A 72,089-nucleotide genomic window follows, 5' to 3' on the forward strand; every position below is an offset into this window, starting at 1 on the left:
TTGACATTGATTCATTCCAGTAATTATAAATCGGTCAGAAAGTGGCAGAAACCAAACTGTGGAATGTGCACGTCATGTTATAGGCAGCAGAATCACTGTTAGAGGAAACACAGTCTCTGGGAGGAAAACCCCTCAGTGCAGTGAAAGACTACTAGCTAACTAGCTTCATGACTTAACAGTGCAGTGAAAGACTACTAGTTAACTAGCTACATGACTTAACAGTGCAGTAAAGGCCTAGACTACTAGCTAGCTAGCTACATGACTTAACAGTGCAGTGAAAGACTACTAGTTAACTAGCTACATGACTTAACAGTGCAGTAAAGGCCTAGACTACTAGCTAACTAGCTACATGACTTACTCGTGCAGTGAAGGCCTAGACTACTAGCTAACTAGCTACATGACTTACCCGTGCAGTGAAGGCCTAGACTACTAGCTAACTAGCTACATGACTTACCTGTGCAGTGAAGGACTAGACTACTAGCTAACTAGCTACATGACTTAACAGTGATGTTAAATGCTTAGATTCAGTTTCTATTAAAGCAAGTGTCAGAGCTTCATGATAACCACGTATTCGACATTGTTCGTCAATCCACTGAGGTTACAATGAGAGGTTACTAGTCCATAATGAAAACAAGATTACCAAACTACCCACTAAACTATAACCCTAGAAACCCACTAAACTATAACCCTAGAAGCCCACTAAACTATAACCCTAGAAGCCCACTACACTATAACCCTAGAAGCCCACTACACTATAACCCTAGATGCCCACTACACTATAACCCTAGATGCCCACTAAACTATAACCCTAGATGCCCACTAAACTATAACCCTAGATGCCCACTAAACTATAACCCTAGATGCCCACTAAACTATAACCCTAGATGCCCACTAAACTATAACCCTAGATGCCCACTAAACTATAACCCTAGATGCCCACTAAACTATAACCCTAGATGCCCACTAAACTATAACCCTAGATGCCCACTAAACTATAACCCTAGATGCCCACTAAACTATAACCCTAGAAACCCACTACACTATAACCCTAGAAACCCACTACACTATAACCCTAGAAACCCACTACACTATAACCCTAGAAACCCACTAAACTATAACCCTAGATGCCCACTAAACTATAACCCTAGAAACCCACTACACTATAACCCTAGAAACCCACTACACTATAACCCTAGAAACCCACTACACTATAACCCTAGAAACCCACTACACTATAACCCTAGAAACCCACTACACTATAACCCTAGAAACCCACTACACTATAACCCTAGAAACCCACTACACTATAACCCTAGAAACCCACTACACTATAACCCTAGAAACCCACTAAACTATAACCCTAGAAACCCACTACACTATAACCCTAGAAGCCCACTAAACTATAACCCTAGAAACCCACTAAACTATAACCCTAGAAACCCACTAAACTATAACCCTAGAAACCCACCTCGTGAAGGGCCGGCAGTGGGAGCGTCCAGGGGCTCTGAAGAGAAGGCTGTTTGGCTGGGTAGACTATTCCTGGACCTGGTCACTGACTCCAGCTGTGAGGCCCTGCCCAATAGGGACGCAGCGTCCAGGACCTCCCCCTCTTTGGCTTCCAGGTCAGATTTGGAGGTGGTGAGGGGTCGGAGCCCGGCGGCGGGGGCCCCCAGGCGGTGGGGGTCGTTAAGGCATGCGGACGCCGTCGTGCCGCTGTCCAGGCTCAGCACCCGGGCGTGGGTTTTGGCGCTGCCCGTGCTGGGTGTCCGACCAGAGGTGCGACGCTTGCCTCTTCCCCCGGCCCTCCCTCCCCCCGTCTCATATTCAGCCTGGGCTTTCTGTGAAGAGGAGGAGGTGGAGGCGGTGGTGGCGGCTGTGTGGGAGTGGCTGTGGGAGTGGGAGTGGCTGTGCTTGACTTTCAGGGCACGGTAGCGTCCCTCGGGGGAGTGGCAGGAGTGGGAAGTGGTGGATGAGGAGGAGTCCGTGCTGAAGTGATGTGATTGGGTGGACTGAAGGCTGGAGGCACAGCTAAGGTCACTGGCTTCGCTCCACTCCTCCTCCCCACCCCCGGCAGCGAATACCGTACTGCGCGGCTTGGCCACTCCACGCAAAGACATGTAGTCCCGGTGACGGCTGGCATCGAAGCTGCTCGCCCGTTTCTTACCGGTCCGGCGGCGCCCGCTGTTGCGCCCGGCTCCCAAGGAGGAAGAAGTTCGTTGGACGAGGTTGGCGGATTTCACGTCCTCTTTCTCTCCTCTCCCCCGGTCCTGTTCCCTGTTGGCTGTGCAGGCCGAGCCGTCAACACTGGTCCTCGTGCTACTGCTGCAGGAGGGGCCTGCTGGAGGCTCCTGGCCCGAGGATGGGGGGTTGGTGATAGAGGGGGACGTGGCGGAGGAGAAGGGCTGTTTGGCTGTTAGCTCATTGGCATGAGGGTTCTTATTAGCCTCCCTGGAAGGCAGGCTGTTTGGTCCTCTTGAGATGCTCGAACCAAGGCTGGACCCCAGAGTAGAAGTCCTGCCCTCCCCTGTCGAGGTGGACCCGGGCCCAGTAGCAGCAGCCTCCCCACCTCCCCTCTCCCTCCCTGTCCCGCGCTGCTCATCCCCTGACAGGGACAGTAAACTCTCCACGTGCGTGGAGCTGGTCTGCTCGCTGTGGAAGCTGCTGACGGTGCTGTTGGTGTCTCTGTCTGTCCCGCTGCAGTAGCTCTCTGTGGAGCCGCTGCTACGTGTGCTCAAGCTGCGGAGGCTGTCTGCACTGACCTTCCCCCCACCACCACCACCCTGGTCGGCCTGGTACAAACCTGACCCCCCCTCCCCTGCCAGCCCTAGCCTGCAGGGTTCCTGCTGGTGTCTGTAGCAGGCTGTGGAGCAGCCAGAGGTAGAGGCCTGGTCCGGATGCTGCTGGCAGAGCCTTTCAGCCGCAGCCCCCTCCGTAATCCCCTGTCCTCCAGCTTCAGCCCCTGGCCGGTGGGGTCTGGCAGCTTCCAGCTCACACACCGGGTCCAGGCCCCCTCTCCAAGGAGGGGGGTAGAGGCTGAAGTCAGCTGAGGGCAGGGAGGGGTCGGGGAAGGCTGATCCAGCAGAGCTGGACGTGCGGGGTAGACCCCGGGTACGAGGCTCCTTCCTGAAGGACTGGGAATGTAACCCGGGGGTGTGGGCCGACCCCTCTGTGTCGCAAGAGGACATGGATTGGCTGAAGGGGTGGGAGGCGGAGCCACAATGGTTTGCAGGGTCGCAGGAGAGCTCGGAGGGGCCAAGGGAGGTGGAGGGCTGCATGGAGGCGAAGGAGTGGCTGGAGACAAGGCAGTAAATCTTTGGGTCAGACATCATGTCTGGAGGGGAGGAAAGGAGATCAATTAGTGAAGTTCTGTTCTCAGGTCTGTGATAATTAGTGAATACCTGTTCTCAGATCTGTAATGTGTTTGAGCAGATACACATTGTCGAGCAGCATTTAACCCTTCAGCTTCTTCACTGATCTTAGTTCCTAAATTAAATGTTGAGTTTAAACATAAGCAACTTACTATATTTGCTGCTTGTTCTAGGCATAGTGTGCAGACCAAGGTATCAGACAGAGAGAGTACACGAAGAGAGGAGACAGAGAGAGGAGACAGAGAGAGGAGACAGAGAGAGGAGACAGAGAGAGGAGACAGAGAGAGGAGACAGAGAGAGGAGACAGAGAGAGGAGACAGAGAGAGGAGACAGAGAGAGGAGACAGAGAGAGGAGACAGAGAGAGGAGACAGAGAGAGGAGACAGAGAGAGGAGACAGAGAGAGGAGACAGAGAAGACAGAGGATGGAGAGAGGAGAGGTGCAGTGGAATCTGTTGTGTTATAGGGTCAGCCAAAATAGTACGCGCCCCTGGAGCAAATAAGGGTTGAGTGCCTTGCTCAAGGGCACAGGCGTTTCACCTTCTCGACTTGGGGATTCGAACCAGCAACCTTTCAGTTACTGGTCCAACACTCTAACCGCTAGGCTACCTGCCTCCCTGTTCGTCCTATGTGAAGACAGTGAAGACACAGCTTGAGAGCCAAAAAGACAATTGAACTGTGGTGGGAAAGGTCTGTTTTAAGACCATCTCTACCTAACTCTATTGGCCCATCCTAGTACAGCAGTCTGTGTAAGGCAGTCTGTGTACGGCAGTCTGTGTACGGCAGTCTGTGTACGGCAGTCTGTGTACGGCAGTCTGTGTACGGCAGTCTGTGGAACGGCAGTCTGTGGAACGGCAGTCTGTGGAACGGCAGTCTGTGGAACGGCAGTCTGCGGAACGGCAGTCTGCGGAACGGCAGTCTGCGTAAGGCAGTCTGCGTACGGCAGTCTGTGGAACGGCAATCTGTGGAACGGCAATCTGTGGAACGGCAGTCTGCGTACGGCAGTCTGCGTACGGCAGTCTGCGGAACGGCAGTCTGCGGAACGGCAGTCTGCGGAACGGCAGTCTGCGGAACGGCAGTCTGCGGAACGGCAGTCTGCGGAACGGCAGTCTGCGGAACGGCAGTCTGCGGAACGGCAGTCTGCGGAAGGCAGTCTGTGGAACGGCAGTCTGTGGAACGGCAGTCTGCGTAAGGCAGTCTGCGTAAGGCAGTCTGCGTAAGGCAGTCTGCGTACGACAGTCTGCGTAAGGCAGTCTGCGTACGACAGTCTGCGTAAGGCAGTCTGCGTAAGGCAGTCTGCGTAAGGCAGTCTGCGTAAGGCAGTCTGCGTAAGGCAGTCTGCGTAAGGCAGTCTGTGTAAGGCAGTCTGTGTAAGGCAGTCTGTGTAAGGCAGTCTGTGTACGGCAGTCTGTGAAGATTAGATATCCTGCCACGTGTTAACAAGGTAACCTTGTTTAAACAAGAGTTCTCAAGTCTCTCTCCTGAGGAAAACAAAAACAGTCCAAAACACGAGTCCAAGAAAACATTAACTAACACAACAAATATGATAACATGATTTCACAAGAGCTCTTTCTCAAAGAGACCAGAGGATTTTCAGTCAGTGGTTGCCCTGAGTACGGCGAAGATTCAGTTCGACAAGGATTAAAAATTGCACACACATTCAAAGTGGACGGCAGTGTTATGTTAGATGTTGTTTGTTTGCTTGGGTTTGAATCCCAACCTTGGTCAGACTGTAATGGACAGTGTTTTCTTGGGTTTGAGTCCCAACCTAAGTCAGACTCTGTAATGGACAGTGTTTTCTTGGGTTTGAATCCCAACCTTGGTCAGACTGTAATGGACAGTGTTTTCTTGGGTTTGAATCCCAACCTAAGTCAGACTCTGTAATGGACAGTGTAAGCGGAGGCTGGTCCTCAGGGGGAGGGAGAATAAACCACTCAGCCCCCTGGGCTGTATCAAATGGAACACTATTCCCTATAGCGTGCACTGCTTTTCACCGTGAGCCCTGCATGTAGTTCACTTTATAAAGGAGGCCATTTGGGACAGAGCCCTGGTCAAACTTCAGCTCTGGCCTCTTCTCTTTCTACCGACCCGATCAGAGAGGAGACAGCGAGCTAATTAGAATGGTGTTGAGCGAACATGTTGAATAATTCAAACAATGCAGTCGCTCTGGCTGACACACAATGGACCCTGAGTCGCCTCACTCCGACACTCCACCCAATGGACCTGGACTGCAACTAAAAGAGGGTTCATTTGTCTAGAAAGCCCTCTGTCTTTCAACAGACAACTCCAGTGACTGATTAGCTGGCTGGCTGACAAGCCATACGACCGGGGGAGGGACAAAGCCATACAACTACAGAGGACTACGCCATACGACTACAGAGGACAACGCCATACGACTACAGAGGACAACGCCATACGACTACGGGAGGGACTACGCCATACGACTAGGGGAGGGACAAAGCCATACGACTAGGGGAGGGACAACGCCATACGACTAGGGGAGGGACAAAGCCATACGACTAGGGGAGGGACAAAGCCATACGACTAGGGGAGGGACAACGCCATACGACTAGGGGAGGGACAACGCCATACGACTAGGGGAGGGACAACGCCATAGGACTAGGGGAGGGACAAAGCCATACGACTAGGGGAGGGACAAAGCCATACGACTAGGGGAGGGACAACGCCATACGACTAGGGGAGGGACAACGCCATACGACTAGGGGAGGGACAACGCCATACGACTAGGGGAGGGACAACGCCATACGACTAGGGGAGGGACAACGCCATAGGACTAGGGGAGGGACAAAGCCATACGACTAAGGGAGGGACAACGCCATACGACTAAGGGAGGGACAACGCCATACGACTAAGGGAGGGACAACGCCATACGACTAGGGGAGGGACAACGCCATACGACTAGGGGAGGGACAAAGCCATACGACTAGGGGAGGGACAAAGCCATGCGACTAGGGGAGGGACAAAGCCATACGACTAGGGGAGGGACAACGCCATACGACTAGGGGAGGGACAACGCCATACGACTAGGGGAGGGACAAAGCCATACGACTAGGGGAGGGACAACGCCATACGACTAGGGAGGGACAACGCCATGCGACTAGGGGAGGGACAAAGCCATGCGACTAGGGGAGGGACAAAGCCATACGACTAGGGGAGGGACAACGCCATACGACTAGGGGAGGGACAACGCCATACGACTAGGGGAGGGACAAAGCCATACGACTAGGGGAGGGACAACGCCATACGACTAGGGGAGGGACAACGCCATGCGACTAGGGGAGGGACAAAGCCATGCGACTAGGGGAGGGACAAAGCCATACGACTAGGGGAGGGACAAAGCCATACGACTGGGGGAGGGACAAAGCCATACGACTGGGGGAGGGACAAAGCCATACGACCGGGGGAGGGACAAAGCCATACGACCAGGGGAGGGACAAAGCCATACGACTAGGGGAGGGACAACGCCATACGACTAGGGGAGGGACAAAGCCATGCAACTAGGGGAGGGACAAAGCCATACGACTAGGGGAGGGACAAAGCCATACGACTAGGGGAGGGACAAAGCCATGCAACTAGGGGAGGGACAAAGCCATACGACTAGGGGAGGGACAAAGCCATACGACTAGGGGAGGGACAAAGCCATACGACTACAACTCTCATCTTTCACCCTATTGTGTCGTACACATGCCAGTCACGACTTGCAGAAAAGCCCAGCTGAAGATGAGGGAGAAGGCTGAGAGTAGTTTAGACGTCTTCCAACGGCTCTTCTCAGAATATCAGGTAAATACATTGCACAACCAACTGCCGCCTCACAGTCGTTGGACCCAATCAGGTGTCGAAGGCTGAAGAATGAGAGTGGCGGTAGCTGTTACCTTTGGCTGTCGTGGTTCCTCCGTGGCCATTGGCGGACGCAATCTGAACAACAGAAAGGTGGGAGGAAGAGCGACTTATCAAGACATAACAAGAGACATAAAACAATAACTTTCTACATCAGTAACCTTTTCAGGTCGTCAAAACTTAAAATGTTGAAGAACAGAACATCTTCGAGGACCACGATGGAAAGAACCCTGTGGCATATGTAGTATATTTTATCCTCTGTCATTTGTAAAACACGTAATGTCTCCGGCGAGAGCAGACTACTGCTTCCAGTATCAAATCAATCCCTCCAAAATACAGTTTCCACGGGAGAGAGAAGCATTAGTTTGTCTCACCTGGTGACCGGAGTCCATCCCAACATTCTGTCTCACCTGGTGGCAGGAGACCATCCCAACATTATGTCTCACCTGGTGACCGGAGTCCATCCCAACATTCTGTCTCACCTGGTGACCGGAGTCCATCCCAACATTCTGTCTCACCTGGTGGCAGGAGACCATCCCAACATTATGTCTCACCTGGTGACCGGAGTCCATCCCAACATTCTGTCTCACCTGGTGACCGGAGTCCTTCCCAACATTCTGTCTCACCTGGTGACCGGAGTCCATCCCAACATTCTGTCTCACCTGGTGACCGGAGTCCATCCCAACATTCTGTCTCACCTGGTGACCGGAGTCCATCCCAACATTCTGTCTCACCTGGTGACCGGAGTCCATCCCAACATTCTGTCTCACCTGGTGACCGGAGTCCATCCCAACATTCTGTCTCACCTGGTGACCGGAGTCCATCCCAACATTCTGTCTCACCTGGTGACCGGAGTCCATCCCAACATTCTGTCTCACCTGGTGACCGGAGTCCATCCCAACATTCTGTCTCACCTGGTGACCGGAGTCCATCCCAACATTCTGTCTCACCTGGTGACCGGAGTCCATCCCAACATTCTGTCTCACCTGGTGACCGGAGTCCATCCCAACATTGTCTCACCTGGTGACCGGAGTCCATCCCAACATTCTGTCTCACCTGGTGACCGGAGTCCATCCCAACATTGTCTCACCTGGTGACCAGAGTCCATCCCAACATTCTTTCTCACCTGGTGACCGGAGTCCATCCCAACATTCTTTCTCACCTGGTGACCGGAGTCCATCCCAACATTCTTTCTCACCTGGTGACCGGAGTCCATCCCAACATTCTGTCTCACCTGGTGACCGGAGTCCATCCCAACATTCTGTCTCACCTGGTGACCGGAGTCCATCCCAACATTCTGTCTCACCTGGTGACCGGAGTCCATCCCAACATTCTGTCTCACCTGGTGACCGGAGTCCATCCCAACATTCTGTCTCACCTGGTGACCGGAGTCCATCCCAACATTCTGTCTCACCTGGTGACCGGAGTCCATCCCAACATTCTGTCTCACCTGGTGACCGGAGTCCATCCCAACATTCTGTCTCACCTGGTGACCGGAGTCCATCCCAACATTCTGTCTCACCTGGTGACCGGAGTCCATCCCAACATTCTGTCTCACCTGGTGACCGGAGTCCATCCCAACATTCTGTCTCACCTGGTGACCGGAGTCCATCCCAACATTCTGTCTCACCTGGTGGCCGGAGTCCATCCCAACATTCTGTCTCACCTGGTGACCAGAGTCCATCCCAACATTCTGTCTCACCTGGTGACCGGAGTCCATCCCAACATTCTGTCTCACCTGGTGACCGGAGTCCATCCCAACATTCTGTCTCACCTGGTGACCGGAGTCCATCCCAACATTCTGTCTCACCTGGTGACCGGAGTCCATCCCAACATTCTGTCTCACCTGGTGACCGGAGTCCATCCCAACATTCTGTCTCACCTGGTGACCGGAGTCCATCCCAACATTCTGTCTCACCTGGTGGCCGGAGTCCATCCCAACATTCTGTCTCACCTGGTGACCGGAGTCCATCCCAACATTCTGTCTCACCTGGTGGCAGGAGTCCATCCCAACATTCTGTCTCACCTGGTGACCGGAGTCCATCCCAACATTCTGTCTCACCTGGTGACCGGAGTCCATCCCAACATTCTTTCTCACCTGGTGACCGGAGTCCATCCCAACATTCTGTCTCACCTGGTGACCGGAGTCCATCCCAACATTCTTTCTCACCTGGTGACCGGAGTCCATCCCAACATTCTGTCTCACCTGGTGACCGGAGTCCATCCCAACATTCTGTCTCACCTGGTGGCAGGAGACCATCCCAACATTCTGTCTCACCTGGTGGCCGGAGTCCATCCCAACATTCTGTCTCACCTGGTGGCAGGAGTCCATCCCTGTATAAGAGTTTCTGGAGCTGCAGTCTACTGGTGGAGTCTCATCTCGAATGAAGTCTGCCATCTCTAGACCCCCACCAGGGTCCCTGCGCGCGCGCACACACACACACACACACACACACACACACACACACACTTCCATTAGGAAAACGTGGTAATGGACATTTGACCAGAAGTGTTTTAACTAACCGTCTATTCGACACATTGACCTGACTCATATGCATTGGGTGTGTAACCCGGTTAGGCTTCCTTAGGTCCTTCTTACCGAATTCTGATGTGCACTTTGAAGATGTTAAGTATAAATGTACAACACTTACTTTCCCTCAGCCAACAAGACGAGTAACAAACAGCAACATCACTAGCCTGTGTCAACCTTCTATCCCCCCCTAGTAGAAACGTTGACCACTTTCCCTCAGCCAACAAGACGAGTAACAAACAGCAACATCACTAGTGTCTTCACTGACATTTTCAACATGTCCCTGATTGAGTCTGTAATACCTACATGTTTCAAGCAGACCACCATAGTCCCTGTGCCCAAGAACACTAAGGCAACCTGCCTACAAGACTACAGACCTGTAGCACTCACGTCTGTAGCCATGAAGTGTTTTGAAAGGCTGGTAATGGCTCACATCAGCACCATTATCCCAGAAACCCTAGACCCACTCCATGCAATCTCTGTTGCACTCCACACTGCCCTTTCCCACCTGGACAAAATTAAATCTTATGTGAGAATGCTATTCATTGACTACAGTTCAGTGTTCAACAGCATAGTGCCGTCAAAGCTCATCACTAAGCTAAGGACCCTGGGACTAAACACCTCCCTCTGCAACTTGATCCTGGACTTCCTGACGGGCCGCGCCCCAGGTGGTGAGGGTAGGTAGCAACACATGTGCCACGTTGATCCTCAACACTGGAGCTCCCCAGGGGTGCGTGTTCAGTCCCATCCTATACTCCCTGTTCACCCACGACTGCATGGCCAGGCACGACTCCAACACCATCATTAAGTTTGGAGACGACACAACAGTGGTAGGCCTGATCACCAACAATGACGAGACTGCCTATAGGGAGGAGGTCAGAGACCTGGCCGGGTGGTGCCAGAATAACAACCTCTCCCTCAACGTAACCAAGACTAAGGAGATGATTGTGGACTACAGGAAATGGAGGAATGAGCACGCCCCCATTCTCATCGACAGGGCTGCAGTGGAGCAGGTTGAGAGCTTTAAGTTCCTTGGTGTCCACATCACCAACAAACTAACATGGTCCAAACACCAAGACAGTCGTGAAGAGGGCACGACAAAACCTATTCCCCCTCAGGAGACTAAAAAGATTTGGCATGGGTCCTCATATCCTCAAAAGGTTCTACAGCTGCACCTTCAAGAGCATCCTGACTGGTTGCATCACTGCCTGGTATGGCAGCTGCTCGGCCACCTACTGCAAGGCACTACAGAGGGCAGTGCGTACGGCCCAGTACATCACCGGGGTCAAGCATCCTGCCATCCAGGACCTCTATACCAGGAGGTGTCAGAGGAAGGACCAAAAATTGTCAAAGACCCCAGCCATAGACTGTTCTCTCTGCTACCACATGGCAAGGGGTACCGGAGCGCCAAATCTAGGACAAAAAGGCTTCTCAACAGTTTTTACCCCCAAGCCTCCTGAACAGGTAATCAAATGGCTATGTGCATTGTGTGCCCCCCCAACCCCTCTTTTACGCTGCTGCTACTCTCTGTTTATCTTATATGCATAGTCACTTTAACCATATCTACATGTACATACCACCTCAATCAGCCTGACTAACCAGTGTCTGTATGTAGCCCCTCTACTGTATAGAGCGCCTCTACTGTATAGAGCCTCTACTATACTGTATAGAGCCTCTACTATACTGTATAGAGCCTCTACTATACTGTATAGAGCCTCTCCACTGTATAGAGCCTCTCCACTGTATAGAGCCTCTCCACTGTATAGAGCCTCTCCACTGTATAGAGCCTCTCCACTGTATAGAGCCTCTCCACTGTATAGAGCCTCTCCACTGTATAGAGCCTCTCCACTGTATAGAGCCTCTCCACTGTATAGAGCCTCTCCACTGTATAGAGCCTCTCCACTGTATAGAGCCTCTCCACTGTATAGAGCCTCTCCACTGTATAGAGCCTCTCCACTGTATAGAGCCTGTCTTTTTACTGTTGTTTTATTTCTTTACCTTCCTATTGTTCACCTAATATATTTTTTTTGCACTATTGGTTAGAACCTGTAAGTCAGCATTTCACTGTAAGTAAGTACCTGTTGTATTCGGCGCACGTGACAAATAAACTTGGATTTGAGAACATATTCTCATTTACAGCAACGAGCTGGGAAATAGTTACAGGGGAGAGGAGGGGGGGATGAATGAGCCAATTGGAAGTTGGGATGATTTAGTGGCCATGATGGTTTGAGGGACAGATTGGGAATTTAGCCAGGACACCCGTTTAACATCCCATCTGAAAGACGGCACCCTACACAGGGCAATGTCCCCAATCACTGCCCATGACAGTAATAGCTTATGCATACTGTAGATTCAAATGATCAGTTCCAGGCGCCAAAGCTGTCAGTTGGGACACTTGAAGCGCTGACTATTTTAGCAAATAGCAGGCTACTGCTGTGGCCGAGGGTAACGCACTGACTCAGCTACTGCTGTGGCCGAGGGTAAACGCACTGACTCAGCTACTGCTGTGGAGGAGGGTAAACGCACTGACTCAGCTACTGCTGTGGAGGAGGGTAAACGCACTGACTCAGCTACTGCTGTGGAGGAGGGTAAACGCACTGACTCAGCTACTGCTGTGGAGGAGGGTAACGCACTGACTCAGCTACTGCTGTGGAGGAGGGTAACGCACTGACTCAGCTACTGCTGTGGAGGAGGGTAACGCACTGACTCAGCTACTGCTGTGGAGGAGGGTAACGCACTGACTCAGCTACTGCTGTGGAGGAGGGTAACGCACTGACTCAGCTACTGCTGTGGAGGAGGGTAGCGCACTGACTCAGCTACTGCTGTGGAGGAGGGTAGCGCACTGACTCAGCTACTGCTGTGGAGGAGGGTAACGCACTGACTCAGCTACTGCTGTGGAGGAGGGTAACGCACTGACTCAGCTACTGCTGTGGCCGAGGGTAACGCACTGACTCAGCTACTGCTGTGAAGGAGGGTAAACACACTGACTCAGCTACTGCTGTGGAGGAGGGTAAACACACTGACTCAGCTACTGCTGTGGAGGAGGGTAAACACACTGACTCAGCTACTGCTGTGGCCGAGGGTAACGCACTGACTCAGCTACTGCTGTGGAGGAGGGTAGCGCACTGACTCAGCTACTGCTGTGGCCGAGGGTAGCGCACTGACTCAGCTACTGCTGTGGCCGAGGGTAGCGCACTGACTCAGCTACTGCTGTGGCCGAGGGTAACGCACTGACTCAGCTACTGCTGTGGAGGAGGGTAACGCACTGACTCAGCTACTGCTGTGGCCGAGGGTAACGCACTGACTCAGCTACTGCTGTGGAGGAGGGTAGCGCACTGACTCAGCTACTGCTGTGGCCGAGGGTAGCGCACTGACTCAGCTACTGCTGTGGCCGAGGGTAGCGCACTGACTCAGCTACTGCTGTGGCCGAGGGTAACGCACTGACTCAGCTACTGCTGTGGAGGAGGGTAACGCACTGACTCAGCTACTGCTGTGGCCGAGGGTAACGCACTGACTCAGCTACTGCTGTGGCCGAGGGTAACGCACTGACTCAGCTACTGCTGTGGCCGAGGGTAACGCACTGACTCAGCTACTGCTGTGGCCGAGGGTAACGCACTGACTCAGCTACTGCTGTGGAGGAGGGTAAACGCACTGACTCAGCTACTGCTGTGGAGGAGGGTAACGCACTGACTCAGCTACTGCTGTGGAGGAGGGTAGCGCACTGACTCAGCTACTGCTGTGGAGGAGGGTAAACACACTGACTCAGCTACTGCTGTGGCCGAGGGTAACGCACTGACTCAGCTACTGCTGTGGAGGAGGGTAACGCACTGACTCAGCTACTGCTGTGGCCGAGGGTAGCGCACTGACTCAGCTACTGCTGTGGCCGAGGGTAGCGCACTGACTCAGCTACTGCTGTGGCCGAGGGTAGCGCACTGACTCAGCTACTGCTGTGGCCGAGGGTAACGCACTGACTCAGCTACTGCTGTGGAGGAGGGTAACGCACTGACTCAGCTACTGCTGTGGCCGAGGGTAACGCACTGACTCAGCTACTGCTGTGGCCGAGGGTAACGCACTGACTCAGCTACTGCTGTGGCCGAGGGTAACGCACTGACTCAGCTACTGCTGTGGCCGAGGGTAACGCACTGACTCAGCTACTGCTGTGGAGGAGGGTAAACGCACTGACTCAGCTACTGCTGTGGCCGAGGGTAACGCACTGACTCAGCTACTGCTGTGGAGGAGGGTAACGCACTGACTCAGCTACTGCTGTGGCCGAGGGTAACGCACTGACTCAGCTACTGCTGTGGCCGAGGGTAACGCACTGACTCAGCTACTGCTGTGGCCGAGGGTAACGCACTGACTCAGCTACTGCTGTGGCCGAGGGTAACGCACTGACTCAGCTACTGCTGTGGCCGAGGGTAACGCACTGACTCAGCTACTGCTGTGGCCGAGGGTAACGCACTGACTCAGCTACTGCTGTGGCCGAGGGTAACGCACTGACTCAGCTACTGCTGTGGCCGAGGGTAACGCACTGACTCAGCTACTGCTGTGGAGGAGGGTAACGCACTGACTCAGCTACTGCTGTGGAGGAGGGTAGCGCACTGACTCAGCTACTGCTGTGGAGGAGGGTAGCGCACTGACTCAGCTACTGCTGTGGAGGAGGGTAGCGCACTGACTCAGCTACTGCTGTGGAGGAGGGTAGCGCACTGACTCAGCTACTGCTGTGGAGGATGGTAGCGCACTGACTCAGCTACTGCTGTGGCCGAGGGTAACGCACTGACTCAGCTACTGCTGTGGCCGAGGGTAACGCACTGACTCAGCTACTGCTGTGGCCGAGGGTAACGCACTGACTCAGCTACTGCTGTGGCCGAGGGTAACGCACTGACTCAGCTACTGCTGTGGCCGAGGGTATCGCACTGACTCAGCTACTGCTGTGGAGGAGGGTAACGCACTGACTCAGCTACTGCTGTGGAGGAGGGTAGCGCACTGACTCAGCTACTGCTGTGGAGGAGGGTAGCGCACTGACTCAGCTACTGCTGTGGAGGAGGGTAGCGCACTGACTCAGCTACTGCTGTGGAGGAGGGTAGCGCACTGACTCAGCTACTGCTGTGGAGGAGGGTAGCGCACTGACTCAGCTACTGCTGTGGAGGAGGGTAGCGCACTGACTCAGCTACTGCTGTGGAGGAGGGTAGCGCACTGACTCAGCTACTGCTGTGGAGGAGGGTAGCGCACTGACTCAGCTACTGCTGTGGAGGAGGGTAGCGCACTGACTCAGCTACTGCTGTGGAGGAGGGTGGAGGAGCGCACTGACTCAGCTACTGCTGTGGAGGAGGGTAGCGCACTGACTCAGCTACTGCTGTGGAGGAGGGTAGCGCACTGACTCAGCTACTGCTGTGGAGGAGGGTAGCGCACTGACTCAGCTACTGCTGTGGAGGAGGGTAGCGCACTGACTCAGCTACTGCTGTGGAGGAGGGTAGCGCACTGACTCAGCTACTGCTGTGGAGGAGGGTAGCGCACTGACTCAGCTACTGCTGTGGAGGAGGGTAGCGCACTGACTCAGCTACTGCTGTGGAGGAGGGTAGCGCACTGACTCAGCTACTGCTGTGGAGGAGGGTAGCGCACTGACTCAGCTACTGCTGTGGAGGAGGGTAGCGCACTGACTCAGCTACTGCTGTGGAGGAGGGTAGCGCACTGACTCAGCTACTGCTGTGGAGGAGGGTAGCGCACTGACTCAGCTACTGCTGTGGAGGAGGGTAGCGCACTGACTCAGCTACTGCTGTGGAGGAGGGTAGCGCACTGACTCAGCTACTGCTGTGGAGGAGGGTAGCGCACTGACTCAGCTACTGCTGTGGAGGAGGGTAGCGCACTGACTCAGCTACTGCTGTGGAGGAGGGTAGCGCACTGACTCAGCTACTGCTGTGGAGGAGGGTAGCGCACTGACTCAGCTACTGCTGTGGAGGAGGGTAGCGCACTGACTCAGCTACTGCTGTGGAGGAGGGTAGCGCACTGACTCAGCTACTGCTGTGGAGGAGGGTAGCGCACTGACTCAGCTACTGCTGTGGAGGAGGGTAGCGCACTGACTCAGCTACTGCTGTGGAGGAGGGTAGCGCACTGACTCAGCTACTGCTGTGGAGGAGGGTAGCGCACTGACTCAGCTACTGCTGTGGAGGAGGGTAGCGCACTGACTCAGCTACTGCTGTGGAGGAGGGTAGCGCACTGACTCAGCTACTGCTGTGGAGGAGGGTAGCGCACTGACTCAGCTACTGCTGTGGAGGAGGGTAGCGCACTGACTCAGCTACTGCTGTGGAGGAGGGTAGCGCACTGACTCAGCTACTGCTGTGGAGGAGGGTAGCGCACTGACTCAGCTACTGCTGTGGAGGAGGGTAGCGCACTGACTCAGCTACTGCTGTGGAGGAGGGTAGCGCACTGACTCAGCTACTGCTGTGGAGGAGGGTAGCGCACTGACTCAGCTACTGCTGTGGAGGAGGGTAGCGCACTGACTCAGCTACTGCTGTGGAGGAGGGTAGCGCACTGACTCAGCTACTGCTGTGGAGGAGGGTAGCGCACTGACTCAGCTACTGCTGTGGAGGAGGGTAGCGCACTGACTCAGCTACTGCTGTGGAGGAGGGTAGCGCACTGACTCAGCTACTGCTGTGGAGGAGGGTAGCGCACTGACTCAGCTACTGCTGTGGAGGAGGGTAGCGCACTGACTCAGCTACTGCTGTGGAGGAGGGTAGCGCACTGACTCAGCTACTGCTGTGGAGGAGGGTAGCGCACTGACTCAGCTACTGCTGTGGAGGAGGGTAGCGCACTGACTCAGCTACTGCTGTGGAGGAGGGTAGCGCACTGACTCAGCTACTGCTGTGGAGGAGGGTAGCGCACTGACTCAGCTACTGCTGTGGAGGAGGGTAGCGCACTGACTCAGCTACTGCTGTGGAGGAGGGTAGCGCACTGACTCAGCTACTGCTGTGGAGGAGGGTAGCGCACTGACTCAGCTACTGCTGTGGAGGAGGGTAGCGCACTGACTCAGCTACTGCTGTGGAGGAGGGTAGCGCACTGACTCAGCTACTGCTGTGGAGGAGGGTAGCGCACTGACTCAGCTACTGCTGTGGAGGAGGGTAGCGCACTGACTCAGCTACTGCTGTGGAGGAGGGTAGCGCACTGACTCAGCTACTGCTGTGGAGGAGGGTAGCGCACTGACTCAGCTACTGCTGTGGAGGAGGGTAGCGCACTGACTCAGCTACTGCTGTGGAGGAGGGTAGCGCACTGACTCAGCTACTGCTGTGGAGGAGGGTAGCGCACTGACTCAGCTACTGCTGTGGAGGAGGGTAGCGCACTGACTCAGCTACTGCTGTGGAGGAGGGTAGCGCACTGACTCAGCTACTGCTGTGGAGGAGGGTAGCGCACTGACTCAGCTACTGCTGTGGAGGAGGGTAGCGCACTGACTCAGCTACTGCTGTGGAGGAGGGTAGCGCACTGACTCAGCTACTGCTGTGGAGGAGGGTAGCGCACTGACTCAGCTACTGCTGTGGAGGAGGGTAGCGCACTGACTCAGCTACTGCTGTGGAGGAGGGTAGCGCACTGACTCAGCTACTGCTGTGGAGGAGGGTAGCGCACTGACTCAGCTACTGCTGTGGAGGAGGGTAGCGCACTGACTCAGCTACTGCTGTGGAGGAGGGTAGCGCACTGACTCAGCTACTGCTGTGGAGGAGGGTAGCGCACTGACTCAGCTACTGCTGTGGAGGAGGGTAGCGCACTGACTCAGCTACTGCTGTGGAGGAGGGTAGCGCACTGACTCAGCTACTGCTGTGGAGGAGGGTAGCGCACTGACTCAGCTACTGCTGTGGAGGAGGGTAGCGCACTGACTCAGCTACTGCTGTGGAGGAGGGTAGCGCACTGACTCAGCTACTGCTGTGGAGGAGGGTAGCGCACTGACTCAGCTACTGCTGTGGAGGAGGGTAGCGCACTGACTCAGCTACTGCTGTGGAGGAGGGTAGCGCACTGACTCAGCTACTGCTGTGGAGGAGGGTAACGCACTGACTCAGCTACTGCTGTGGAGGAGGGTAACGCACTGACTCAGCTACTGCTGTGGAGGAGGGTAACGCACTGACTCAGCTACTGCTGTGGAGGAGGGTAACGCACTGACTCAGCTACTGCTGTGGAGGAGGGTAACGCACTGACTCAGCTACTGCTGTGGAGGAGGGTAACGCACTGACTCAGCTACTGCTGTGGAGGAGGGTAACGCACTGACTCAGCTACTGCTGTGGAGGAGGGTAACGCACTGACTCAGCTACTGCTGTGGAGGAGGGTAACGCACTGACTCAGCTACTGCTGTGGAGGAGGGTAACGCACTGACTCAGCTACTGCTGTGGAGGAGGGTAACGCACTGACTCAGCTACTGCTGTGGAGGAGGGTAACGCACTGACTCAGCTACTGCTGTGGAGGAGGGTAACGCACTGACTCAGCTACTGCTGTGGAGGAGGGTAACGCACTGACTCAGCTACTGCTGTGGAGGAGGGTAACGCACTGACTCAGCTACTGCTGTGGAGGAGGGTAACGCACTGACTCAGCTACTGCTGTGGCCGAGGGTAACGCACTGACTCAGCTACTGCTGTGGCCGAGGGTAACGCACTGACTCAGCTACTGCTGTGGCCGAGGGTAACGCACTGACTCAGCTACTGCTGTGGCCGAGGGTAACGCACTGACTCAGCTACTGCTGTGGCCGAGGGTAACGCACTGACTCAGCTACTGCTGTGGCCGAGGGTAACGCACTGACTCAGCTACTGCTGTGGCCGAGGGTAACGCACTGACTCAGCTACTGCTGTGGCCGAGGGTAACGCACTGACTCAGCTACTGCTGTGGCCGAGGGTAACGCACTGACTCAGCTACTGCTGTGGCCGAGGGTAACGCACTGACTCAGCTACTGCTGTGGCCGAGGGTAACGCACTGACTCAGCTACTGCTGTGGCGGAGGGTAACGCACTGACTCAGCTACTGCTGTGGCGGAGGGTAACGCACTGACTCAGCTACTGCTGTGGAGGAGGGTAACGCACTGACTCAGCTACTGCTGTGGAGGAGGGTAACGCACTGACTCAGCTACTGCTGTGGAGGAGGGTAACGCACTGACTCAGCTACTGCTGTGGAGGAGGGTAACGCACTGACTCAGCTACTGCTGTGGAGGAGGGTAACGCACTGACTCAGCTACTGCTGTGGAGGAGGGTAACGCACTGACTCAGCTACTGCTGTGGAGGAGGGTAACGCACTGACTCAGCTACTGCTGTGGAGGAGGGTAACGCACTGACTCAGCTACTGCTGTGGAGGAGGGTAACGCACTGACTCAGCTACTGCTGTGGAGGAGGGTAACGCACTGACTCAGCTACTGCTGTGGAGGAGGGTAACGCACTGACTCAGCTACTGCTGTGGAGGAGGGTAACGCACTGACTCAGCTACTGCTGTGGAGGAGGGTAACGCACTGACTCAGCTACTGCTGTGACTCAGCTACTGCTGTGGAGGAGGGTAACGCACTGACTCAGCTACTGCTGTGGAGGAGGGTAACGCACTGACTCAGCTACTGCTGTGGAGGAGGGTAACGCACTGACTCAGCTACTGCTGTGGAGGAGGGTAACGCACTGACTCAGCTACTGCTGTGGAGGAGGGTAACGCACTGACTCAGCTACTGCTGTGGAGGAGGGTAACGCACTGACTCAGCTACTGCTGTGGAGGAGGGTAACGCACTGACTCAGCTACTGCTGTGGAGGAGGGTAACGCACTGACTCAGCTACTGCTGTGGAGGAGGGTAACGCACTGACTCAGCTACTGCTGTGGAGGAGGGTAACGCACTGACTCAGCTACTGCTGTGGAGGAGGGTAACGCACTGACTCAGCTACTGCTGTGGAGGAGGGTAACGCACTGACTCAGCTACTGCTGTGGAGGAGGGTAACGCACTGACTCAGCTACTGCTGTGGAGGAGGGTAACGCACTGACTCAGCTACTGCTGTGGAGGAGGGTAACGCACTGACTCAGCTACTGCTGTGGAGGAGGGTAACGCACTGACTCAGCTACTGCTGTGGAGGAGGGTAACGCACTGACTCAGCTACTGCTGTGGAGGAGGGTAACGCACTGACTCAGCTACTGCTGTGGAGGAGGGTAACGCACTGACTCAGCTACTGCTGTGGAGGAGGGTAACGCACTGACTCAGCTACTGCTGTGGAGGAGGGTAACGCACTGACTCAGCTACTGCTGTGGAGGAGGGTAACGCACTGACTCAGCTACTGCTGTGGAGGAGGGTAACGCACTGACTCAGCTACTGCTGTGGAGGAGGGTAACGCACTGACTCAGCTACTGCTGTGGAGGAGGGTAACGCACTGACTCAGCTACTGCTGTGGAGGAGGGTAACGCACTGACTCAGCTACTGCTGTGGAGGAGGGTAACGCACTGACTCAGCTACTGCTGTGGAGGAGGGTAACGCACTGACTCAGCTACTGCTGTGGAGGAGGGTAACGCACTGACTCAGCTACTGCTGTGGAGGAGGGTAACGCACTGACTCAGCTACTGCTGTGGAGGAGGGTAACGCACTGACTCAGCTACTGCTGTGGAGGAGGGTAACGCACTGACTCAGCTACTGCTGTGGAGGAGGGTAACGCACTGACTCAGCTACTGCTGTGGAGGAGGGTAACGCACTGACTCAGCTACTGCTGTGGAGGAGGGTAACGCACTGACTCAGCTACTGCTGTGGAGGAGGGTAACGCACTGACTCAGCTACTGCTGTGGAGGAGGGTAACGCACTGACTCAGCTACTGCTGTGGAAGAGGGTAACGCACTGACTCAGCTACTGCTGTGGAGGAGGGTAACGCACTGACTCAGCTACTGCTGTGGAGGAGGGTAACGCACTGACTCAGCTACTGCTGTGGAGGAGGGTAACGCACTGACTCAGCTACTGCTGTGGAGGAGGGTAACGCACTGACTCAGCTACTGCTGTGGAGGAGGGTAACGCACTGACTCAGCTACTGCTGTGGAGGAGGGTAACGCACTGACTCAGCTACTGCTGTGGAGGAGGGTAACGCACTGACTCAGCTACTGCTGTGGAGGAGGGTAACGCACTGACTCAGCTACTGCTGTGGAGGAGGGTAACGCACTGACTCAGCTACTGCTGTGGAGGAGGGTAACGCACTGACTCAGCTACTGCTGTGGAGGAGGGTAACGCACTGACTCAGCTACTGCTGTGGAGGAGGGTAACGCACTGACTCAGCTACTGCTGTGGAGGAGGGTAACGCACTGACTCAGCTACTGCTGTGGAGGAGGGTAACGCACTGACTCAGCTACTGCTGTGGAGGAGGGTAACGCACTGACTCAGCTACTGCTGTGGAGGAGGGTAACGCACTGACTCAGCTACTGCTGTGGAGGAGGGTAACGCACTGACTCAGCTACTGCTGTGGAGGAGGGTAACGCACTGACTCAGCTACTGCTGTGGAGGAGGGTAACGCACTGACTCAGCTACTGCTGTGGAGGAGGGTAACGCACTGACTCAGCTACTGCTGTGGAGGAGGGTAACGCACTGACTCAGCTACTGCTGTGGAGGAGGGTAACGCACTGACTCAGCTACTGCTGTGGAGGAGGGTAACGCACTGACTCAGCTACTGCTGTGGAGGAGGGTAACGCACTGACTCAGCTACTGCTGTGGAGGAGGGTAACGCACTGACTCAGCTACTGCTGTGGAGGAGGGTAACGCACTGACTCAGCTACTGCTGTGGAGGAGGGTAACGCACTGACTCAGCTACTGCTGTGGAGGAGGGTAACGCACTGACTCAGCTACTGCTGTGGAGGAGGGTAACGCACTGACTCAGCTACTGCTGTGGAGGAGGGTAACGCACTGACTCAGCTACTGCTGTGGAGGAGGGTAACGCACTGACTCAGCTACTGCTGTGGAGGAGGGTAACGCACTGACTCAGCTACTGCTGTGGAGGAGGGTAACGCACTGACTCAGCTACTGCTGTGGAGGAGGGTAACGCACTGACTCAGCTACTGCTGTGGCCGAGGGTAAACACACTGACTCAGCTACTGCTGTGGAGGAGGGTAAACACACTGACTCAGCTACTGCTGTGGAGGAGGGTAAACACACTGACTCAGCTACTGCTGTGGAGGAGGGTAAACACACTGACTCAGCTACTGCTGTGGCCGAGGGTAACGCACTGACTCAGCTACTGCTGTGGAGGAGGGTAAACACACTGACTCAGCTACTGCTGTGGAGGAGGGTAAACACACTGACTCAGCTACTGCTGTGGAGGAGGGTAAACACACTGACTCAGCTACTGCTGTGGAGGGTAAACACACTGACTCAGCTACTGCTGTGGAGGGTAAACACACTGACTCAGCTACTGCTGTGGAGGAGGGTAACGCACTGACTCAGCTACTGCTGTGGAGGAGGGTAACGCACTGACTCAGCTACTGCTGTGGAGGAGGGTAACGCACTGACTCAGCTACTGCTGTGGAGGAGGGTAACGCACTGACTCAGCTACTGCTGTGGAGGAGGGTAACGCACTGACTCAGCTACTGCTGTGGAGGAGGGTAACGCACTGACTCAGCTACTGCTGTGGAGGAGGGTAACGCACTGACTCAGCTACTGCTGTGGAGGAGGGTAACGCACTGACTCAGCTACTGCTGTGGAGGAGGGTAACGCACTGACTCAGCTACTGCTGTGGAGGAGGGTAACGCACTGACTCAGCTACTGCTGTGGAGGAGGGTAACGCACTGACTCAGCTACTGCTGTGGAGGAGGGTAACGCACTGACTCAGCTACTGCTGTGGAGGAGGGTAACGCACTGACTCAGCTACTGCTGTGGAGGAGGGTAACGCACTGACTCAGCTACTGCTGTGGAGGAGGGTAACGCACTGACTCAGCTACTGCTGTGGAGGAGGGTAACGCACTGACTCAGCTACTGCTGTGGAGGAGGGTAACGCACTGACTCAGCTACTGCTGTGGAGGAGGGTAACGCACTGACTCAGCTACTGCTGTGGAGGAGGGTAACGCACTGACTCAGCTACTGCTGTGGAGGAGGGTAACGCACTGACTCAGCTACTGCTGTGGAGGAGGGTAACGCACTGACTCAGCTACTGCTGTGGAGGAGGGTAACGCACTGACTCAGCTACTGCTGTGGCCGAGGGTAACGCACTGACTCAGCTACTGCTGTGGCCGAGGGTAACGCACTGACTCAGCTACTGCTGTGGCGGAGGGTAACGCACTGACTCAGCTACTGCTGTGGCCGAGGGTAACGCACTGACTCAGCTACTGCTGTGGAGGAGGGTAACGCACTGACTCAGCTACTGCTGTGGTGGAGGGTAAACACACTGACTCAGCTACTGCTGTGGAGGAGGGTAAACACACTGACTCAGCTACTGCTGTGGAGGAGGGTAAACACACTGACTCAGCTACTGCTGTGGAGGAGGGTAAACACACTGACTCAGCTACTGCTGTGGAGGAGGGTAAACACACTGACTCAGCTACTGCTGTGGTGGAGGGTAAACACACTGACTCAGCTACTGCTGTGGTGGAGGGCTCTCATTCCTCCCTTATTTCTCTTAGCATCCTGCTCCCCAGTCTACTCCAAGCTGCTCTGCTTTGGTCTCCTTCAGGAATGTGAGAATGATTCACTCTACAGGGGTTTGGGCAGTAAGTTAACAAGTTGCGACCTCACACATTAGGGTTTCGTTGTTTCTAAAATGTGAACTAGGCCTATTTCCACTAACAAAAATGTTTGACTGCCAAAATCAGTCTCTTTCCTCACTGGTCTAGTGGCCTTGAGGTGAAGAGGTAGCTTGCTAGCTGAATTGAATTGCACTGCAAACATATATGCGAAACATGCTCAGTCCCCGTCTCCACAAAAACAGATAAACCTTTGACCCTGGCCCACAAACACCTACTTCACACCACTAGAGGAAATGAAATCCATGATTCATCTCTGATTTTAGGGTCAGGTCAGGTGCCCAAGTATCCGATAAACCACAGCCCTACAAGATAATCGATGGGGTGTGCTTGGCATTCAGTGATGAACACACTTTTCTGAAAACAATGTGTGTCCTTGCTTCAGCCACCTAAAAAAGTATGTTTATGATAGAGTAACAATATCTAAAAAAGTATGTTTATGATAGAGTAGCAATATCTAAAAAAAAAAGTAGGTTTATGATAGAGTAGCAATATCTAAAAAAGTATGTTCATGACAGAGTAACAATATCTAAAAAAGTATGTTCATGATAGAGTAACAATATCTAAAAAAGTATGTTTATGATAGAGTAACAATATCTAAAAAAGTACCCCCACCAACATCAACCCTGAACCCAGAGAGCTCACTAAAGGCATCAAGCATGCTTCAGTTCGGCTGACGCCTAGCCTGTCTCGGCTAGCCGAACCCAACGATACCCCCTAAAATTATCTTTGCTTGAAAAACGAGAGGGGGGGGGGGGCAGCACTGTTTTTCCATGTTAAGATGCCGTAGCCAGTCCCCAAAATAATCAGAATTCATCTAAGATAACTCAAGAAATCCTGTCACTCATTTGCATGTTTTTCAGCTGGGTTGCACGAAGACGCCTTAACTGACCCTGGTCCATTACTGTCCTCCTGACGTGTGGCGTCTCCCTCGTTGGCCCCCTCGCTGCTGGTTCTGTTGCTCTCTTTCTCCTTGGCCCGGTGCTCCACCACCTCTCCCTCGTCCAGGGCATGATGCAGCCGGTAGTTCACAGTCTTCAGCAGCAGGAACATACCAGCTATCACACCACAGTAGATCCCTACTATCACCATGGTGGGTGGGAGTGCCTGAATGACACACATTGGACATTTATATTGGAGTAATTTTTGCAGACACTCTTTATACAGAGCCATTTAAAAAGCAGTGCATTCAACTACAACTACAATAAAACTGGATTGTCCATCCAAGGACTGATGTTTGCTTTCTTTCAATAGTAGAACACAAATACAACTTAGAACCCCCTCCCCCCTAAAAGACAAGTGCTATTTACAGTAAATGAGAGTTCACCATGTCAGCGTTTTGTTAACTGACCAGCCATGGAAACCGGGTTGTCTGCAAGACTGTGTTAGCTCAGAGAGCTAGCAGGTTTCCAGGTCTTGTGAAAAGTGATTAGTCATCAGTGGTAAATGGAGTCATCATGTCAGTACAGTGAACAAACTCCGCTATATTCCCATTACAGATTGTTGTAGCCTAGTGGTTAGAGCGTTGGACTAGTAACCGCAAGGTTGCGAGTTCAAACCCCCGAGCTGACAAGGTACAAATCTGTCGTTCTGCCCCCGAACAGGCAGTTAACCCACTGTTCCCAGGCCGTCATTGAAAATAAGAATTTGTTCTTAACTGACTTGCCTGGTTAAATAAAGGTAAAATTAAAATTTAAAAATTTAACTAGGTAAGTCAGTTTAAGAACAAATTCTTATTTTCAATGACGGCCTGGGAACAGTGGGTTAACTGCCTGTTCAGGGGCAGAACGACAGATTTGTACCTTGTCAGCTCAGGGATTTAATCTAGCAACCTTTCAGTTACTGGCCCAACTCTCTAACCACCAGGCTACCTGCCACCCATGTTCAGTCCGTGCATTTATTTATTAGCCTATGGGTAACACCAGTGATGCTCAGTCTCTCTCTCTCTCAGAGCATTCAGAAAAATCACACTATTTATACCCTCCCTGTCACACATCCTGACTTAAATCAAAGCACTTGGTATACAGGTAGCAGGCAGCCTAGTGGTTAGACCATTGGGCCAGTAACCCAAAAGTCCCTAGATTGAATCCCCGAGCTGACAAGGTACAAATCTGTCCCTCTGCCCCTGAACAAGGCAGTTAACCCACTGTTCCTAGGCCATCATTGTAAATAATAATTTGTTCTTAACTGACTTGCCTAGTTAAATAGGTCAAATAAAATTTAAAAAACATCCTGAGTTAAATCAAAGCACTTAGAATACATATCCCGACTTGAGTCAAAGCAAAACCACTGCTAATCAATCACAGATCTGGCCTAATTACACAACACCAAGCAACTGGACTGAGTAACATTTCAATTGGAAACAGCTGTAACTTTAGCCCCTCAATATTGAAAGTGAGGCACATATAAAATGCTGTTTTAAAGATCACTCATTTACATTTGGTTTTGCAGGTAGTGTTTACAGTAACGTGATGTTTATGGGGCAGGAATATTTGACTGTGCAGCAGTTTGTAATCCTACTCTTCAACCATTCCAAAATATCGTTGTTGTTTTGTTTCATGACAACATTTCCTAGAAGTCTGTTTTTGTGCTGGCTTGCTGACAAGATGGGTCAGCTTGAATATCTGGTAGATCTTGCCACCAGTATACGAGAGACAAGACATACATTGTTCGCTAATAATAGACTGAGATAGATAGCTGTCAATGTGGCTTGGGGGGGTGGGGGTGCGAAGGTTGCAAACATAATCTGTTTTCTATTAATTAGCTATCTTTGTTTATCTACAACAGACGTATTAGCCACGACTTGTTGCCCGGGGTTTGGTTAGTCAAACCTGGTCGAGCTTAAAGTATTTCCCTCATTCTGATTTTTTTTTAATGGACAATGTAAAATGTGGTCAGCTAACAATGACAGATAGCGGAATAAAATGTCACACCTGACAACAAAACATAACGGTGAACATGAAAACAAGGTGCGAACAGTTACGTCCACTGGTATTTATTTCGTTTTATTCGAGGGAAACATTTAGAGCTCAAACAAAGAATACCTAGCAACCTAGCTAGTTATCTAGGTAACGTTAACTAGATAGCTAAATAGCATGTTGGCTAGCCTTACTAGCCAACGGTTAACTGTTAGCATTAGCATCCGAGGTTTGGCTAGTTGGCTAACCTTACTAGCCAACGGTATAGCTGTTAGCATTAGCATCCGCGGTTTGGCTAGTTGGCTAACCTTACTAGCCAACGGTATAGCTGTTAGCGTTAGCGGTTTGGCTAGCATGACATTACAGCCAGGGAAGATCCTCTAACGGTAAACCCAGACTTGCTTTGCTGAGATTGGATATCATGTTAATACACACACACACTTACCATGTAAAGCGTGAAGGGGAAACATAGTAGGAATAGCCAGAGGTAGAGGTGTAGAGCATTGACAAATGTATTTTGATGGGGATCATAGTACCATCCGCCTGTGATTGAAGCCCAGACCCCTTGCCTGAGGATCTGTAGAGTTTGAGACCCCATGTTTTATCCCCTTCGATTTCCTTGGGAGAAAAAAAAAAAAACGACTAAATAAAAGGGGCGACACGAAGGCTAGCCGTCGTGAAACATTACCAACAGTGCAGTGTTTTCAGACACTGGCCTGAAAATCCACACTGCAGCCATCTTCTCTGCAACTAGCCAGCTGGGGCACTGTACTCGGTCCTCCACTGAGAAAGTCTTCCTATCCCACCACGCCCTGCGAGCTGCTTCTTCTTCTTCGGTCCGTGCTCTCTGGTATCCTTGGGACGTCCTTACGCAATGGTTCCGATACATTGAAGTTGAAATTTTAAAAAGGTTCAGGGTAAGGGTTAAGGTTAGAGTTTAGGATAATGACATCCCAAGGATCCTGGGATAGAACTAACCCTTCTTTACATAAACAAACGGGCAATGGAAAAAGAGTGTAGCAAAGACAACTCTGTGAGGGCAGTTTGAAAACGGTCACACAATATTACACTAGGTAAATAGCGCCCCCTTTTGGTAATGTACTGATTTCCAGAAAATCTCGGTGTGCCATATTTTTTTATTTAACCAGGAAAATCAGTTAAGAACAAATTCTTATTTACAATGAAGTCCGACCCAGGCCAAAACCTAACCCAGACAACGCTGGGACAATTGTGCATCACACTATGGGACTCCCAATCACTGTACGGTTGTAATACAGCCTGGAATCAAACCAGGGTCTGTAGTGACACCTCTAGCACTGAGTTGCAGTGCCTTAGACCACTGTGCCACTCTGGAGCCCTGAGTGTTGTGGCATAACTTCCACTGCTGTATTTTCAATCATGACAGATTTTTCAAGTTACTCGTCAAAAATATTAATTGATCATCAAGTTAAATCATCGAGACACTAAAATCTCCTTGACTCTCATCAAATGAGATTGGTCCAACTGCAAGGCTCTTCAATATCTCAGGAGGATCCCATATCTGATGTCCAAAGCAGAATATCTATATTGACTACACCTGGCTACATTAGATTACATACATTTAATCACATTAAAAAATACATATTTTGATGAATAATGACAAACTCAAGTCAATGCAGAATTTTTGAAAATTATTATATTCAGAAAAGCATGAAACATTTTTTTTTCAATGAAAACACACAATGTATTCAGGATCACTTGACGTGAAAAAAAAAACAATTGCATATTGAAAAAATAAATTGTGTGGATGTGTATTTACGCTTCAGAGATAACGCCCCCCCAAAAAGATTTACCGATGATCTCACTGGGTCCTTAACCTCTCACCTCTAGCGTCATCACAGAGAGAAGTCTTGGGGCGATAGTAAGATGTACATGTTGTCAGTAACTAGACAGTTCTAGAACATGGATGGAATGTCCCATGAGCTCTGGTACTGGGACAGACAACTCATATCGTCTGCTCATGCCAGCATCCCAAATGGCACCCTATTCCCTATATAGTGCACTACTTTTGACTAGGGCTTATCAGGGCTCTGGTCAAACGTAGTGCACTATATAGGGAATAGGGTGCCATTTGTGACTATTCATTTGCCTAATGCCATTCCAAGCCCTTCAGAAACAGGATGATGGGTTGTTATGGTCTGTTTGGTCTGGAAACTGGGATGTCGGTCCATTTCCACACACCTTCCATCAGACACAAACCACTTCCTTAGCATTGTTCAGTCAGATAGGGTTGTACCTGTCCCATATGTCCTTTCAGTGTGCCTTGCTAGAATTAATAAAAGGTGATACTGGAAATAGCAATGTGAGGTTTTTTTTTTCTTCTTATTTTCTTTGAAGGATGGACATAATCAGAAATATATACAGGAGTGGCCATCGGTCATCACTGCAGCCTGGGCCGTTTCTCCGGAGGTGGTTTGCTGCTAGGGGGAGCTGGAGCAGAGGTCTTGGTGGCTGGCTCTCTCTCTTCCTGTTTCACCAGCTCTACAGGGGGTTCAGTCTCCTTCTTCACCTCCACTACAACACAATCCATACAGTAGATTAGACAGGCAACCCGAAAACAGGACACAAGGAGAAAAAAACAAGACTCCGAAATGTCCAGATTCGGGAAACATGACCGAACCTTTTCCAACAGTAATGTTCATCAACATTTTAGTTATTGATAAATGTCTAAATCCCATCGTAAAAGAATACCAAATGGTTCTGCAATGTTAGCTGTACACTCTTACCTGGGATGGGCTTCTCACCAGGTTTAGGCTAAAATTGTTGCAAAATAAATAAAAAGAATTACACACAGAATATAGATGAGCAAATGTGAAGCTCAATAATAAAATGTTACAATTGAATGAATCGGTGTAATGTATATTGGCTGAGGTATTAGCAACACGATCCATAATTCTGACTTTCTGATTGGTGGCGTGTCGTACCTGATAAAACGTTGGAGGAAACTTGGACCTCAAATCGAGTAGAAGTGTGTCAACACGTTGCCTCTGGAACAGGGAACTGGGCTCCTCTTTCTTCTTCGACTTCGGCTCGGCTTTGGCATCTACAGACATCGAGTTAAAAAAAAAATCACATGTTATTGGTCGCATACACGTTTTTAGCAGATGTTATTGCGGTTGTAGTGAAATGCTTGTGTTCCTAGCTCCAACAGTGTAGTAATATCTAACAATACACAACCATACACACAAATCTAAAAGTAAAAGAATGAAATTAAGAAATATATAAATATTAGAACGAACAATGTCGGAGTCCGGAGTATATATACATGTGACGGGTGTATAGAGTATAAATATATACGGGTGTATAGAGTATAAATATATACGGGTGTATAGAGTATAAATATATACGGGTGTATAGACATTATGTGGATCGAATATTTAGTATACATATGATAGAATAGTAAATATACAGCTATAGTTTATTATTTATTATGATGGAATTGACTAGACTAGGAAAGTTGCTTAGGAGCTAGAATCAGAGCTGCCATGTCTTGTCAAACGCCATCTTGTTACAGACGGTGAATACCATTGATGGGGAGAATGGTTGAAATACATTAGATACAGTACATGTGTTATAAAGGTCACGGGAAAGCTACGATTTACTTCCTTCCTGCCTTAGGCCATGTTTAGTGAAACATGCTTTTGATAGGCATCACACATTAAAAATAATGATTTATTGTTCGGAATGAAAACCAATGGACCAATAAACTCCCCTGCAAAACGTCACCAAAAAACTGTAATACAACCACAACAAAGGGTTAGAGTTCACCAAATTCACATTCCACATTTTCCCCATTTAAAAGAATTAGAGTTTCAGGGTACTCTCTGAATAGACTAGAATTGACACCAACACTGGCTAACATACCTCTCTTCAGTGTACTCTCTAAATAGACTAGAATTGACACCAACACTGGCTAACATACCTCTCTTCAGTGTACTCTCTGAATAGACTAGAATTGACACCAACACTGGCTAACATACCTCTCTTCAGTGTACTCTCTGAATAGACTAGAATTGACACCAACACTGGCTAACATACCTTCAGTGTACTCTCTGAATAGACTAGAATTGACACCAACACTGGCTAACATACCTCTCTTCAGTGTACTCTCTGAATAGACTAGAATTGACACCAACACTGGCTAACATACCTCTCTTCAGTGTACTCTCTGAATAGACTAGAATTGACACCAACACTGGCGAACATACCTCTCTTCAGTGTACTCTCTGAATAGACTAGAATTGACACCAACACTGGCGAACATACCTCTCTTCAGTGTACTCTCTGAATAGACTTGAATTGACACCAACACTGGCTAACATACCTCTCTTCAGTGTACTCTCTGAATAGACTAGAATTGACACCAACACTGGCTAACATACCTCTCTTCAGTGTACTCTCTGAATAGACTAGAATTGACACCAACACTGGCTAACATACCTCTCTTCAGTGTACTCTCTGAATAGACTAGAATTGACACCAACACTGGCTAACATACCTCTCTTCAGTGTACTCTCTGAATAGACTAGAATTGACACCAACACTGGCTAACATACCTCTCTCCTCCTGGTCTTTGAAGTGCCACCAGTATCCTTTAGATGGGTGATAGCGACAGTACGACATGGCCTCATCGAAGGCAGACTGGACACTGGATATCTGGACAGCAAGCTGTGGGGAGAATAACAGCAGTCAATACACAGGACGACAGAACTCAGCAACTCATATGTCAACCAGGGTTGAGATCAATTCCAATTCAGGTCAATGCAGGAAGAATACTGCAATTCAAAATTCTCTTCGAATGCTTTTTAAATTTGATTTACTTTCTGAATTGACTGAATTTAAATGGAATTGACCACGACATAAACCAAGATAATTCCGCTCTTTTCTAAAAAACAAAGTAATAACGTAGTACTAACAACATAGTCATAACACTAACGCATAGTAATGACAATGCCGGGGGTTATCTCTCTACCACTCGATCCAATAACTGTTCCTAGATCAGAGCCTGGTACACCACACCAGCTATAATGTAGTAGTCAGACAAAGGGACGACTGGGAAATAAACACACAATATAGAGTACAGGATATAGAATTAGACACTGGAATTAAAGGACATGGGAAGATGAGCCACAATATAGAGTACAGGATATAGAATTAGACACTGGAATTAAAGGACATGGGAAGATGAGCTCACAATATAGAGTACAGGATATAGAACTAGACACTGGAATTAAAGGACATGGGAAGATGAGCTCACAATATAGAGTACAGGATATAGAACTAGACACTGGAATTAAAGGACATGGGAAGATGAGCTCACAATATAGAGTACAGGATATAGAATTAGACACTGGAATTAAAGGACATGGGAAGATGAGCTCACAATATAGAGTACAGGATATAGAATTAGACACTGGAATTAAAGGACATGGGAAGATGAGCTCACAATATACAGTTGAAGTCGGAAGTTTACATACACCTTAGCCAAATACACTTAAACTCAGTTTTTCACAATTCCTGACATTTAATCCTAGTAAAGATTCCCTGTCTTAGGTCAGTTAGGATAACCACTTTATTTTAAGAATGTGAAATGTCAGAATAATAGTAGAGAGAATGATTTATTTCAGAATTTCTTTCTTTCATCACATTCCCAGTGGGTCAGAAGTTTACATACACTCAATTAGTATTTGGTAGCATTGCCTTTAAATTGCTTAACTTATGTCAAATGTTTCAGGTAGCCTTCCACAAGCTCCCCACAATAGGTTGGGTAAATTTTGTGATGGCCACTCCAATACCTTGACTTTGTTGTCCTTAAGCCATTTTGCCACAACTTTGGAAATATGCTTGGGGTCATTGTCCATTTGGAAGACACATTTTCAACCAAGCTTTAACTTCCTGACTGATGTCTTGAGATGTTGCTTCAATATATCCACATAATTTTCCCTCCTCATGAAGCCATATATTTTGTGAAGTACACCAATCCCTCCTGCAGCAAAGCACCCCCACAACATGATGCTGCCACCCCCGTGCTTCATGGTTGGGATGTTGTTCTTTGGCTTGCAAGCCTACCCTTTTTTCCTCCAAACATAACGATGGTCATTATGGCCAAACAGTTCTATTTTTTTTTTCAGACCAGAGAAAATTTCTCCAAAAAGTACGATCTTTGTCCCCATGTGCAGTTGCAAAGAATAGTCTGGCTTTTTTATTGGGGTTTTGGAGCAGACTTCTTCCTTGCTGAGCGGCCTTTCAGGTTATGTTGATATAGGACTTATTTTACTGTGGATATAGATACTTTTGTACCCGTTTCCTCCAGTTTCTTCACAAGGGGCGGCATGTAGCCTAGTGTTTAGAGCGTTGGACTAGTAACCGAAAGGTTGCAAGATCCAATCCCCGAGTTGACAATGTAAAAATCTGTCGTTCTGCCCCTGAACAAGGCAGTTAACCCACTGTTCCTAGACCAGCTAAACCACTGTTCCTAGACCAGTTAACCCACTGTTCCTAGACCAGTTAACCCACTGTTCCTAGACCAGTTAACCCACTGTTCCTAGACCAGTTAACCCACCGTTCCTAGGACGTCGTTGAAAATAAGAATTTATTCTTAACTGACCTGACTAGATAAATAAAGGTTTAAAAAAAAGAAGAAAAAAAAGTCATTTTCTGTTGTTCTGGGATTGATTTTCACTTTTCGCACCAAAGTACGTTTATCTCCAGGAGACAGAATGCGTCTCCTTCCTGAGCGGTATGACGGCTGCGTGGTCCCATGGTGTTTATACTTGCATACTATTGTTTGTACAGATGAAAGTGGTACCTTCAGGCGTTTAGAAATTGCTCCCGAGGATGAACCAGACTTGGGGAGGTCTACAATTATAGGTCTTGGCTGATTTCTTTTGATTTTCCCATGATGTCAAGCAAAGAGGCACTGAGTTTGAAGGTAGGTCTTGAAATACACCCACAGGTACACCTCCAATTGACTCAAATTATGTCAATTAGCCTATCAGAAGCTTCTAAAGCCATGACATCATTTTCTGGAATTTTCAAGCTGTTTAAAGGCACAGTCAACTTAGTGTATGTAAAATGCTGACCCACTGGAATTGTGATACAGTGAAATATAAGTTAAATAATCTGTCTGTAAACAATTGTTGGAAAAATGACTTGTGTCAAGCACAAAGTAGATGTCCTAACAGACTTGCCAAAACTAACAAGACATTTGTGGAGTGGTTGAAAAACGAGTTTTAATGACTCCAACCTAAGTGTATGTAAACTTCTTACTTCAACTGTAGAGTACAGGATGTAGAATTATAGCCTGGAATAAAGGATGTGGGAACATGACATAAACTTTCCAAGAGGTATTGATAAAGATGTTTTCTGTGGTGTGTGTCGGAAGTCTGTGTGTGTCGGAAGTCTGGTGTGTGTGTGTGTGTGTGTCGGAAGTCTGTGGTCTGTGTGTGTCGGAGGTCTGGTGTGTGTGTGTGGTGTGTCAGAAGTCTGTGGTGTGTGGTGTGTCAGAAGTCTGTGGTGTGTCAGAAGTCTGGTGTGTGTGGTGTGTCAGAAGTCTGTGGTGTGTGTGGTGTGTCAGAAGTCTGTGGTGTGTGTGTGTGTCAGAAGTCTGTGGTGTGTGTGTGTGTGTGTGTGTGTGTGTGTGTGTGTGTGTCAGAAGTCTGTGGTGTGTGCGTGTCGGAAGTCTGTGGTGTGTGTGTGTCGGAAGTCTGTGGTGTGTGTGTGTCGGAAGTCTGTGGTGTGTGTGTGTCGGAAGTCTGTGGTGTCGAAAGTCTGTGGTGTGTGTGTGTGTCAGAAGTCTGTGGTGTGTGTGTGTCAGAAGTCTGTGGTGTGTGTGTGTCAGAAGTCTGTGGTGTCGAAAGTCTGTGGTGTGTGTGTGTCGGAAGTCTGTGGTGTGTGTGTGTGTCAGAAGTCTGTGGTGTGTGTGTGTGTGTGTGTGTGTGTGTGTGTGTGTGTGTGTGTCAGAAGTCTGTGGTGTGTGCGTGTCGGAAGTCTGTGGTGTGTGTGTGTCGGAAGTCTGTGGTGTGTGTGTGTCGGAAGTCTGTGGTGTGTGTGTGTCGGAAGTCTGTGGTGTCGAAAGTCTGTGGTGTGTGTGTGTGTCAGAAGTCTGTGGTGTGTGTGTGTCGGAAGTCTGTGGTGTGTGTGTGTCGGAAGTCTGTGGTGTGTCTGTGTGTCAGAAGTCTGTGGTGTGTGTGTCAGAAGTCTGTGGTGTGTGTGTGTCAGAAGTCTGTGGTGTCGAAAGTCTGTGGTGTGTGTGTGTCGGAAGTCTGTGGTGTGTGTGTGTCGGAAGTCTGTGGTGTGTGTGTGTCGGAAGTCTGTGGTGTCGAAAGTCTGTGGTGTGTGTGTGTCAGAAGTCTGTGGTGTGTGTGTGTCAGAAGTCTGTGGTGTGTGTGTGTCGGAAGTCTGTGGTGTGTGTGTGTCGGAAGTCTGTGGTGAAGTCTGTGGTGTGTGTGTGTGTCAGAAGTCTGTGGTGTGTGTCTGTGTCAGAAGTCTGTCAGAAGTCTGTCGGGTGTGTGTGTGTGTCGGAAGTCTGTGGTGTGTGTGGTGTGTCGGAAGTCTGTGGTGTCAAGTCTGTGGTGTGTGTGTGTCAGAAGTCTGTGGTGTTCTCTGATCACCCTGACTTTCCTGATGATGTAGAGGATGGGCTCCTGGGCATGAAGGAGAATGTACTCCACTCCAACCATCTGACTGAAATAGACACATAAATGTAAGTCAGTTAGGCTAGTAACTATATTATTACACTCAGAAAATGATCCATGGGATGGACGGACAGTTTTGCTGACACAGATAACACCTAGTCCTGGACCAAAAAAGCATTGTCAATGGACACTGTCAATGTGACTAGTCGGCTTAATCTGTGTCTGGGGCAGTGTTAGTGTAATAAATGTAACGAGTAATATGTTGGCCTAATAAATCACTATTTGAAAGTAACAATCCCTGGTAGCCTACTGATTAGAGCGCTGGGCCAGTAACCGGAAAGTTGCTGGATCGACACCCCGAGCTGACATGGTAAAAATCTGTTGTTCTGCCCATGAGCAGGGCAGTTAACCCACTGTTCCCCTGAACAAGGCAGTTAACCCACTGTTCCCCTGAACAAGGCAGTTAACCCCACTGTTCCCCCGAACAAGGCAGTTAACCCACTGTTCCCCCGAACAAGGCAGTTAACCCACTGTTCCCCTGAACAAGGCAGTTAACCCACTGTTCCCCCGAACAAGGCAGTTAACCCACTGTTCCCCCGAACAAGGCAGTTAACCCACTGTTCCCCCGAACAAGGCAGTTAACTCACTGTTCCCCTGAACAAGGCAGTTAACCCCACTGTTCCCCTGAACAAGGCAGTTTAACCCACTGTTCCCCTGAACAAGGCAGTTAACCCACTGTTCCCCTGAACAAGGCAGTTTAACCCACTGTTCCCCTGAACAAGGCAGATAACCCCACTGTTCCCCTGAACAAGGCAGTTAACCCCACTGTTCCCCTGAACAAGGCAGTTAACCCACTGTTCCCCTGAACAAGGCAGTTAACCCCACTGTTCCCAATGGCGCAGAAGACGTGGAGGTTGATTAAGCCAGCCCCCCCCACCACTCTGATTCAGAGGGGTTGGGTTAAATGTTTAAGACACATTCCAGTTGAATACATTCAGTTGGACAACTGACTAGGTACCCCCCTTCCCTTTTACACTGGAAACCGGCTAATAGCCAGTGTGTCAGCCATATTCAAAGCCAACATCAAACGAAACCCTTACTTGAGATGTTCCAGAGTGAGCCGCTGCATCTTCACCACCTCGTTGTTACAGGTGCGGTCGTAGAACGGATTACTCCTCTCGGAGAAATAGTCCAGCACATTGCCAGGGTTGAGGATGGGCACCCAGCCACTATCAACCCACGATATCCCCAGGAGGTTGTTGTCTAGAAGGAGCAGCAGGTAACGAATGAAGTTACACGTTTTATTACAAGAATAAGGGTAAACGTGTTGGTATAACGTGCACATTTGTTTTGATGAAAACAGGCTGATTAGTTTGGTAAACAGATCGTAAACTGTCTTGCTAAGCTAACGCGCCAGCGAAACTAGCTAGCTTTGTGCCGTCAAGCAAATGATTTTCCTGAAAGCTATTCATTATAATTCTCAGAAATCGTAAGAGGGATACATTAGCGTACATGACTATTTTTCGATTTTCAATCGGACACACAATACATTACTTTTCAATTAATGAAAGAAACACTTCGCTACCTCTCAAATCCACCGACGCCATCTTGTGCTGTAAACAAATGTCGCACAGAAAGCGTCTGTCGCTGGTAGATGACGTAATCAGCAGCGTGACGCCAGGTCACGTCAAATGCCGCATTCAAAAGAACTGGGAACTAGGGAAAAAAACGAGCTCCGACAGGGGGAAAATGTTTTTGAACTGAAATCCCAACTCGGGAACTCGGGCCTCTTGAACTCCGACCTGAAGATCTCTGATGTCATGATGTGACCTCGTATTCTTCCGAGTTCCCAGTTGTTTTTAACGTGGCATAAATACAGCTTTTTGTCGAATTGACATCAAAAGTTGCTTTAATTTTATCTAACCGTAACGCTTTCCCTAACCTTAACCTAATTCTCCCAATCTGCTATGTTAATTATCCTAACATGCTGCGTAAATTCTCCTAAACCTGCTAAGAAAAATACAGTTTCTAGACAAAACCATGAGGCCCCGTCAGAATATGCGGGCGTAGGAGTGTTAACTAAGATTGTATGTATGGTTGGATAGGTCAATGCAAGGTTATCTTTACACTTCTTTGCAATTATTTACAATTCAGTAGTCTAAATGTTTTCAAGATATATTAGCCACGTGAGAGACTGACAGACACACAGAGAGAGTTAATGATTTCAGCAGTCAGTCTATTTTTTATCAAAGATTAACCACTAGCCTTCTTTTTACTACCAGTTTGTGGGGAAACTCACCAGCCAAAGCCAACATGCCCCCCCCCAACCAGATGGTGAGCTGATAGCTGACATAGACAGAAGCAACATGCTCAATTAGTTAGGCCACTGGGAAAAAAAGATCAAATAGACTTATGATGAAGGATTTATTCGAATAATATAATTAAACAAGCAAGATAGAACTTAATGACAGGGATTGGGGATTAATTGCCAGGCCAACAACCTACGATAATGTCCTTGTTATTAACTTGATTGATATGCTGCTATCTGAGTAAGATTATGGGATATTGGGAAAGCCCTGGGATGGTAGAGTGTAACAGGCCTAGCCTATAATGAAGATGTTGTCCCAAATGGCACCCTATTCCTTACATAGTGCACTGCATTTGACCAGAGCCTATTGGGCCCTGGTCAAAAGTAGTGCACTAAATAGGGAATAGGGTGCCATTGGGGAAGCACACATGGGCTGCGTCAGTGTCAGAGCTGGGATACCCTGGGCTGGTTGTATGTACCTCAGTGGGGTGCAAGACAGACAGTAGGGGTCAGTGTCTGAGTGACACTTGCTTCAACTTTACCTCGGTTGGAACGTCTAGACACACCCAAACAACTGCACTTCAGTGGTCAGTGTGTATTTGGGATAGTTATTTGCAGTCTGGGTGTGGTGCTGATGTTGAATAGTAGGCCTGTAGACTAAATAACTGTCTGGGTGCTGACGTTGAATAGTAGGCCTGTAGACTAAATAACTGTCTGGGTGCTGATGTTGAATAGTAGGCCTGTAGACTAAATAACTGTCTGGGTGCTGATGTTGAATGGTAGGCCTATAGACTAAATAACTGTCTGGGTGTGGTGCTTGGTTCCAGGCCCTCTTCTCTTCTCTCTATACACTAAGCCACTCAGCTCCGTCATATCCTCACATGGTCTCTCCTGTCTTTGCTATGAGGTTGACACTCAACTACTTTTCTCCTTCCCCCCTTCTGACAACCAGGTGGGTGACACCCATCTCTGCTTGCCTGGCAGATATCCCAGCTTGGATGTCGAACCACCACCGCAAGCTCAACCTCGACAAGACAGAGCTGCTCTCCCTCCCGGGGAAGGCCTGCCTGCTCAAAGTCCTCATGTCACCCCGCTCCTCTACACACTCCACCGGCGTTCTGTCGAATCTCACATCCACTACAAGACCATGGTGCTTTTACCTAATGAACAGCAAGAGGAACTGCCCCTCCTCACCGAAAGCACCTGAAACCCTACCTCTTCAAAGAGCATCTTAAATAATCCACCTCCTCACCCCCCCCCCCACACACACACACAAAAAAACAATTGCACTTAAATACCCCTCCCCCATTCGAGCTCTGACTTTGTTGATAACTACTTCATTGAGTAAAAGTGTACTTGTTATGTCTTTGATATGTGGTTGTCCCACCTAGCTATCTTAAAATGAATGCACAAACTGTAAATCCCTCTGGTTAATATTGTCTGATAAATGTGTACATCGTCAATGTAAAATGAGGTAGGCTACAGAGAGGGGTATGCAGACATAGTCTCTCAGGCTGTAACCTACAGGTGGGAAGAGTTCAGACCATCTCTCAGGCCCTTTATGGCTCAGGCCCCTCTAGCAGTATAGATATGGGCCTGAGAGATAATGTCTGTTGCAGAGGTTCCCAATTACATTCAACCCTGGGACGATTTTTCCTTGGGCAGATGGTATCAGGGGGACCGGTACAGAGTTATAAATAATGTGTACATTGCAAATTGACTGCAATAATCCCAAACAGATAAAGTATTTGACAAAAACAGAATAATTTCAAACCTTTCTTACAGTGAGATACGATCACATATGCCTATCTATTTATCTATTTATCTATTTATCTATTCATCTATTTATCTATTTATCTATTTATCTATCTATCTATTCATCTATTCATCTATTTATCTATTTATCTATTTATCTATTCATCTATTTATCTATTTATCTATTTATTCGTGGGAATAGGTCTACTTGGGAACAGATTTCCTCAATTAAAATCACCTTGATTTCCTGGTGATTTTACAGTATTTTATGTCCAACAACGAAATGTATAGATCTATGTATTGATTTTTGCTCAGAAAATAAAACCCTCGGGCCGCCTGCTGGGGAACCATGCTCTATTCAGGCATTAAGGCTGTCGAAAAAACTCATGCAGAGATTCTAGAATTCTGATGATATGAAGAGAGAGGGTCTGATGCACGCAATGTCACGGAAGACTGGAATATAAAATATATAGCGGGCGAGCGAGCGAGGGTCCAGGCGTGCGTGCACCGGTCTTGCCTAACGCAAGGCTACGTTGCGACACAATAAAATAGCTGGGGGATGCACGGAGACAGCACGAATACAGCGGTAGCATGACGCGGGACTGAATCGATATGTTTCCCCTAGAAAAACCAGTCAAGACATTGGGTCGGCTATCATTTGAGTGTAAAGGTCGTCGAATAGCCTAGGTAATTTATTATCGAGAAGATGAGTGTAAACCAGACTGGGTATGATGATATTTCTAGAGTGGATGGTGGAACTGTGACGGGCGGCCTCAACGTCAGTGGTGCCCCGAAGCTGCAACAGTGTGCTCAGCCTCCCGCTAATCGACCCAGGGATGCCCGGCACCAGCAACATAGCAGCCGGCAGCACCAGCACGGCGGTGTACCTGTCAAACCGCCTTATTCCGGGCAGTCCGAACCCGCGGACATTGTGAAGCGCACCATCGACTTCAAGACACAAGGCACACAGTGTTACAAGGATAAGAAGTACCGGGAGGCGATTGGCCAGTACCACCGTGCTTTATTAGAGATGAATGGGTTGTGCCGGGTGCTGGGAGACCCTGATGCCAGCTCTAAGTCTCCTTCCTCGGTGCTGCCTACCATGACCAGGCCAGACAGCCTGACAGACGAGCAGAAAGGTGCCATGGAGATCGCTGAGCTGGAGTGTTACAACAGTCTGGCAGGTACATGATTATCATTACATTATTTTATGAAAAGAAACAGGGCACTTATTATCAGCTGCAGACTTGATGGTTTATTAATGCATTACATCATCATCATCATTACCATCATCATCCTCACCACCACCACAATCATCATCATCATCACCACCACCATCATCATCATTACCATCACCACCACCATCATCATCATTACCACCACCATCACTACCATCACTATCATCATCATCATTACCACCACCATCATCATTACCATCACCACCACCATCATCATTACCACCACCATCATCATCATCACCACCATCATCACCATCATCACCACCACCATCATCATCATCATCACCACCACCACCATCATCACCACCACCACCATCCTCATCATCATTACCACCACCATCATCATCATCACCACCACCATCCTCATCATCATTACCACCACCACCATCATCATCACCACCACCACCATCATCACCATCATCACCACCACCACCATCCTCATCATCATTACCACCACCACCATCATCATCATCACCACCACCATCATCACCATCATCACCACCACCACCATCATCATCACCACCACCACCATCATCACCATCATCACCACCACCATCATCATCATCATCATCACCACCACCATCATCATCACCACCACCACCATCCTCATCATCATTACCACCACCATCATCATCACCACCACCATCATCACCATCATCATCACCATCATCATCATCACCACCATCATCATCATCATCACCACCATCATCACCACCACCACCATCATCACCACCACCACCACCATCATCACCACCACCACCATCATCACCATCACCACCATCATCATCATCACCACCACCACCATCATCACCACCACCATCATCATCATCACCACCACCACCACCACCATCATCATCACCATCACCACCACCATCATCATCATCATCACCGCCACCATCATCACCACCACCACCATCATCATCATCATCACCACCATCATCACCACCACCATCATCATCACCACCACCACCACCACCATCATCATCATCATCATCACCACCATCATCACCACCACCACCATCATCATCACCACCATCATCATCACCACTACCACCATCATCATCACCACTACCACCACCATCATCACCACCACCACCACCATCATCATCACCACCACCATCATCATCATCACCACCATCATCACCACCACCATCATCATCATCACCACCACCACCACCATCATCATCACCACCACCACCACCACCATCATCATCACCACCACCTGCTTAGAATTGTATTAAGCCTGCTGTCAAGTTTAGGCATGAGATTGACATTTACATTCATACTGTCTGTAGCCATTTAGACTGAATTCCTGTTTGACAGAATTCAAATCAACTGTCTCAAAATTCTTTTTTTGATAATTCCCGTGTTTCTCACCTCCCAGCGTGCCTGTTGCAGATGGAGCTGGTCAACTATGAGCGTGTGAAGGAGTATTGTCTGAAGGTGTGTTGCGTAAGGAAGGGGACCACTTCAAGGCTTTGTACCGCTCTGGAGTGGCCTACTATCACCTAGTAGACTTCCACAAGACCCTTCACTACCTCAAGGAGTCCCACAAACAGCAGCCAGCAGGTGAGGATGAGGCCTTTTCCATTACAGTTGAGGAGGCGAGCAGAGGATTTTTGAGGAATTAAAACAACTCCAATTGAGATTCTACCTGTGCACATTTCATATATCATTCAATTTGATCAATCTCACTCGATTCTGAAGCAAGCCCCGTGTCGGGATTTTAAAAAGCTTCTTTCTTTACAGAGGTATATTTGAGACATTCTTTAGAGGTGATTAAGGATTATAATGGAATTATAATGTCATATACAGTGCCTTGCGAAAGTATTCGGCCCCCTTGAACTTTGCGACCTTTTGCCACATTTCAGGCTTCAAACATAAAGATATAAAACTGTATTTTTTTGTGAAGAATCAACAACAAGTGGGACACAATCATGAAGTGGAACGACATTTATTGGATATTTCAAACTTTTTTAACAAATCAAAATTATTCAGCCCCTTTACTTTCAGTGCAGCAAACTCTCTCACAGATGAGCTTCCCTGTGACGGTTTCTGACAGTTTGTGCAAAATTTCTTCGGATTTTATTTGGTTGTGCAAACCCACAGTTTTCATCAGCTGTCCGGGTGGCTGGTGTCAGACGATCCCGCAGATGAAGAAGCCGAATGTGGAGGTCCTGGGCTGGCGTGGTTACACGTGGTCTGCGGGTTGTGAGGCCGGTTGGACGTACTGTCAAATTCTCTAAAAATTACATTGAAGGCAGCTTATGGTAGAGAAATTACCATTAATTTCTCTGGTAACAATTCTGGGGGCCATTCCTGAGGTCATCATGCCAATTGCACGCTCCCGCAAAACTTGAGACATCTCTGGCATTGTGTTGTGTGACAAAACTGAATAAAACTGTAATGATCATGTTGTTTAATCAGCTTCTTGATTTGCCACACCTGTCAGGTGGATTGGTTATCTTGGCAAAGGAGAAATGCTCACTAACAGGGATGTAAACAAATGTGTGCACAAAATGTGAGAGAATTTTTTTTTTTGTGGGTATGGAACATTTCTGGGATCTTTTATTTCAGCTCATGAAACATGGGACCAATACTTTACATGTTGCGTTTGCATTTGTGCATGGTGTCATGACTCTCCTGGTTGAGGATCCAAGGCCTCAGATCAGCTTGGCAAATGGCTTACAGATAGCCAGACCCCCCTCTCTCCTCTCCTCTCCTATGGGCTGGGATGGTTTTATGACACCTCACGCCAATCGTAAATTGTACTCCTTTTGGTCTCTAGTATCAAGATTGGAATGTCTTTGTTACAGAGACATTTTGCCGCCCAAAAAAATCTAACTTCCAAAGAGTGAACTTTGGAACAATATTTCTACGATAAGAATGTTAAGAGTGGTCTGTGGGGATCTAAAGAATAATCATGTCATATTTCTTCTTCATTTTGTGATGTTATTAAAAACTGTATAATGAAAAATACGGTAACTTGAAGAGCTTTCACACTGTGTATGTCAGGTTTATATGCTTTACGTTGTGTAGGAAATATGAAGAACGATTAAACTGTTTTTGTTAAGACATGAATGTGATTTGAGTTTTCTAATGAGATCATAGTTTTCATGTCCGTTGCACATTAACTAAGCCACTCCCCCGAATGAGGTCATAAGAGCGTGTCAGTGTGATGGAACCACCTTTTTCGACCAGAGGACTCGCTAAGAATTAACATGCAGACATTGAAGCGTAAGCTAAACGTGACAAATGGTTGAAACTCTAAGACAAGAAAGCGTGCAGCTGTGGCTACACGTGGAAATAGTTGAAAACTCTAACTCTCAACAGAGTGAGAATAGTCCCTTTCTCTATCGTTCTCTTTCCCCACCCCTTCTCCATTGTGTAACAAGCCATCATATCTTGTCAGTCCACCCGGGACTTTTGTCTGTGTTATTCTGTGTTATTAGTTAGTAAATAAATAATTAAGTATATTTTGTGTAGAACTGAATAATAAGAAAAGGCTGGGGGTCTTGCGGCGTCTGTGACGTTCAGAATGAGACTGATATGAGGTAATGATTAATAAATGACTTATCAATATATAACTAATATTATCTGTAGAGTTTAATTCGGAAGATGGTAACTCGTTAAACCACTTCTTCCGTGGTGCCCCAAATTCCTAATGAGTTCATTTGTTACATGATTAGTTAGTAATTAGTTGATTAGATAAATAACAGTCATCAGATTAATTAAGGTAAAGTTATGACTCCAAGTTTACCTGGCTGTCAGCAATTCCAATTTTGATCGAAATCACACGTTTCCCAGTTCAACAGAAAATAATAAAGAACGGAAGCTTTTTCTGTCTTTGTCTTTGTCTTTCCAGACACCAATGTTCTCCGTTACATCCAGCTGACTGAGATGAAGATCCGTCGTTCTGCCCAGAGGGAGAAGAAAGAGACCATATAAACAACCAACTAAATCACTTTCTGTTTTAATAACTAACTCACTTCTCACTTCACGTAAAATGTGTGCTTTCTTCATGTGCCACCCAGATCTAGTACACCACGAGTCTTGGGCCGGGATTCAATCCGAAACCGCTTGACATTTTTGGGTAATTTCCAATTGAGCCGACATCTGCAGTGCTCACCTTGAATGCAATATCTGTACATGTGGTAACATTACCTTTTAAAAGCTGCATTTGTACAAGCGTGCTTGGATTGAATCCCGACCTTGGTGTTTTAAAGGATATTTACAGATATGCTTTAGCCTTGCACAGCCACTTTTATCCATCTTCTTATTCTTCCTGACAATTATGTGATTCATACCAATGGGCCTATTTTACTACTACACACAGAACGACTGTATGTCGTATAGAGATACAGTTCATACAACTGAAATGGTGCAGCTGCCGTTCGGTGATGGTCAACATCTCTATGGCTAAGTTGGTCAACACGGAGTCAGATGGATAATGCGCACCACTGCCAGTCCAAAACATTGCACAAAGTGTAAATAAGGCCAACAACACTTCTGATGGTGACAGAGTAACAGAAAACACTGTGAATGAAGCATTTGGCTGTAAGTGACTGTACTGTGACTGGATAAGTTAGGCTAGCACCTGCCCTCCCTCCTGCACACAATATGTGTTTCTAACACCTAGGGCCCCGTTTATACCTGGTTCTACCATGTGTTCTACCCCGTTTATACCCGGTTCTACCATGTGTCCAGATCTTGTCCACATTCCGATGCTGTCCACATTTTTAGGCAAGTGTAGACAATTAAAATACCATTGTTATTGTGATTAGATCTTCTCCGGAGGTAGTCCGGATCGTGTCTACACTTGACACTTACATGCGACTTCTGCGATCAGAATACTGAAGCTCGGATTTAAAAAGACGGGTCTGGACGCACAAAAGTGGCTTTGTGGTCTGATTGTGTTCAGATCAGACTGCCCACTTCAGGGATTTCTCCTCAGACGTAATCAGGCTGCAGTGGGATACGTCATCAGCAGTCCTCCCACAAGTCTCCAGAAAACATGTGTTTTGGGACCGAGAGGTTTTCCTTTTCATTATAACTTCAGAGGAAATTAGTTTTTAGCGTGTGAGGAACATGTTTGCTGTCTTCATAAATGCTAGCCAGCTAGCTAATATTTGTCGATTTTTTTTTTTTGGGGGGGTTGGGGCTAGAGTCATACGAACCCTTTTGCAATCCCTTTTAGCGTTGCTTGTGAGATTCCTGGCGAGCTACAGAGGTTAGCGGGCTAGTTAGCTACAGTAGTTTTTATTTTTTTATTTGACCTTTATTTAACTAGGAAAGTCAGTTAGGAACAAATTCTTATTTTCAACGATGGCCTAGGAACAGTGGGTTAACTGCCTTGTTCAGGGGCAGAATGACAGATTTGTACCTTGTCAGCTCGGGGGTTTGAACTTGCAACCTTCCGGTAACTAGTCCAAAACTCTAACCACTAGGCTACAGTCAGTTAAGAACAAATTCTTTTTTTCAATGACGGCCTAGGAACAGTGGGTTAACTGCCTTGTTCAGGGGCAGAATGGCAGATTTGTACCTTGTCAGCTCGGGGGTTTGAACTTGCAACCTTCCGGTTACTCGTCCAACGCTCTAACCAGTTAGCTACTGACATCAGTTGGTGTGTTGTTATCATATTTTGCCTATTCCACCGTTTGGAGAATGTGAATATGGTGCAGGAAAAAGAGAATCTGGACATACTATAGACACGGTAGACACATTTAAATGTAGAGGTGTAGACGCATTACGCTTTCGGAATTCCGTGATCAGAACTCTGTGATCAGAACTCTGTGATCAGAACTCTGTGATCAGAACTCAGTGATCAGAATAATAAAGCTGCATGAACTGTCAAGTCTAGACGTGGCCTCAGACTGGCATTGTGTCCGGATATCTTACAAATGTTGACGGACCTGGATGAAAAAAAAAAAATTAAGTTTGTTTTTTAATTTTGACCTCTTTTTCTCCGACAATTGGTAGTTACAGTCTTTTCCCATCGCTGTTACTCCTGTACGGACTCGGGAGAGGCGAAGGTCGAGAGCAGTGCGTCCTCTGAAACACAACCCTGCCAAGCCACACTGTTACTCCTATACGGACTCGGGAGAGGCGAAGGTCGAGAGCAGTGCGTCCTCCGAAACACAACCCTGCCAAGCCACACTGTTTCTTGACACACTGCCCACTTAACCCGGAAGCCAGCCGCACCAATGTGTCAGAGGAAACACCGTACACCTGGTGACCATGTCAGTGTGCACTGCGCCCGGCCTGCCACAGGACTCGCTAGTGCGCGATGGGACAAGGACATCCCGGACGACGCTGGGCCAATTGTGCACCAACCCGGGTCTGTAGTGACACCTTAGACCACTGTGCCACTCGGGAACCCTGAGGTATAAACGAGGAATCACTTTTCCCCAACCTCCCACTGTTAGAAACCGAGCTAACACTTGTTTTAGTTTTTATATTTCTAGATTATTTAGATTTTAAAATCTTTGGCAAGTCACGTTAATACATGGGTATTACCGTTACCTATAATAGATATATAAAGACTATATTTATAGATTGAACAGTCTTTACGTTGTAAGGGCACATATTTGCTCATTGTCATGACACTTTAAAAAAAAGCATGTCACAAAATATGAAAAAAGGCTTACTTTATAAAAGACAATGCTTTCTGTATTTGTTTTATTGAATAATAGCAAAGCTAATTGTGTTTTGTTGTTGTTGTAAATGCAAGCAGGGAAATTCATTCTACAAGAGTATCTTTAAGAAAACACCAACTGTTACTTTATGAAGGACTTATATTCTCGATTACAGTCATTGTTTTTGTATTTCACATGCTTTAGTACAACCAATTAGGCTCTAAAACTATTAAAAGCACATGCCAGCCAATCACATTTCGGAATAACTCAATTAATACCATGGCTCTCTCTAAAGAGAGGTTGCAAAAATACATTTTAAATAAATACATTTAAAAAACATAGAATTCTCAAATGACTTCAATCGTTCAACAGAACACATTCAAATAGAAACATGGTCTGTTATGGTAATATCTCTTACTGAGTCTATTAACTGAACGAGAGGAGAAGAGAAGAGCATAGCTGAGGGAGAGGATGACTCCACACATACCTTGTCCTCTTGGTAGTTGGCATGGTGAGACAGATTATAATGAGCCTGCCTGGTCATTGAACTGCCTGGTCATTGAACTGCCTGGTCATTGAACTGCCTGGTCATTGAACTGCATGGTTATTGAACTGCCTGGTCATTGAACTGCATGGTTATTGAACTGCCTGGTTATTGAACTGCCTGGTCATTGAACTGCCTGGTCATTGAACTGCATGGTTATTGAACTGCCTGGTTATTGAACTGCCTGGTCATTGAACTGCCTGGTCATTGAACTGCATGGTTATTGAACTGCCTGGTCATTGAACTGCCTGGTCATTGAACTGCCTGGTCATTGAACTGCCTGGTTATTGAACTGCCTGGTCATTGAACTGCCTGGTCATTGAACTGCCTGGTTATTGAACTGCCTGGTCATTGAACTGCCTGGTCATTGAACTGCCTGGTCATTGAACTGCATGGCTATTGAACTGCCTGGTTATTGAACTGCCTGGTCATTGAACTGCATGGTTATTGAACTGCCTGGTCATTGAACTGCCTGGTCATTGAACTGCATGGTTATTGAACTGCCTGGTCATTGAACTGCATGGTTATTGAACTGCCTGGTTATTGAACTGCCTGGTCATTGAACTGCCTGGTCATTGAACTGCATGGTTATTGAACTGCCTGGTTATTGAACTGCCTGGTCATTGAACTGCCTGGTCATTGAACTGCATGGTTATTGAACTGCCTGGTCATTGAACTGCCTGGTTATTGAACTGCCTGGTTATTGAACTGCCTGGTCATTGAACTGCCTGGTTATTGAACTGCCTGGTCATTGAACTGCCTGGTCATTGAACTGCCTGGTCATTGAACTGCATGGTTATTGAACTGCCTGGTCATTGAACTGCCTGGTCATTGAACTGCCTGGTCATTGAACTGCATGGTTATTGAACTGCCTGGTTATTGAACTGCCTGGTCATTGAACTGCCTGGTTATTGAACTGCCTGTTTTAGCAGTGTCTGAAATGGTGCCATATGCCAAAAGTGCACTACTTTTGACCAGGACCCATAGGGAATAGGGTGCTAAGTAGTGCACTAGATAGGCAATAGGGTGCCATTTGGGATGCACATGGTGGCACACTGCAACAGGGCTAGGTAGGATGTCACCAAATGGATCAGAACCAGTCTATCTGAGGTCACTAGAACCAGTCTATCTGAGGTCACTAGAACCAGTCTATCTGAGGTCACTAGAACCAGTCTATCTGAAGTCACTAGAACCAGTCTGTCTGAAGTCACTAGAACCGGTCTGTCTGAAGTCACTAGAACCAGTCTGAGGTCACTAGAACCAGTCTATCTGAGGTCACTAGAACCAGTCTATCTGAAGTCACTAGAACCAGTCTGTCTGAAGTCACTAGAACCGGTCTGTCTGAAGTCACTAGAACCAGTCTATCTGAGGTCACTAGAACCAGTCTATCTGAAGTCACTAGAACCAGTCTATCTGAAGTCACTAGAACCAGTCTATCTGAAGTCACTAGAACCAGTCTATCTGAGGTCACTAGAACCAGTCTATCTGAGGTCACTAGAACCAGTCTATCTGAAGTCACTAGAACCAGTCTATCTGAAGTCACTAGAACCAGTCTATCTGAAGTCACTAGAACCAGTCTATCTGAAGTCACTAGAACCAGTCTATCTGAAGTCACTAGAACCAGTCTATCTGAAGTCACTAGAACCAGTCAGTCTGAAGTCACTAGAACCAGTCTATCTGAGGTCACTAGATGGAACAGAACCAGTCTATCTGAGGTCACTAGAACCAGTCTGTCTGAAGTCACTTGAACCAGTCTGTCTGAAGTCACTAGAACCGGTCTATCTGAAGTCACTAGAACCAGTCTATCTGAGGTCACTAGATGGAACAGAACCAGTCTGTCTGAAGTCACTAGAACCAGTCTGTCTGAAGTCACTAGAACCAGTCTGTCTGAAGTCACTAGAACCAGTCTGTCTGAAGTCACTAGAACCAGTCTGTCTGAAGTCACCAGAACCAGTATATCTGAAGTCACTAGAACCAGTCTATCTGAGGTCACTAGAACCAGTCTATGGTTCTCCGGTGGATAGTCAGTCTAGGGTTTTCCAGTGGATAGTCAGTCTAGGGTTCTCCAGTGGATAGTCAGTCTAGGGTTCTCCAGTGGATAGTCAGTCTAGGGTTCTCCAGTGGATAGACAGTCTAGGGTTCTCCGTGGATAGTCAGTCTAGGGTTCTCCAGTGGATAGTCAGTCTAGGTTCTCCAGTGGATAGTCAGTCTAGGGTTCTCCAGTGGATAGTCAGTCTAGGGTTCTCCAGTGGATAGTCAATCTAGGGTTCTCCAGTGGATAGTCAGCCTAGGGTTCTCCAAGCAGTGGATAGTCAGTCTAGGGTTCTCCAGTAGATAGTCAGTCTAGGGTTGTCCAGTGGATAGTCAGTCTAGGGTTCTGCAGTGGATAGTCAGCCTAGGGTTCTCCAGTGGATAGTCAGTCTAGGGTTGTCCAGTGGATAGTCAGTCTAGGGTTCTCCAGTGGATAGTCAGTCTAGGGTTCTCCAGTGGATAGTCAGTATAGGGTTGTCCAGTGGATAGTCAGTCTAGGGTTATCCAGTGGATAGTCAGCCTAGGGTTCTCCAGTGGATAGTCAGTCTAGGGTTCTGCAGTGGATAGTCAGCCTAGGGTTCTCCAGTGGATAGTCAGTCTAGGGTTGTCCAGTGGATAGTCAGTCTAGGGTTCTCCAGTGGATAGTCAGTCTAGGGTTCTCCAGTGGATAGTCAGTATAGGGTTGTCCAGTGGATAGTCAGTCTAGGGTTATCCAGTGGATAGTCAGCCTAGGGTTCTCCAGGCAGTGGATAGTCAGTCTAGGGTTCTCAGGTAGATAGTCAGTCTAGGTTTCTCCAGTGGATAGTCAGTCTAGGGTTCTCCAGTGGATAGTCACCCTAGGGTTCTCCAGTGGATAGTCAGCCTAGGGTTCTCCAGTAGATAGTCAGTCTAGGGTTCTCCAGTGGATAGTCAGTCTAGGGTTATCCAGTGGATAGTCAGTCTAGGGTTCTCCAGGCAGTGGATAGTCAGTCTAGGGTTCTCCAGTGGATAGTCAGCCTAGGGTTCTCCAGGCAGTGGATAGTCAGTCTAGGGTTCTCCAGTGGGTAGTCAGTCTAGGGTTATCCAGTGGATAGTCAGCCTAGGGTTGTCCAGTGGATAGTCAGTCTAGGGTTCTCCAGTGGATAGTCAGCCTAGGGTTCTCCAGTGGATAGTCAGTCTAGGGTTCTCCAGTAGATAGCCAGTCTAGGGTTCTCCAGTAGGTAGTCAGTCTAGGGTTCTCCAGTAGGTAGTCAGTCTAGGGTTCTCCAGTGGATAGTCAGTCTAGGGTTCTCCAGTGGGTAGTCAGCCTAGGGTTCTCCAGTGGATAGTCAGTCTAGGGTTCTCCAGTAGATAGTCAGTATAGGGTTGTCCAGTGGATAGTCAGTCTAGGGTTATCCAGTGGATAGTCAGCCTAGGGTTCTCCAGGCAGTGGATAGTAGTCTAGGGTTCTCCAGTAGATAGTCAGCCTAGGGTTCTCCAGTGGATAGTCAGTCTAGGGTTCTCCAGTAGATAGTCAGTCTAGGGTTGTCCAGTGGATAGTCAGTCTAGGGTTCTCCAGTGGATAGTCAGCCTAGGGTTCTCCAGTAGATAGTCAGTCTAGGGTTCTCCAGTGGATAGTCAGTCTAGGGTTCTCCAGTGGATAGTCAGTCTAGGGTTAACCAGTGGATAGTCAGCCTAGGGTTCTCCAGTAGATAGTCAGTCTAGGGTTCTCCAGTGGATAATCAGTTGAGGGTTCTCCAGTAGTCAGTCTAGGGTTCTCCCGTGGATAGTCAGTCTAGGGTTCTCCAGTAGATAGTCAGTCTAGGGTTGTCCAGTAGATAGTCAGTCTAGGGTTATCCTGTGGGTAGTCAGTCTAGGGTTCTCCCGTGGATAGTCAGTCTAGGGTTCTCCAGGCAGTGGATAGTCAGTCTAGGGTTCTCCAGTGGATAGTCAGCCTAGGGTTCTCCTGTGGATAGTCAGTCTAGGGTTCTCCAGGCAGTGGATAGTCAGTCTAGGGTTCTCCAGTGGATAGTCAGCCTAGGGTTCTCCAGTAGATAGTCAGTCTAGGGTTCTCCAGTGGATAGTCAGTCTAGGGTTCTCCAGTGGATAGTCAGCCTAGGGTTAACCAGTGGATAGTCAGTCTATGGTTCTCCAGTGGATAGTCAGTCTAGGGTTCTCCAGTGGATAGTCAGCCTAGGGTTCTCCAGTAGATAGTCAGTTGAGGGTTCTCCAGTGGATAGTCAGTCTATGGTTCTCCAGTGGATAGTCAGTCTAGGGTTCTCCAGTGGATAGTCAGTCTAGGGTTCTCCAGTAGATAGTCAGTATAGGGTTCTCCAGTGGATAGTCAGCCTAGGGTTCTCCAGTGGATAGTCAGTCTAGGGTTCTCCAGTGGATAGTCAGTCTAGGGTTCTCCAGTGGATAGTCAGTCTAGGGTTCTCCAGTATATAGTCAGTCTAGAGTTCTCCAGTGGATAGTCAGTCTAGGGTTCTCCAGTGGATAGTCAGTCTAGGGTCCTCCAGTGGATAGTCAGTCTAGGGTTCTCCAGTGGGTAGTCAGTCTAGGGTTCTCCAGTGGATATTCAGTCTAGGGTTCTCCAGTGGATAGTCAGCCTAGGGTTCTCCAGTGGATAGTCAGTCTAGGGTTCTCCAGTGGGTTGTCAGTCTAGGGTTCTCCAGTAGATAGTCAGTCTAGGGTTCTCCAGTAGATAGTCAGTCTAGGGTTCTCCAGTGGATAGTCAGTCTAGGGTTCTGCAGTGAATAGTCAGTCTCAACTCAATAGCATAATATTCCCATTTCAAAAACAGATTTCCCATGTCATTATGGACTATGGTATTAGTTTCAGGATACAGTACAGTAGCATGATATACTACAGTACCCATAATGCTCTGTAAATACAGCCTACACCTTGTAGATGTGTAAAGGATATAATCCACCTCATAGATCAGAGCTCTCCAACCCTGTTCCTGGAGAGATACCTACTGTAGGTTTACATCTATCTAGTCCAGGGCTCTCCAACCCTGTTCCTGGAGAGATACCTACTGTAGGTTTACATCTATCTAGTCCAGGGCTCTCCAACCCTGTTCCTGGAGAGATACCTACTGTAGGTTTACATCTATCTAGTCCAGGGCTCTCCAACCCTGTTCCTGGAGAGATACCTACTGTAGGTTTACATCTATCTAGTCCAGGGCTCTCCAACCCTGTTCCTGGAGAGATACCTACTGTAGGTTTACATCTATCTAGTCCAGGGCTCTCCAACCCTGTTCCTGGAGAGATACCTACTGTAGGTTTACATCTATCTAGTCCAGGGCTCTCCAACCCTGTTCCTGGAGAGATACCTACTGTAGGTTGACATCTATCTAGTCCAGGGCTCTCCAACCCTGTTCCTTGAGAGATACCTACTGTAGGTTGACATCTATCTAGTCCAGGGCTCTCCAACCCTGTTCCTGGAGAGATACCTACTGTAGGTTGACATCTATCTAGTCCAGGGCTCTCCAACCCTGTTCCTGGAGAGATACCTACTGTAGGTTGACATCTATCTAGTCCAGGGCTCTCCAACCCTGTTCCTGGAGAGATACCTACTGTAGGTTGACATCTATCTAGTCCAGGGCTCTCCAACCCTGTTTCTGGAGAGATACCTACTGTAGGTTGACATCTATCTAGTCCAGGGCTCTCCAACCCTGTTCCTGGAGAGATACCTACTGTAGGTTGACATCTATCTAGTCCAGGGCTCTCCAACCCTGTTCCTGGAGAGATACCTACTGTAGGTTGACATCTATCTAGTCCAGGGCTCTCCAACCCTGTTCCTGGAGAGATACCTACTGTAGGTTGACATCTATCTAGTCCAGGGCTCTCCAACCCTGTTCCCGGAGAGATACCTACTGTAGGTTTACATTTATCTAGTCCAGGGCTCTCCAACCCTGTTCCTGGAGAGAGACCCTACTGTAGGTTTACATCTATCTAGTCCAGGGTTCTCCAACCCTGTTCCTGGAGAGATACCTACTGTACATCTACAGTAGAAGTCGGAAGTTCACATACACCTTAGCCAAATACATTTAAACTCAGTTTTTCACAATTCCTGACTTTTAATCCTAGTAAAACTTCCCTGTCTTAGGTCAGTTAGGACCACCACTTTATTTTAAGGATGTGAAATGTCAGAATAACAGTAGAGAGAATTATTTATTTCAGATTTTATTTCTTTCATCAAATTCCCAGTGGGTCAGTATTGTACATACACTCAATTGGTATTTGGTAGCATTGCCTTTAAATGGTTTAACTTGGTTCAAATGTTTCAGGTAGCCTTCCACAAGCTTCCCACAATAAGTTGGGTGAATTTTGTCCCATTCCTCCTGACAGAGCTGGTGTAACTGAGTCAGGTTTGTAGGCCTCCTTGCTCGCACACGCTTTTTCAGTTATGTCCACACATTTTCTATTGGATTGAGGTCAGGGCTTTGTGATGGCCACTCCAATACCTTGACATTATTGTCCTTAAGCCATTTTGCCACAACTTTGGAAGTATGCTTGGGATCATTGTCCATTTGGAAGACCCATTTGCGACCAAGCTTTAACTTCCTGACTGATGTCTTGAGATGTTTTTTCAATATATACAAATTATTTTCCTCCTCACGAAGCCATGTATTTTGTGAAGTGCACCAGGCCCTCCTGCAGCAAAGCACCCCCACAACATGATGTTGCCACCCCCACAACATGATGTTGCCACCCCCACAACATGATGTTGCCACCCCCATGCTTCACGGCATCCCCTGTAACGGTTGTCATCGGATGAAGAAGGAGACCAAGGTACAGCGTTCATGATGGTTAATGAAACTGAACAATGCAACAAAATAACAAAGTTGAACCAAAAGAAACAGTTCTGTGTGCAGAACACTAAACAGAAAACAACTACCCACAAAAACCAGGTTGGAAAAAAGGCTGCCTAAGTATGATTCCCAATCAGAGACAACGATAGACAGCTGCATCTAATTGGGAACCACACTCGGCCAAAAACAAAGACAGAGAAAACATAGAAATAAAGAAACTAGAATGCTCACCCCAGTCACACCCTGGCCTAACCAAAATAGAGAATAAAAGCCACTCTTTGGCCAGGGCGTGACATCCCCCTTTTTACTCCTAACATAACGATGGTCATTATAGCCAAACAGTTCTATGTTTGTTTCATCAGACCAGAGGACATTTGTCCCCATGTGTAGTTGCAAACCGTAGTCTGGCTTTTTTATGGCGGTTTTGGAGCAGTGGCTTCTTCCTTGCTGAGCGGCCTTTCAGGTTATGTTGATATAGGACCTGTTTTACTGTGGATATAGATACTTTTGTACCTGTTTCCTCCAGCATCTTCACAAGGTCCTTTTCTGTTGTTCTGGGATTGATTTGCACTTTTCGCACCAAAGTATGTTTATCTCTAGGAGACAGAATGTGTCTCCTTCCTGAGTGGTATGACGGCTGCGTGGTCCCATGGTGTTTATACTTGCGTCCTATTGTTTGTACAGATGAACGTGGTACCTTCAGGCATTTGGAAATTGCTTCCAAGGATGAACCAGACGTGTGGAGGTCTACAATTATTTTCTGACGTCTTGGCTGATTTCTTTCGATTTTCCTATGATGTCAAGCAAATAGGCACTGAGTTTGAAGGTAGGCCTTGAAATACATCCACAGGTACACCTCCAATTGACTCAAATGTTGTCAATTAGCCTATCAGAAGCTTCTAAATCCATAACATAATTTTCTGGAATTTTCCAAGCTGTTTAAAGGCACAGTCAACTTAGTGTATGTAAACTTCTGACCCACTGGAATTGTGATACAGTGAATTATAAGCGAAATAATCTGTCTGTAAACAATTGTTGGGAAAATGACTTGTGTCAAGCACAAAGTAGATGTCCTAACAGACTTGCCAAAACTATAGTTTGTTAACAAGAAATTTGTGGAGTGGTTGAAAAATTAGTTTTATGACTCCAACCTAAGTGGATGTAAACTTCCAACTTCAACTGTATCTAGTCCAGGGCTCTCCAACCATGTTCATATGGTTAATTATTAATTAATTAAATATGTATATTAATATTTTCATTAATCCAGGGACAATACATCTTTGGAGTAAAGCACCCAGGTTGGTTTAATTATTAAATAGAACAGAACAGTCAGTTGTTATGTACATTCTCCACACTGCATTCCCATTGGGTTCATTCTAACAACGCATGGAACTCAGGTCGATAGGATGCATGGAACTCAGGTCGATAGGATGCATGGAACTCAGGTCGATAGGATGCATGGAACTCAGGTCGATTGGATGCATGGAACTCAGGTCGATAGGATGCATGGAACTCAGGTCGATTGGATGCATGGAACTCAGGTCGATAGGATGCATGGAACTCGGGTCGATAGGATGTATGGAACTCGGGTCGATAGGATGCATGGAACTCAGGTCGATAGGATGCATGGAACTCAGGGCGATAGGATGTATGGAACTCAGGTCGATAGGATGTATGGAACTCAGGTCGATAGGATGCATGGAACTCAGGTCGATAGGATGCATGGAACTCAGGTCGATAGGATGCATGGAACTCAGGGCGATAGGATGCATGGAACTCAGGTCGATAGGATGCATGGAACTCAGGTCGATTGGATGCATGGAACTCAGGTCGATAGGATGCATGGAACTCAGGTCGATAGGATGCATGGAACTCAGGGCGATAGGATGCATGGAACTCAGGGCGATAGGATGCATGGAACTCAGGTCGATAGGATGCATGGAACTCAGGTCGATAGGATGCATGGAACTCAGGTCGATAGGATGCATGGAACTCAGGTCGATAGGATGCATGGAACTCAGGTCGATAGGATGCATGGAACTCAGGTCGATAGGATGCATGGAACTCAGGTCGATAGGATGCATGGAACTCAGGTCGATAGGATGCATGGAACTCAGGTCGATAGGATGCATGGAACTCAGGTCGATAGGATGCATGGAACTCAGGTCGATAGGATGCATGGAACTCAGGTCGATAGGATGCATGGAACTCAGGTCGATAGGATGCATGGAACTCAGGGCGATAGGATGCATGGAACTCAGGTCGATAGGATGCATGGAACTCAGGTCGATAGGATGCATGGAACTCAGGTCGATAGGATGCATGGAACTCAGGTCGATAGGATGCATGGAACTCAGGTCGATAGGATGCATGGAACTCAGGTCGATAGGATGCATGGAACTCAGGTCGATAGGATGCATGGAACTCAGGTCGATAGGATGCATGGAACTCAGGTCGATAGGATGCATGGAACTCAGGTCGATAGGATGCATGGAACTCAGGTCGATAGGACACTTCAGGGTCTAGACCAGTGATGTCAAGCTCATTCCATGGAAGTGTCTGCTGGTTTTAGGGGTTTTACCTTTCAATTAATACCTAGACAACCAGATGAGGAGAGTTCCTTATTAAACAGTGACTTTAATTCGTCAATTCAGTACAGCGGAGGAGAGAACCTGCAGACACTCAGCTCTCCGTGGAATGAGTTGGACGCCTGGTCTAGAGACTGGTCGCAAGGTTTTTTTTTCTCGAGAACTTACAGATATAATACTGAGAAGAGTCATGTTTGTCAATCGATCATCTTTTAAAGGAGACCACAATATATGCTGTGTCCATAGAAAGCAACGCTTGACAGGAAATTTTTACAGTCAGCCTCAGGTCAACTCTGGGAACAGTGTCATTAATGTTTACTCCATCCTTTTCACTTATAACCCGCGTGGACCTGTCAAACCTGCTATGTAACCTGCTATGTAACCTGCTATGTAACCTGCTATGTAACCTGCTATGTAACCTGCTATGTAGCTTAATGATAGAGCCCCTTTTAAAAAAACACACAAGACACAATAAAAAAAACTTTGCGAACATTTTAAAACTAATACTCGAGAGACATTTTCAAAAGCAAGCGAAAACAAAATAAATACAAAAAATAAATAAAATAATAAAAAATAAATCCATTGTAAATAAAATAAAAAATATGAATTAATTAATAATAAAAAAAATAACTATGACATGCCACCAGGGCCTGTTTTCGGTTGGTTTGGTCAGTCAAGACAAAATGCAGTGAAGTTTGTCTCGAAAACACAACAGACACATTGAATCAAATCTCCAAATTATTTCAACAATAGACACATTAGTAATGTACAATACAGATGTTTCTCTATGGACAATAGATCCTTGTGGTCCCAGATAAGAGGGCATAATACCTAGCAGGCCATATGAGTTAGCCAGCTAACATTTACATAATTTAGCAGACACTGTTATCGAGAGCAACTTACCGATGCAATTATGGGTAAGTGCTTTGCTCAAGGGCACATTGACACATTTTTTTTTTTACCTAGTCGGCTCAGGGATTCGAACTGGCGATCTTTTGGTTACTGACCCAATGCTCTTAACCGCTCGGCTCCCTGCTGCCCCTAATGTTGCTAAACAACCATTAAAAAAAACTATTGATTTTCAAGATCATTTAAAGGTTCAATGCAGCCAATTTTTTTTTTATCTCAAAATCAAATAATTTCTAGGTAACAATGAAGTACCTTACTGGGATTGTTTTCAATGAAAACTGGTCAAAGAGCAATTTCTTAAGCAAAGAGTTTTACTAGGACTGTCTGAGAGTGGTCTGAGTGCCTAAATGGGGCTTCTTTTTTTTTTAACCGCCTGGTGACGTCACCATGGGAACGAAACAGGCTGACAATTTCAGTCTTTTCAAACAGCTCTCACACTAATGCATTATCATCATGTTCACGATTTTCACAGTATTATTCCAACCTTATAGTAAATATATATATATATATAAAACACAAGGGGAGAAAAAATAAATAAACAGAAAGTAAATAATCTGAATATTTAGGTTTGATCTGAAGGATCCTGCTTTGTACCCCCGTTGTCCTCTCGGCATTGACAATGAATGCCAAGGAGTTGGTATGATAGCACAAACAGGCTATACAAATAGACAGGTTTCACCTTGAACAACTGCAGCACATATTCTGGTGATAATTCTCATGGTTCAGACATACCCGGGCCTCTGACAAAGTACATACAACGTTTTTTGTTTTTTTTAATAAGCATAATCAGAGCATTATATATGCAGAGATCAGGGCTGGTGTCAATACCATTTAAATTCCAGTCAATTCATTAAAGTAAAAATCAAGTTCCCAAATTCCAAATCCTTGTTGAAAAAAGCCTTGAAGAGAATTGGAATTTCAATGTATTTCCTGAATTGACTGGAATTGAAATGGAATTGACCCAAATCCTGATAGAGATCTATTTATATCTACATGGTTATAGCTATACATGTCACTAATGGGCGGTGTATTTTACTGAAGCCCTGTGGTGATGGGCGGTGTTGGTGGTGTATTTTACTAAGCCCTGTGGTGATGGGCGGTGTTGGTGGTGTATTTTACTAAGCCCTGTGGTGTTGGCGGTGTATTTTACTAAGCCCTGTGGTGATGGGGGGTGTTGGTGGTGTATTTTACTGAAGCCCTGTGGTGATGGGCGGTGTTGGTGGTGTATTTTACTGAGCCCTGTGGTGTTGGTGGTGTATTTTACTAAGCCCTGTGGTGATGGGGGGTGTTGGTGGTGTATTTTACTAAGCCCTGTGGTGATGGGCGGTGTTGGTGGTGTATTTTACTGAAGCCCTGTGGTGATGGGCGGTGTTGGTGGTGTATTTTACTAAGCCCTGTGGTGATGGGCGGTGTTGGTGGTGTATTTTACTGAAGCCCTGTGGTGATGGGCGGTGTTGGTGGTGTATTTTACTAAGCCCTGTGGTGATGGTGGTGTATTTTACTAAGCCCTGTGGTGATGGGCGGTGTTGGTGGTGTATTTTACTAAGCCCTGTGGTGATGGGCGGTGTTGGTGGTGTATTTTACTAAGCCTTGTGGTGATGGTGGTGTATTTTACTCAGCCCTGTGGTGATGGGTGGTGTTGGTGGTGTATTTTACTAAGCCCTGTGGTGATGGCGGTGTATTTTACTAAGCCCTGTGGTGTTGGCGGTGTATTTTACTAAGCCCTGTGGTGATGGGCGGTGTTGGTGGTGTATTTTACTAAGCCCTGTGGTGATGGTGGTGTATTTTACTAAGCCCTGTGGTGATGGGGGTGTTGGTGGTGTATTTTACTGAAGCCCTGTGGTGATGGGCGGTGTTGGTGGTGTATTTTACTAAGCCCTGTGGTGATGGTGGTGTATTTTACTAAGCCCTGTGGTGTTGGTGGTGTATTTTACTAAGCCCTGTGGTGTTGGTGGTGTGTTTTACTAAGCCCTGTGGTGATGGGCGGTGTTGGTGGTGTATTTTACTAAGCCCTGTGGTGATGGCGGTGTATTTTACTAAGCCCTGTGGTGATGGGCGGTGTTGGTGGTGTATTTTACTAAGCCCTGTGGTGATGGCGGTGTATTTTACTAAGCCCTGTGGTGATGGGCGGTGTTGGTGGTGTATTTTACTAAGCCCTGTGGTGATGGCGGTGTATTTTACTAAGCCCTGTGGTGATGGGCGGTGTTAGTGGTGTATTTTACTAAGCCCTGTGGTGATGGCATGTATTTTACTAAACCCTGTGGTGATGGCATGTATTTTACTAAGCCCTGTGGTGATGGGCGGTGTTGGTGGTGTATTTTACTAAGCCCTGTGGTGATGGGCGGTGTTGGTGGTGTATTTTACTAAGCCCTGTGGTGTTGGCGGTGTATTTTACTAAGCCCTGTGGTGATGGGCGGTGTTGGTGGTGTATTTTACTAAGCCCTGTGGTGTTGGCGGTGTATTTTACTAAGCCCTGTGGTGATGGGCGGTGTTGGTGGTGTATTTTACTAAGCCCTGTGGTGTTGGTGGTGTATTTTACTAAGCCCTGTGGTGATGGGGGGTGTTGGTGGTGTATTTTACTAAGCCCTGTGGTGATGGCGGTGTTGGTGGTGTATTTTACTAAGCCCTGTGGTGATGGTGGTGTATTTTACTAAGCCCTGTGGTGATGGGCGGTGTTGGTGGTGTATTTTACTAAGCCCTGTGGTGTTGGCGGTGTATTTTACTAAGCCCTGTGGTGTTGGCGGTGTATTTTACTAAGCCCTGTGGTGATGGGCGGTGTTGGTGGTGTATTTTACTAAGCCCTGTGGTGATGGCGGTGTATTTTATTGAAGCCCTGTGGTGATGGGCGGTGTTGGCTGTGTATTTTATTGAAGCCCTGTGGTGATGGGCGGTGTTGGTGGTGTATTTTATTGGTCTGGTCTAAAGTAGTGCACTATATAGGGAATAGGCTCTAGTCTAAAGTAGTGCACCATATAGGGAATAGGGCTCTGGTCTAAAGTAGTGCACCATATAGGGAATAGGCTCTAGTCTAAAGTAGTGCACCATATAGGGAATAGGTCTCTGGTCTAAAGTAGTGCACTATATAGGGAATAGGGCTTTGGTCTAAAGTAGTGCACTATATAGGGAATAGGGCTCGGGTCTAAAGTAGTGTACTATATAGGGAATAGGGCTCTGGTCTAAAGTAGTGCACTATGCAGGGAATAGGGCTCTGGTCTATAGTAGTGCACTATATAGGGAATAGGGCTCTGGTCTCAAGTAGTGCACTATATAGGGAATAGGGCTCTGGTCTAAAGTAGTGCACTATATAGGGAATAGGGCTCTGGTCTAAAGTAGTACCACTATATAGGGAATAGGGCTCTGGTCTAAAGTAGTGCACTATATAGGGAATAGGGCTCTGGTCTAAAGTAGTGCACTATATAGGGAATAGGGCTCTGGTCTAAAGTAGTGCACTATGCAGGGAACAGGGTGGCATAGGGCTCTGGTCTAAAGTAGTGCACTATGCAGGGAATAGGGTGCCATTTGGGATGCATATATAGAGTGCCTGATACTTACAGAGATCTAACAGAAGAAAGTGTCACTGCAACACAAGCAGCAGCCCAGAAAACATTCAAGAGTGCCGAGATTCAAATCAATCAAGTGACACGGGAGAAAGTTGAGGTTGTTTTGCTTGCAGAAAAAAAATAACATATCACTGAATAAATGAAGAAATTAATCAAACAAAACCAAGCTTTACATTCATGATGCTGCCCCCCCCGCAAAAAAAAAAAAAAAAAAAAAAAAAAGTGCACTTTGTTTATTAATAAAATGCACAATCTTGAACTCTTGAATACAAAATAAAAATTTGTAAAGCTTTGTGAAGTTATCAGCGCCCTAGGCCTTTTGCTGGATCCAAGCCATTATCCCAGCCAAGAGAAACTCCTGCCATAGCATCAGCTTGTCATAGGGATTTACAGTAAGCCTAAAGTGGAACAGACAGCGTTTTTAACAACATGAAATCTTATTACAATCCGTTCATATACACCCCCAGGAAGAATATATATTTTATTATTATTATTATTATTTATTTTTTTACATTTTCTGACAAACAAGCACTTAGATATGGTCATTTTCACGTTTTCATAAAATCATAGAATGTTTAGGAATGACGTAGAGTAAGGCATTTGTGAAAATTCTATATCAATATAGAGTGGGAAAGCAGCCATGCGTTTTGGACAATTAGTAGACACTGCAGGAAATAAAACCCTCATTAAAAACACCTGTCTCATCCAGGAGTCAATACAGACCGGTGTGCCATAGCCAATCAGAGCTACAGTAGGCCTTTATGCAAATAAGCCATTTGCCTTATGGGCCTGCCATCATTCACTATGAACTGGACTGTGTGTTTACAGGCAGTAGGTCCTGTCATCATTCACTTTGAACTGGACTGTGTGTTTACAGGCAGTAGGTCCTGCCACCATTCACTATGAACTGGACTGTGTGTTTACAGGCAGTAGGTCCTGCCACCATTCACTATGAACTGGACTGTGTGTTTACAGGCAGTAGGTCCTGCCACCATTCACTCTGAACTGGACTGTGTGTTTACAGGCAGTAGGTCCTGCCACCATTCACTCTGAACTGGACTGTGTGTTTACAGGCAGTAGGTCCTGCCACCATTCACTATGAACTGGACTGTGTGTTTACAGGCAGTAGGTCCTGCCACCATTCACTATGAACTGGACTGTGTGTTTACAGGCAGTAGGTCCTGCCACCATTCACTCTGAACTGGACTGTGTGTTTACAGGCAGTAGGTCCTGCCACCATTCACTATGAACTGGACTGTGTGTTTACAGGCAGTAGCAACAGTGTGACTTGAGATCATTACAGGGTAGCCTAGTGGTTAGAGCGTTGGACTAGTAACCTGAAGGTTGCAAGTTCAAACCCCCGAGCTGACAAGGTACATCTGTCGTTCTGCCCCTGAACAGGCAGTTAACCCACTGTTCCCAGGCCGTCATTGAAAATAAGAATTTGTTCTTAACTGACTTGCCTGGTTAAAAAATATATATATATACCTGAATGGATTTCTGTAAATATGTAAAATACCACGGGAGTCCTCCTACATTTGGGAACTTTACAGTCCTATTGATCAGACAACCATGAACAGATAGCCTCTCTCTCCCTCAGTTATACACATCAACAACCATGAACAGATAGGCTCTCTCTCCCTCAGTTATACACATCAACAACCATGAACAGGTAGGCTCTCTCTCCCTCAGTTATACACATGAACAGATAGGCTCTCTCTCCCTCAGTTATACACATGAACAGATAGGCTCTCTCTCCCTCAGTTATACACATCAACAACCATGAACAGGTAGCCTCTCTCTCCCTCAGTTATACACATCAACAACCATGAACAGGTAGCCTCTCTCTCCCTCAGTTATGCACATCAACAACCATGAACAGATAGGCTCTCTCTCCCTCAGTTATACACATCAACAACCATGAACAGGTCAGCTCTCTCTCCCTCAGTTATACACATCAACAACCATGAACAGATAGGCTCTCTCTCCCTCAGTTATACACATCAACAACCATGAACAGGTAGACTCTCTCTCCCTCAGTTATACACATCAACAACCATGAACAGATAGGCTCTCTCTCCCTCAGTTATACACATCAACAACCATGAACAGATAGGCTCTCTCTCCCTCAGTTATACACATCAACAACCATGAACAGGTAGACTCTCTCTCCCTCAGTTATACACATCAACAACCATGAACAGATAGGCTCTCTCTCCCTCAGTTATACACATCAACAACCATGAACAGGTAGGCTCTCTCTCCCTCAGTTATACACATCAACAACCATGAACAGGTCGGCTCTCTCTCCCTCAGTTATACACATCAACAACCATGAACAGGTTGGCTCTCTCTCCCTCAGTTATACACATCAACAACCATGAACAGAGAGCCTCTCTCTCCCTCAGTTATACACATCAACAACCATGAACAGGTAGCCTCTCTCTCCCTCAGTTATACACATCAACAACCATGAACAGGTAGGCTCTCTCTCTCCCTCAGTTATACACATCAACAACCATGAACAGGTCGGCTCTCTCTCCCTCAGTTATACACATCAACAACCATGAACAGGTCGGCTCTCTCTCCCTCAGTTATACACATCAACAACCATGAACAGGTCGGCTCTCTCTCCCTCAGTTATACACATCAACAACCATGAACAGGTCGGCTCTCTCTCCCTCAGTTATACACATCAACAACCATGAACAGGTCGGCTCTCTCTCCCTCAGTTATACACATCAACAACCATGAACAGATAGGCTCTCTCTCCCTCAGTTATACACATCAACAACCATGAACAGATAGGCTCTCTCTCCCTCAGTTATACACATCAACAACCATGAACAGGTCGGCTCTCCCTCCCTCAGTTATACACATCAACAACCATGAACAGATAGGCTCTCTCTCCCTCAGTTATACACATCAACAACCATGAACAGATAGACTCTCTCTCCCTCAGATATACACATCAACAACCATGAACAGATAGGCTCTCTCTCCCTCAGTTATACACATCAACAACCATGAACAGGTCGGCTCTCCCTCAGTTATACACATCAACAACCATGAACAGGTCGGCTCTCTCTCCCTCAGTTATACACATCAACAACCATGAACAGATAGCCTCTCTCTCCCTCAGTTATACACATCAACAACCATGAACAGGTCGGCTCTCCCTCAGTTATACACATCAACAACCATGAACAGGTCGGCTCTCTCTCCCTCAGTTATACACATCAACAACCATGAACAGGTCGGCTCTCTCTCCCTCAGTTATACACATCAACAACCATGAACAGGTAGTCTCTCTCTACCTCAGTTATACACATCAACAACCATGAACAGGTCGGCTCTCTCTCCCTCAGTTATACACATCAACAACCATGAACAGGTCGGCTCTCTCTCCCTCAGTTATACACATCAACAACCATGAACAGGTCGGCTCTCTCTCCCTCAGTTATACACATCAACAACCATGAACAGGTCGGCTCTCTCTCCCTCAGTTATACACATCAACAACCATGAACAGGTCGGCTCTCTCTCCCTCAGTTATACGCATCAACAACCATGAACAGGTCGGCTCTCTCTCCTCAGTTATACGCATCAACAACCATGAACAGGTCGGCTCTCTCTCCCTCAGTTATACGCATCAACAACCATGAACAGGTAGGCTCTCTCTCCCTCAGATATACACATCAACAACCATGAACAGATAGGCTCTCTCTCCCTCAGTTATACACATCAACAACCATGAACAGGTCGGCTCTCCCTCAGTTATACACATCAACAACCATGAACAGGTCGGCTCTCTCTCCCTCAGTTATACACATCAACAACCATGAACAGATAGCCTCTCTCTCCCTCAGTTATACACATCAACAACCATGAACAGGTCGGCTCTCCCTCAGTTATACACATCAACAACCATGAACAGGTCGGCTCTCTCTCCCTCAGTTATACACATCAACAACCATGAACAGGTCGGCTCTCCCTCAGTTATACACATCAACAACCATGAACAGGTCGGCTCTCTCTCCCTCAGTTATACACATCAACAACCATGAACAGATAGCCTCTCTCTCCCTCAGTTATACACATCAACAACCATGAACAGGTCGGCTCTCTCTCCCTCAGTTATACACATCAACAACCATGAACAGGTCGGCTCTCTCTCCCTCAGTTATACACATCAACAACCATGAACAGGTCGGCTCTCTCTCCCTCAGTTATACACATCAACAACCATGAACAGGTCGGCTCTCTCTCCCTCAGTTATACACATCAACAACCATGAACAGGTCGGCTCTCTCTCCCTCAGTTATACACATCAACAACCATGAACAGGTCGGCTCTCTCTCTCCTCAGTTATACACATCAACAACCATGAACAGGTCGGCTCTCTCTCCCTCAGTTATACACATCAACAACCATGAACAGGTCGGCTCTCTCTCCCTCAGTTATACACATCAACAACCATGAACAGGTAGTCTCTCTCTACCTCAGTTATACACATCAACAACCATGAACAGGTCGGCTCTCTCTCCCTCAGTTATACACATCAACAACCATGAACAGGTCGGCTCTCTCTCCCTCAGTTATACACATCAACAACCATGAACAGGTCGGCTCTCTCTCCCTCAGTTATACACATCAACAACCATGAACAGGTCGGCTCTCTCTCCCTCAGTTATACACATCAACAACCATGAACATGTCGGCTCTCTCTCCCTCAGTTATACACATCAACAACCATGAACAGGTCGGCTCTCTCTCCCTCAGTTATACACATCAACAACCATGAACAGGTCGGCTCTCCCTCAGTTATACACATCAACAACCATGAACAGGTCGGCTCTCTCTCCCTCAGTTATACACATCAACAACCATGAACAGATAGCCTCTCTCTCCCTCAGTTATACACATCAACAACCATGAACAGGTCGGCTCTCTCTCCCTCAGTTATACACATCAACAACCATGAACAGGTCGGCTCTCTCTCCCTCAGTTATACACATCAACAACCATGAACAGGTCGGCTCTCTCTCCTCAGTTATACACATCAACAACCATGAACAGATAGCCTCTCTCTCCCTCAGTTATACACATCAACAACCATGAACAGGTAGGCTCTCTCTCTCCCTCAGTTATACACATCAACAACCATGAACAGGTCGGCTCTCTCTCCCTCAGTTATACACATCAACAACCATGAACAGGTCGGCTCTCTCTCCCTCAGTTATACACATCAACAACCATGAACAGGTCGGCTCTCTCTCCCTCAGTTATACACATCAACAACCATGAACAGGTCGGCTCTCTCTCCCTCAGTTATACACATCAACAACCATGAACAGGTCGGCTCTCTCTCCCTCAGTTATACACATCAACAACCATGAACAGGTAGTCTCTCTCTACCTCAGTTATACACATCAACAACCATGAACAGGTAGGCTCTCTCTCCCTCAGTTATACACATCAACAACCATGAACAGGTCGGCTCTCTCTCCCTCAGTTATACACATCAACAACCATGAACAGGTCGGCTCTCTCTCCCTCAGTTATACACATCAACAACCATGAACAGGTCGGCTCTCTCTCCCTCAGTTATACACATCAACAACCATGAACAGGTCGGCTCTCTCTCCCTCAGTTATACACATCAACAACCATGAACAGGTCGGCTCTCTCTCCCTCAGTTATACACATCAACAACCATGAACAGGTCGGCTCTCTCTCCCTCAGTTATACACATCAACAACCATGAACAGGTAGGCTCTCTCTCCCTGTTATACACATCAACAACCATGAACAGGTCGGCTCTCTCTCCCTCAGTTATACACATCAACAACCATGAACAGGTCGGCTCTCTCTCCCTCAGTTATACACATCAACAACCATGAACAGGTCGGCTCTCTCTCCCTCAGTTATACACATCAACAACCATGAACAGGTAGGCTCTCTCTCCCTCAGTTATACACATCAACAACCATGAACAGGTCGGCTCTCTCTCCCTCAGTTATACACATCAACAACCATGAACAGGTCGGCTCTCTCTCCCTCAGTTATACGCATCAACAACCATGAACAGGTAGGCTCTCTCTCCCTCAGATATACACATCAACAACCATGAACAGATAGGCTCTCTCTCCCTCAGTTATACACATCAACAACCATGAACAGGTCGGCTCTCCCTCAGTTATACACATCAACAACCATGAACAGGTCGGCTCTCTCTCCCTCAGTTATACACATCAACAACCATGAACAGGTAGGCTCTCTCTCTCCCTCAGTTATACACATCAACAACCATGAACAGGTCGGCTCTCTCTCCCTCAGTTATACACATCAACAACCATGAACAGGTCGGCTCTCTCTCCCTCAGTTATACACATCAACAACCATGAACAGGTCGGCTCTCTCTCCCTCAGTTATACACATCAACAACCATGAACAGGTCGGCTCTCTCTCCCTCAGTTATACACATCAACAACCATGAACAGGTCGGCTCTCTCTCCCTCAGTTATACACATCAACAACCATGAACAGGTCGGCTCTCCCTCAGTTATACACATCAACAACCATGAACAGGTCGGCTCTCTCTCCCTCAGTTATACACATCAACAACCATGAACAGGTCGGCTCTCTCTCCCTCAGTTATACACATCAACAACCATGAACAGATAGGCTCTCTCTCTCCCTCAGTTATACACATCAACAACCATGAACAGATAGCCTCTCTCTCCCTCAGTTATACACATCAACAACCATGAACAGGTAGGCTCTCTCTCTCCCTCAGTTATACACATCAACAACCATGAACAGGTCGGCTCTCTCTCCCTCAGTTATACACATCAACAACCATGAACAGATAGGCTCTCTCTCTCCCTCAGTTATACACATCAACAACCATGAACAGGTCGGCTCTCTCTCCCTCAGTTATACACATCAACAACCATGAACAGGTCGGCTCTCTCTCCCTCAGTTATACACATCAACAACCATGAACAGGTCGGCTCTCTCTCCCTCAGTTATACACATCAACAACCATGAACAGGTAGGCTCTCTCTCCCTCAGTTATACACATCAACAACCATGAACAGGTAGGCTCTCTCTCCCTCAGTTATACACATCATCAACAACAAGATCAACAACTAATGCTCGCCAGAGCGAGATGAGCTCAAGTCTAAAGAGGGAACATTGGATAACATTGTTCAGCTCGTTGGTTGTCAGAATTGCACCTATAAACGATGGGGAATAGTAGCCTGCTCGTACTTCTGCAGGATGCCTGCCGATTGACGCACGCTTTGAGAACTGAATGGGAACTTGCCTTCCCACCCATTTGATCTATGACAAATGCATTTGATTGACAACTAAGGATGCGTTCGTAAACTGCCTCCAGTGTGTTAGCGTGCGCTCTGGCTTCGTAAACTGCCTCTAGTGTGTTAGCGTGCGCTCTGGGTTCGTAAACTGCCTCCAGTGTGTTAGCGTGCTCTCTGGCTTCGTAAACTGCCTCTAGTGTGTTAGCGTGCGCTCTGGGTTCGTAAACTGCCTCCAGTGTGTTAGCGTGCGCTCTGGCTTCGTAAACTGCCTCTAGTGTGTTAGCGTGCGCTCTGGCTTTGTAAACTGCCTCTAGTGTGTTAGCGTGCGCTCTGGCTTTGTAAACTGCCTCTAGTGTGTTAGCGTGCACTCTGGCTTCGTAAACTTTCTCCAGTGTGTTAGCGTGCGCTCTGGGTTCGTAAACTGCCTCCAGTGTGTTAGTGTGCGCTCTGGCTTCGTAAACTGCCTCTAGTGTGTTAGCGTGCGCTCTGGCTTTGTAAACTGCCTCCAGTGTGTTAGCGTGCGCTCTGGCTTCGTAAACTGCCTCCAGTGTGTTAGCGTGCGCTCTGGGTTCGTAAACTGCCTCCAGTGTGTTAGCGTGCGCTCTGGATTCGTAAACTGCCTCTAGTGTGTTAGCGTGCGCTCTGGCTTTGTAAACTGCCTCTAGTGTGTTAGCGTGCGCTCTGGATTCGTAAACTGCCTCTAGTGTGTTAGCGTGCGCTCTGGCTTCGTAAACTGCCTCCAGTGTGTTAGCGTGCGCTCTGGCTTCGTAAACTGCCTCCAGTGTGTTAGCGTGCGCTCTGGGTTCGTAAACTGCCTCTAGTGTGTTAGCGTGCGCTCTGGCTTCGTAAACTGCCTCCAGTGTGTTAGCGTGCGCTCTGGATTCGTAAACTGCCTCTAGTGTGTTAGCGTGCGCTCTGGCTTCGTAAACTGCCTCCAGTGTGTTAGCGTGCGCTCTGGGTTCGTAAACTGCCTCCAGTGTGGTAGCGTGCGCTCTGGATTCGTAAACTGCCTCTAGTGTGTTAGCGTGCGCTCTGGGTTCGTAAACTGCCTCCAGTGTGTTAGCGTGCGCTCTGGATTCGTAAACTGCCTCTAGTGTGTTAGCGTGCGCTCTGGGTTCGTAAACTGCCTCCAGTGTGTTAGCGTGCGCTCTGGCTTCGTAAACTGCCCCCTGTGTGTTAGTGTGCGCTCTGGCTTCGTAAACTGCCTCTAGTGTGTTAGCGTGCGCTCTGGCTTTGTAAACTGCCTCTAGTGTGTTAGCGTGCGCTCTGGCTTTGTAAACTGCCTCCAGTGTGTTAGCGTGCGCTCTGGCTTCGTAAACTGCCTCTAGTGTGTTAGCGTGCGCTCTGGGTTCGTAAACTGCCTCCAGGGTGTTAGCGTGCTCTCTGGCTTCGTAAACTGCCTCTAGTGTGTTAGCGTGCGCTCTGGCTTCGTAAACTGCCTCCAGTGTGTTAGCGTGCGCTCTGGGTTCGTAAACTGCCTCCAGTGTGTTAGCGTGCGCTCTGGCTTCGTAAACTGCCCCCAGTGTGTTAGTGTGCGCTCTGGCTTCGTAAACTGCCTCTAGTGTGTTAGCGTGCGCTCTGGCTTCGTAAACTGCCTCTAGTGTGTTAGTGTGCGCTCTGGCTTCGTAAACTGCCTCTAGTGTGTTAGCGTGCGCTCTGGGTTCGTAAACTGCCTCCAGTGTGTTAGCGTGCGCTCTGGGTTCGTAAACTGCCTCCAGTGTGTTAGCGTGCGCTCTGGCTTCGTAAACTGCCTCCAGTGTGTTAGCGTGCGCTCTGGGTTCGTGACTGTAACCCTGCTGCTGGCAACAATTTATTTAAGCTTTTTTTTTGCAAAAGTTTACAGACACCGGTCATATTCAGCGGGTGTTGCGCATTCGTACATTCATCAGTTATTCTGCGCTCTCAGACAATTCACTCAGACGAGAGTGCTCTAAAAATCTGAGTAGATAGCCAGAGTGAATTTACAAAACGCAAGAGATATGCTAACTGGATACCAGTCATTCAAGTTCAGCATAGTTAGCTAGCGAAGCAATTTTTTAAATTTCTTGCTAGCTAACCAAATGACACCTGTGTCTCTCAAGCTGTGGCCACCAAAAAATGAGGATGGGGGGGAGTAAAGAGGTTACTCACTCCTCCAATGACATGATATCCTCCCAGCAGATAGCTAGCTAATGTCAGGCCCTGTGTTTTTCACTTGCACTATCAATAGATACGCTAATCTATTAGCCATGTTATGACTGACTTGTGATCGTTGCTCTACCAATAGATACGCTAATCTATTAGCCATGTTATGACTGACTTGTGATCGTTGCCCTATCAATAGATACGCTAACCTATTAGCCATGTTATGACTGACTTGTGATCGTTGCCCTACCAATAGATACGCTAACCTATTAGCCATGTTATGACTGACTTGTGATCGTTGCCCTACCAATAGATACGCTAACCTATTAGCCATGTTATGACTGACTTGTGACCGTTGCCCTTGCTAGTTTGATTGCATTGTCATTAGCCTTAGTTACATTAGTCCATTTTTGTCAAATATTGAGTAATTGAAACTGAAACAGTGCATCACGAATGGGTGGAGGCAGATGAATGGGTGGGGGCAGATGAATGGGTGGGGGCAGATGAATGGGTGGGGGCAGATGAATGGGTGGTGGCAGACATCCATCTATTCTGACAACAATGTACAAGCTGTGATTTACAACCTGATAGCTATTTTTTTTTTGACCACCAAGAAATGTATTGGTGAATTATATTAATCATGTATTGAACTGCATCCCTCTATTCTGACAACAATGCCTTAGTGTACGTCATGGAAAATTGAGTCAAATATAGTACCTATTTTTTATAATGTTGGTTTTGTAGCATGAACTGGGAAGTTGATATTTTTTGACTGATATTATGATTGTCTGTTTGTTTCATATCTGCAAAGTAACTAAAATTAGCTGCCAGTTCCACTTTAATAATGGACAAACAGGACCAGAGCCATATATTTAAAGAGTAGGTCCAACTTTTAGAAGGTTGAATATTGTTTTAAATTCTAGACATTCAGTGACATAGCATTGTTTAAATATTCTCCATGTAATGTTAATGGGGGAGATAACATGGCTGTTATAGAATGTTGTAGTGTCATGTTAATGGGGGAGATAACATGGCTGTTATAGAATGTTGTAGTGTCATGTTAATGTGTTCTAACATGGCTGTTATAGAATGTTGTAGTGTCATGTTAATGGGGGAGATAATGTCTGTTATAGAATGTTGTAGTGTCATGTTAACGGGGAGATAACATGGCTGTTATAGAATGTTGTAGTGTCATGTTAATGGGGGAGAAAATATGTCTGTTATAGAATGTTGTAGTGTCATGTTAACGGGGAGATAACA

General features: G+C 47.7%; 2 protein-coding genes and 1 pseudogene across 2 annotated transcripts; 1 reads left to right on the forward strand and 2 right to left on the reverse strand.

The window, feature by feature from the left end:
* Positions 1-1,468: 1,468 nt before the first annotated feature.
* On the reverse strand, positions 1,469-26,983 carry LOC135533066 (pecanex-like protein 1; the record flags this gene model as incomplete). The annotated part of the gene is made up of 5 exons (XM_064960456.1): positions 26,812-26,983; positions 24,341-24,555; positions 9,539-9,644; positions 7,260-7,302; positions 1,469-3,331 (listed from the first exon to the last, which is right to left on the reverse strand). Coding segments are annotated over exons 1-5 (2,380 nt in total), but the record flags the coding sequence as incomplete, so codon positions are not given.
* A 968-nt stretch (positions 26,984-27,951) lies between these two features.
* LOC135533067 (mediator of RNA polymerase II transcription subunit 6-like) lies at positions 27,952-36,694 on the reverse strand. Its single transcript, XM_064960457.1, has 7 exons — positions 36,627-36,694; positions 36,142-36,304; positions 35,024-35,090; positions 30,962-31,073; positions 29,330-29,448; positions 29,132-29,159; positions 27,952-28,919 (listed from the first exon to the last, which is right to left on the reverse strand). The coding sequence occupies exons 1-7, from the start codon at positions 36,646-36,648 to the stop codon at positions 28,786-28,788; spliced, it is 645 nt and encodes a 214-aa protein (XP_064816529.1). The 5' UTR covers positions 36,649-36,694; the 3' UTR covers positions 27,952-28,785.
* A 2,863-nt stretch (positions 36,695-39,557) lies between these two features.
* Positions 39,558-44,290, forward strand: LOC135533068 (tetratricopeptide repeat protein 9A-like; annotated as a pseudogene).
* The last annotated feature ends 27,799 nt before the right edge of the window (positions 44,291-72,089 follow it).

This window comes from Oncorhynchus masou, unplaced genomic scaffold, assembly GCF_036934945.1.
Source record: "Oncorhynchus masou masou isolate Uvic2021 unplaced genomic scaffold, UVic_Omas_1.1 unplaced_scaffold_2191, whole genome shotgun sequence".
Lineage (NCBI taxonomy): Eukaryota > Metazoa > Chordata > Actinopteri > Salmoniformes > Salmonidae > Oncorhynchus > Oncorhynchus masou.

What these genes read in the sequence shown, in the direction of transcription:
- LOC135533067 (XM_064960457.1), bottom strand. Translation starts at nt 36,648, where the DNA reads ATGGCGTCGGTGGATTTGAGAG. An exon ending in GGCGTCGGTGGATTTGAGAG is followed by an intron (nt 36,305 to 36,626) that starts GTAGCGAAGTGT and finishes TGCTCCTTCTAG; the next exon opens with ACAACAACCTCCTGGGGATA. An exon ending in CTCACTCTGGAACATCTCAA is followed by an intron (nt 35,091 to 36,141) that starts GTAAGGGTTTCG and finishes TGTCTATTTCAG; the next exon opens with TCAGATGGTTGGAGTGGAGT.